The sequence below is a fragment of the Sus scrofa genome, chromosome 3, assembly GCF_054392235.1.
Source record: "Sus scrofa isolate SSC_HxYL_T2T_F1_AM1 chromosome 3, Sscrofa_HxYL_maternal_Yorkshire_Landrace_v2.0, whole genome shotgun sequence".
Classification (NCBI taxonomy): Eukaryota; Metazoa; Chordata; class Mammalia; order Artiodactyla; family Suidae; genus Sus; species Sus scrofa.
Genome location: NC_139385.1, coordinates 26,848,401 through 26,919,254, shown reverse-complemented (window position 1 = coordinate 26,919,254; position 70,854 = coordinate 26,848,401). Strand labels below are relative to the sequence as shown.

General features: G+C 45.2%; 2 long non-coding RNA genes across 10 annotated transcripts; one reads left to right on the top strand and one right to left on the bottom strand.

The window, feature by feature from the left end:
• The first annotated feature begins 16,477 nt into the window (after positions 1 to 16,477).
• On the top strand, positions 16,478 to 46,905 carry LOC110258160 (uncharacterized). Of its 8 annotated transcripts, none has more exons than XR_014840511.1 (6): positions 16,478 to 16,537; positions 31,882 to 31,961; positions 32,404 to 32,507; positions 35,946 to 36,182; positions 41,242 to 41,417; positions 44,918 to 46,905. It is a non-coding gene; the product is annotated as an uncharacterized LOC110258160 (long non-coding RNA). The 8 variants fall into 8 exon arrangements; XR_014840509.1 differs by lacking the exon at positions 35,946 to 36,182 and adding an exon at positions 17,494 to 17,557; XR_014840508.1 differs by having other exon boundaries at positions 16,478 to 17,392.
• On the bottom strand, positions 34,666 to 52,135 carry LOC146404493 (uncharacterized). 2 transcript variants are annotated; one of them, XR_014840512.1, is made up of 2 exons: positions 51,736 to 52,135; positions 34,666 to 36,561 (listed from the first exon to the last, which is right to left on the bottom strand). It is a non-coding gene; the product is annotated as an uncharacterized LOC146404493 (long non-coding RNA). The 2 variants fall into 2 exon arrangements; XR_014840513.1 differs by having other exon boundaries at positions 51,782 to 52,135.
• Between the last annotated feature and the right edge of the window lie 18,719 nt (positions 52,136 to 70,854).

The window sequence follows — 70,854 nt, the reverse complement described above, 5'->3', positions numbered from 1 at the left end:
CATTGTGGCACAGTGGTTAATGAATCCTACTAGGAACCATGAGGTTGCGACTCAATCCCTGGCCTTACTCAGCAGGTTAAGGATCTGGCGTTGCCGTGAGCTGTGGTGTAGGTCACAGACGTGGCTCGGATCCCATGCTGCTGTGGCTCTGGTGTAGGCCGGTGGCTACAGCTCCAATTAGACCCCTAGCCTGGGAACCTCCATGTGCCGCGGGAGCAGCCCTAGAAAAGGCAAAAGACAAAACAAAATGAAACAAAAAAACGCAAAGATCAGGAGTATTTTCCACAAACACACGCTCAGAGTTGGCACCTTTAGCTTGGCTGTGATGGTGGCCTCAGGCCCAGGGAATCTGAGCGGGACAGTGGCACTGGGAAAATCACACAGGTGGTGAAAAGGACCAACCTCTGTGCTGAAGTGTCATGGGGGTGAGCCATGGGGGCATGGGTTGGGGGAACAGGTCACTGGAGACAGGCCCTTTGTGAAGTCCCAGGCCAGACCCTCATTGCCTAGAGACTCCTCATTGTGTTTGGATTCTCAGCCACGCACTGGCAACAGTGCAGGAACACTTGGTGGGATTGTCCAACTGCACTGGACGCTTTTCACAGAGCGGACGAGGTTAAGTTCTATGACCCATAGCGATGGTCTCTTGGTTTGGGACCCTTGGTTCCAGCTTAGGCAGGTCCCTAGGGCAGGTGGGTGGTAGCGCCACAGCTCTAATGTCACAAAAGCTGTGCTGAGGAAGGGAGATGAACAGGGACCTGAAGATGTACCTGCATCCAAGACAAAGGAAGTTGAAGATGCTCAGTCCACCTTCAAATCAGGGAACGAGAGGAAAGAGAGTTGATACCCTAAGAGACAAAGAAAAGCTTCTTCCACAGACGACATCACTGAGAGAACTACCCAAAGAGCAACAAGCAGGGTCTGATGCTGACAGTGAACTCATGAGCAGCTTGAATCAGAACAACATGTTACTGAAGAAAACTTGAAACCTGAAAAACCAGTGCAAGGTGTAGATTTGGAAATACAATGTCTTCACAGGAGATTATCCTCTCATTCCTCCAGCCAAGACAATGGACAGGTTCATTGCCGAGTTACAAGCCTATGCTGTGGAAAGAGAACAAATCTTAGCTGTTTTAGAGGAGAAACCTTGGGAAAACAGCAATCCGAAAAGAAAAAATTTCCACATGATGGATATACTTGTTGCCAAAGAAGTAGCCCTGGTCAGACTTCTAGATGCACATGCAAAACTCTGCACTTGATTTGAAAGCAGTGGTCAGGACATGTTGAAAGATACTATTCAGAACTTATCCCACACCATTTGAGACAAAGACATTGAAATTGATGCTTTAAAAGTTCCCGTCGTGGCTCAGTGGTTAACGAATCCGACTAGGAACCATGAGGTTGTGGGTGTGATCCCTGGTCTTGCTCAGTGGGTTAAGGATCCAGCCTTGCCATGAGCTGTGGTGTAGGTCACAGATCCTGAGTTGCTGTGACTCTGGCGTAGGCTGGCAGCTGCAGCTCCGATTAGACCCTTAGCCTGGGAACCTCCATATGCTAAGGGACCGGCCCTAGAAAAGAAAAAAAGACAAAAAAAAAAAAAAAGAAAAAAAAAGAAAGAAAGAAAGAAAAAAGACATTGATGCTTTAAATTAGAAAGGTCAGACTTTACTGACAATCCTGCAAACCTCCAGGGATGGGGATGAGGTGAGGGGTGTTGCTACGAATCAGTCTGAGGAGTTTCTGCAGGAACAGAATCTGTTCCAACAACAAGTGAGGATAATGCAAGAGTGGAAAGAGCACGTGATGACCTCAGTGCAGATTATGCAGCGGGAGTCAACTCATCTCCAGAGAGTGCCGCAACAACTTCAGGTACAGGTTTTAATTCACAAGGATAAGAATTGTAAACAACAAGCCAAGTACACGCACCTGATCCACAGTTGTGAAGGGAACGAAATCAAACTCAAAACCTTGGGGAAGCAAGTAGCACAACTTCAGCTCAGCCTAGAGCAGCTCTGTGATTCCAAAGATCTTTTTGTAGGGATGTTTGACCTTATCATACCACAACCCACCACCCAATCACTCACTTGCGAGTCAGTGGACTCTCTTAAGGACATTAAATATGATGTATTGACTGAGTCTTCTCAATTGCTCGAAAAAGACACAGGAGACTTAAGAAAAAGTGATGGAGGAAAAAGATGCCGTGATTAGAACCCTCCAGGGAGAGAAGCAGAGATTGTCTGATTCCATCGCAGCCAGCACCGACCTCAAAAGGAAAGGAGGAGGACAAACAGATTCAGAAAAGCAGCAGCTATGAAATAAACAAGATGAATTACAAGGCTAGGGGTCCAATCAGAGCTGCAGCTGCCGGCCTACACTACAGCCACAGCAACATGGGATCCAAGCCGCATCTTCAACCTACACCACAGGTCACGGCAACGCCAGATGTTTAACCCACTGATCGAGGCCAGGGAGTGAACCCGGAACCTCATGGTTCCTGGCCAGATTCGTTTCCCTTGTGCTACAACGGGAACTCCGACGAACTCTTTTCTTTAATTGACAATTTCACAAGTGAAGTGAGTGAAAATGAACCTTTGAGGCAGGCGGTAATCAACCTCAGGGAAAAAGTAGTCCATTTTGAAGCAGATGTGTATAAACTAAAAGAAGCAAAGGAAAAAATAACAGAAACATCTAGGGAAAGGGAAAAATCAGGTCTTGCAAGAGACAAATATGAGGTTCTCCATGTTGTGGAGAGAGAAAGAAGTACAGAATGTGAGAATCAAGGAAAAAGCTCTCGCTTTGGAGCATCTGCCGAAAGAGGAAGAGCTAGGCAAACAGAGGAATTAAGCCAGTTTTGAAATGCCCTGCTGTCCACACAAGAAGAGAGGTTTGATTCAAAAAGAGAGACACAAAGCCATGTTGCTATTGAAATGGAAACAAATGGAAAACTGTGCCCTCCCAGAGCTAGGTTCAACATTTACATGACAAAGAACTACTGTTAAAGAAAGAACCAGAGAGGTTGAGTCACCAGGCTTTCCAATCTGGAGATGCCTTTCTTTCTTTCTTTATTTATTTTTGATCTTTTTGCCATTTCTTGGGCCGCTCCCTCAGCGTATGGAGGTTCCCAGGCTAGGGGTCTAATCCGAGATGTAGCCGCCGGCCTAGGCCACAGCCACAGCAATGTAGGATCCAAGCCACATCTGCGACCTATACCACAGGTCATGACAACGCCAGATCCTTAACCCACTGAGCAAGGTCAGGGATCGAACCTGCAACCTCATGGTTCCTAGTCAGATTCATTAACCACTGAGCCACGACGGAAACTCCTGAAGAGTCCTTTAAACTCAAAGCTTTGGTTGCAGACGTTAGAGCAGCTAAACTAGGCATGGAAGTCACCACCTTTGAGGACAAGCTCCTTCTGTCCTCCAGGGCCATGGAAAATGCCAGCCATCAAGTGAGCCTGCAGATAGAGTCATTGAAGAAACAACTGCATATCATCAGTAAGCAGAGAGAGGACATCTGGCTACCGCTTTCTCTGTCACTAGGACAAGAAAAGCAATATTCACAAGCACTAGCTAACATGAAGCTGGTCCTCATGGCAAAGACAGACCACCTTGAAGGCAAACTAGTATCAGCTCACAAACTTCAGGAGGAAGCAAATGCAGCCTTGGGTGTGAAGGAAGAACAAATTAAAGATTTGAACAAGCAAACCGAGGTCCAACAGGAAGTGCTGGATGACGTACAAGAGACACTGATGAATAGGCAACGCAGAAGGAAAAGTAGATAAAAGGCTGATGAGGAATCTCTTCATGGGCTTTTTTTTTTTTTTTTTTTTTGTCTTTCTGCCTTTTCTAGGGCCGTGGGTGCAGTATATGGAGGTTCCCAGGCCAGGGGTCGGAGCTGTAGCCGCGGCCTATGCCACAGCCACAGCCACGCCAGATCCGAGCCACGTCTGCGACCACACACCACAGCTCACGGCAATGCCAGATCCTCAACCCACTGAGCGAGGCCAGGGATCGAACTCGCAACCTCATGGTTCCTAGTCGGATTCGCAAACCACTGTGCCACGACAGGAACTCCCCTTCGTGGGCTATTTTCAAACACCCAAACACCAGTGCCCTGAAGTGGTTCCAGATAATAGGAAGCACTCTGGGCATCAAAAGGGAAGCCATGGAGATGCTTTGGAATGAAGAGCAAGGCGGTGGTCCCAGATGGAGGACTAGGTGGCTGGGATCCAAAAGTGTCCCCAGTACACCTCTGGAACCAAATCAGCCATCAGCGATGCCCAAGAATTCTTCCTCAGAACTTTTCATTAAATATCTAGATACAGAATCTCCCCACACTCTTCCACCACCCAAACCCTCTGCTCCTGATGTGAAACTTTCAGATGCACCAGGAAGGAAAAAACTAGCTCAGAACGTCCAACCCCATCTTCAAACTACCCTCGGATCCACACCCAAAAAACCAGAGGTGAGAGTTGGCTCTCTGTCTCTCTGGTTAACTCTCCAGGACCTGAGCCTGGTAGGTCTGGGCATCTTCTTTTAAATGCTCTTACTGATGTTTTGCCCACAGGCATATCTTTGCTGCTGTGACCTGGCATTACGCTGGCACTGGGCTGAAAGACCTTTCCCAAGCAACAGATGGTTCCCTAGCCAGAGACAAAGACAGCCCTTCAAAGAATGACAACATGGCCTTTTAGGAAAAGCCATGCTTTTTTTTTTTTTTTAATTTTACTCTGCTTAATAAACACATTAATATTTTTAGGACGTGTGTTTTAAGGATGTCAATATAGTCACCCACCTTGAAACAGTGGTTACTTCTTATGAGAAAGGGTATTGGTGGGGTTAGTGGCTGTGAGCAAAGGTACTTCAAATAGTGTTCATGATGCTTTTATTTATTTATTTTATTATTATTATTATTATTTTTGGCTGCACCTGTAGCATGTGGAAGTTCCCAGGCCAGAGATCCGATTTGTGCTACAGCAGTGACCCGAGCTATAGCAGTGATGATGCTTGATCCCTAACCTCTTGAGCCACCAGGGAACTCCATGCCTTCATTTTTTTTTTTATGAGCTAAGTATTTATGTATACCTTAGCTAATTAAAACATTAACTTGTGTTAATGATCAAATTGATAAAATACACAAGTGCACACTCCTTGTACAAGAAAAAGGTGAACAACGCAAAAGTACAAGATGGATCCTGGACTTTTTCAAAGACCTCATTCCATTTATTTATTTATTTATTTATTTATTTATTTATCTATTTTTTTGTCTCGACTTTTGTCTTTTGTCTTTTGAGGGCCACACCTGCAGCATATGGAGGTTCCCAGGCTAGGGGTCTAATCGGAGCTGTAGCCGCCAGCCTATGCTAGAGCCACAGCACTGCCAGATCTGAGCTGGGTCTGTGACCTACACCACAGCTCATGGCAACGCAGGATCCTTAACCCACTGAGCAAGGCCAGGGATTGAACCTGCAACCTCATGGTTCCTGGTCAGATTTGCTTCTGCTGCACCACGACCAGAACTCTCCCATTTATTTATTTTTTATCCTGCTTTTTTTTTTAGCTGGTCTCTTTCCCTAGGCATAAGAGCCAGCCCACAGCTCTCCCAGCCAACGATTCTCATTTGCCTCCTTCGGGACACCCTTCTCTCTACCTTTCACTGCTAAGCTTCTGAAAAGAATACTTTACTGCTTGTCTCCAGCTCATGTCTCACTGACTTATGAAAGCTCCCCAAAATCTTGTCTCAGTAATGTCTAGGGCATTTTCTAATGCTTTAAAAATTAGTCTTTTAAGGAGTTCCCATCGTGGCTCAGTGGTTAACGAATCTGACTAGAAACCATGAGGTTGCAGGTTCGATTCCTGGACTTGCTCAGCGGGTTATGGATCTGGCATTGCCATGAGCTGTGGTGTAGGTCACAGACGTAGCTCAGATCCCATGTTGCTGTGGCTGTGGCATAGGCTGGCAGCTGTAGCTCCGATTGGACCCCTAGCCTGGGAACCTCCATATGCCGCAGTTGCGGCCCTACAAAAAGGCAAAAAGACAAAAAAAAAAAAAAAATTAGTCTTTTAATTAAAGTCTCCATAGCATCTGATCAATGTTGTTCACATCTTCATTCTTTAGAATTCTCTCCATCGTCTTTCTTCTGGATTCCCTTCCTAACATCAGAGCCTTCTTTCTCAGCTTTCTCTGTGATTTCTTCGGACCACTTCCTAATGGGTATGTTCTCTCAGGTACCATGGTCCGCTAACTGTCTTTTCACTGGCCCTGTGGTCTCAGGGGGAAACTCACCCCCCTCCATCATTTGATGTTCACCTGAATGCCACTGACTTCTGAATGCTTGCCTCCCACCTCATCCTTCTCCTGATTCCACCCTGATTTATCACATTGTCTGCTGGACATGTTTATCGGGATGTGCGTAGACTTCTGAAAATCAATATGTCCAAATCCGAGCTCGGTATCTTCCCTTAGAACTTTCTTGAGAAAACGTGCTTGTCATCCCCACCCAGACCACTCTCCAGCCACATGTGCCTTCTTGCAAATTCAAACAGACTCTTATGCAAATAGCTTCCAGGCTAATCTTGGCAGGATCATGCCTTACAAATTGTGCAGATCAGAAATGTTCAATCTGCCTCCAATTCACCTCTCGGGCAGGGGGGTGGGGGTGGGGGGTGGATTTACACCCAAAATTTATAGGGAGGGCCAAACACTAAACAGATGAGCAACACAGCAGGTATTAGTCACATATATCTACAGCCACGGGGAGAAGGACACGATGACACCATGCAAGGCCAAACAGAGGTTGCCCTTGGGCCCAGCTTGAACAAGCAGAGACTGGAGGGGGCAGACTTTGGAGTCCCAGAGGGTGGAGAACGTGAAGGTGACTCTAGGTCCCGGGAGGAGGGTGCAGTTGGCTTGTTTGAATCATTTCCCAGGCTGGAAGGGAACGGGAGGTGGCTACTTGCGGATAAGCAGTGCCTGGTTGTGGGGTGAGGAGGGTAGTTGGACTAGGGGCCCTTACCTGTGAGAGCAGAAGGGAGGGAATTTGCAATTAGGCCATTTGAAGCCCTCTGATTTTACCAGATGGCCAGGCCATACTTACTATTGAATCTTGACTTCAGGGCTTATACCCCAATGGATTCTTTGATAACTTGACATCAATTTAAACATTGGTGATGATGGAGACTTCGAGGCAGGAGTGAAGTCCTTCCCTAGGAGGTGACGTTGGCACTGCACCGAGAGGGACAGGTGGTCCTCAACCACATAAATTGTATGAAACCTAACTGAAGTTCACTCAGTTGATTCCAGTGGGTCTGGACGAGGGGTAACATCCTCTAGCTCCCAGCCATTGACTGATGAGGTGGGAGGCCATTCCAACTTACAGGTGGGATGTTCCAGAGGGCCCAGGTTCAGCTCCATCCTCTAGCAAGGAGGCCTTAACTACCATACCAAGCTTGTGGGATGTGGCTTCCAGGACTAAAGGAATCCTGGGCAGCTGAGTATTCAAAGCTCAGGATCTGCGAGAGGCTCTATATCCAGCAAAGCCAATGCATGGCTGGCTAGCAATTCCTGCTCTGATGGTATGTGATGCAGGGCCAAGGAGGGCAGCTTCTTGCATCAGAAGCCCACCGACAGCTTATGGACATCACAGGTGGTCCAGAGACCCCAGGAAGCAGGAAAGGAAGCTGCTAAAATCTCTTCACGGAAGCAGTCTCTGAAGGCACTAAGGGGAGCCCCTGTTGATTTCAATTTAGACAGATTCTAGAGCCTTTTGTTGGAGTGGGCCCACCCAAGGTGGGCTACTTTAAAAGTAACAGCATAAGAGTTTCCCCTTGTGGCTCAGTGGGCTATGAAGCTGACATGGTCTCTCTGAGGATGCTGGTTCAATCCCTGGCTTCATTCTGTGGGTTAAGTTTCCAGTGTTGCCACAAGCTGTGGCATAGGTCACAGATGCAGCTAGGAACTGGTGTTGCTGTGGCCTGCAATGTCGTTCTGATTCAACCCCTATCCTGGGAATGTTGATATCCTGTAAGAGCAGCTGCAAATGAAATAAAATTTAAAAATAAAATAAAAATGAAAGTAACAGCATAAATGGGCTTAGGTAAAATTTGTCAGTGAGGCATATACGTCCTCTAGAACCCAAAAAGGACTAAAACACGTTGGGTGCATGTGTCATTAACAGTTGTGTAAAACAAATATCACCAAAGGAGGATGTCATCAAGGTACTGTTGTACCTGTACTGCTGATATGGAGAAAGGAAGATGCAGTTAGGATCCTGTCTGCAAAGATTGCATGTGATAGCAGAGCTGTTTAGGTACCTGTGGGTGACAAGGTAAAAATGTACTGGGCCCCTTTGGAGATGGAGGCAAACTGGATGAGGGGATGTTGAAACAGGCATGAACAGAATCTATTAGCCAAATCACTGCAAAATGTTTACCATATTTAAATTTAGTCAGATCCCATGTATTTTAAGGGTATCCAGGATTAGTTTTAATCAGGAATGCTAAGACAGAAAGATACAGAAATGACTGTCCTGGAGAGAGAAACTTTTTTACACCTCCAGATCCTGAGAAACAAGAGGCAGAGCACACCAGGGAGGGCCACGTGGGGAAGCACCAGGGACTCGGGAGGCAGAGGGAGGAGTAAGGGGCAGGGGTGGGCAAGAGGCTTTCTTGCGGTTTCCATGGGAAGAAATGGGTGAGGTTGTCTAAGCAGGCTTAGGATGGGCTAGTTTGAATATTTCAGTGGGCTCTGGGGCATAATGGTGTCCCTAGCTGATTGGTGCCCAGCTTTGGGGTGATTGCTTGTGGCAGAGGGATGGCGGCCCGGATTGTAAGAGCCCCATAGAGGAGGTGGTTGGGGATGTGAGCTCTGGATTTGTACACTCACAGGTGGATTATTTACAACCTTTAGGAATTAGCTGACCCTGGCAGGTACAGTTCCTCCAAGAGGAGCAAGGACTCTGGTGTCAAAGCATTAAATACAGAAAAGAGAAAGCACGCTTATTACAGTAGGTAAAACCATAAGTTGATACTGGGGAGTAAGTCCAAGAAGATTTGCCAAAAGTCGCACTTTGGTAGATATTAAAATTAGCCCAGAACCCATGTTACAGAAGCCTCAAAGCCATCATCAGCTCCCATTATCTTTTGGCCATATCATTTGTTTTCATAAATTTTGGATTTCCAATTGGGTTAAATTGTGAGATTTTGTTTAATGAAAATCACTGTTCCCTCTGCCTGTATGTAGATTTCTTTTTCCTTTTTATTTTCATTCATTTTCAGGGGTGGGTTGTTATCTGAGATCCTTGGGGGTGGGAGCTGTCTTTTTACCTTGCTCACATTTATCAGTATTTTTTCCTACAGAGAGTCACAGATCAGCATGATCGGGACTTGGGTCTCTGTCACGGCAATGATTTTATGGTTTAGAGACCCCAGACTTAAGTCAGGTTTGAATTAACACCTCCACTGTGACACGGGGTGTCATGAATGTTGGTCCCCACAACCCTGATGATCAGGATTTTGACCACAGGGCAGCAGGGACCCAGTGGAAGAGCACGGGGCACAGAGCCCCAAAGTTGATGGATCCAAACCATTTTCTGCTGCAGCCCTACCTCTTCCCCGATGTAAGCTGCTTCCCCCACCCTCTTCTCTCTGTACTCATTCCCTCAGGACATTTTTTTTTTTTTGGTCTTTTCTAGGGCCGTACCCATAGCATATGGAGGTTCCCAGGCTAGGGGTCTAATCAGAGCAACAGCTGCCAGCCTACACCACAGCCACAGCAACGCAGAATCCAAGCTGCATCTGCGACCTACGCCATAGCTCATGGCAACGCCGGATCCTTAACCCACTGAGCAAGGCCAGGGATTGAACCTGCGACCTCATGGTTCCTAGCTGGATTTGTTAACCACTGTGCCACAGCGGGAACTCCTCCCTCAGGACATTTTTGACTTCTAACAGTAAAGTCATGGGTCTTTTTTCTTCTCCATCTAATCACATGTGGTGCAGAGCTTCCAGGTTGTTACAGGGAAAGAGAGCTGTGTGGTGGGCCCCTTAGAGGACTGTTTTTTTCCTCCAAGGAATGCAGTCATGATCCCTAGTTTAAAAAAAAAAAAAGGAGTTCCTATTTTAGCTCAGTGGGTTAAGGAACTGATGTTGTCTCTGTGAGGATGTCAGTTTCATCCCTGGCTTCGCTCAGTGGGTTAAGAATCTCACATTGCCATATTTGCCGGCATAAGTCACAGATGCAGCTCAGATCTGGTCTTTCTGCATCCACGACTGTGGTGTAAGCCTCAGCTGAACCTCTGATGTGACCCCTGATCCAGAAACTTCCATATGCTGCAGGTGTGGCAAACACACACACACACACACACACACACACACACACACACACACACACAGTGTTGGAGTGTACATCCAGGAAGATCATTTTTGTCTATGGCCTGGGTGGGGACCTTAAGTCCCCGGTGACAAGATCAGTCCTTTGGCATGCTGGTAAGTAACAACAGGAAGCAAAGCCTGCCTGTATTGGTTAGTTAGGGGTTTTGCCCTGAGAGAGAAATTGACTATCAACACCCCGCCCCCCACTTTGGTTTTTCATCACTTCTTGGGCCATAGACTGTCATGGATGTGCACTTGGAAACACTTAGGGGTCGGGAGAGCACATGACAGTATCAAGGGATACAGCAGCCCAGGACCCAGGCAAGGTCACTAACTTGCCTGCACAGTAGTGACTCAGGAGGTAACCGGGGGGCCATTCTTCAATCTTCCCGGGGTTGTGGCCTCCTGCCTTTGTATGAACAACACAAGGGGTCACTTCTGGGACATGCTGTGGGTACTTTTCTACAAGAGCCTCTATGGCTGCAACGAGCAGCCAGTGATGGAAATCAGGCTAGACAGTGACCAAAGTGCTAGGTCCACACCCAGAAAGTGGAACTTAAGCACCCACCAGTTAGGATGTTGGGTTGTCACTATCAGGTTGGAGCCTTGGAAGCCACCCATTAGACACAAGGCACACTGATGGCATCTCAATTTGGCATATAGTGAATTGATAGTAGTTTCTGGATTTCCCTGGTGGAGGGGGTGGCCTAAGAAGCCAGCATTGTCACAGTAGAGGGTCAGGTTGCTGCTGTAACACCTGATTGATCCCTGGCCCAGGAACTTCCCCATGCCAAAGACATGGCCAAACAAATAAACAGAAAGCACAATAGTTTTTGCCTAGTTGGCCAGAATGAGACATTAGGGTAGGAGGAAATGGCAACATCCATTTGAGATAACAGAACATGAGCTTAAGCCCAAGCTGGCCAGCAAATGGCACTTACATCCCAGATAGTACCTGCTGCCTTGAAAACTAGTTAACTAGCAAAGTACTGGGTAGTTAAAGCTGATCAGGTGTTCTCAATTGAGGTTAGGCATCCTATTTGTGATGCCAATTGCTTTCCTCATCTCTCCTTCAATCTATCAGAGAGAGATTCCCACCCAGACTTAAGGGGTTGGCTGAGCACAGGACCTCAACACCAAAAGATGTGATGGACAGCAGTTTACAGGTCACATTGACTCACAGCCCAGGGCGGGACACTACACAGCATGCAGGGCTATGTGGGGTGTGGGGTGTATTGAGAAACAGAGTGAACAGGTGGGGGCTGGGGACGCAGACTTTGTAATAACAAGAGGGTGGGGACGAGCCCTGATCTCCAAAGGAGGGTGTGATGGGCTTGTTTCAATAATTCAGTGGGCTGATAGGGCACTGGAGCCTGCTACCTGGGAATAAGTAGCACTGTGTCCGGTTGCTATGATAAGAAGAATCGTATGGCAGGGAACCTTAACTGTCGGAGAAGAGGAAGTGAGGAATTGCATGTGGGGCATTGCAGATGCTCTCAGTTTTACTAGATGTCAAGACAGCTCTCAATCTCTCCCCACCCCCATATATATACACAATATATATATTGTTTTTTGGGGGGCTGAACCCATGCCATATGCAAGTTCCCAGGCTAGGGGTCAAATCAGAGCTACAGCTGCCTGTCTACAACACAGCCACAACAACATAGGATCCAATTTGTGTCTGCAACCTACACCAGAGTTCACAGCAATGCTGGATCTTTAACCCACTGAGCAAGGCCAGGAATCAAACCTCCATGCTCATGGATGCTAATCGGATTCTTTTCCACTGCAGCACAACAGGAACTCCCCAGCTCTCAATATTGAATCTGAATTTCAGGCCTTATAAGAATTTATTAAAAAGTAATTTTTCCTTGAACTAGTGAGTTCTATAATACATAATAAACACAAAAATCAATTTCAATTAGGTTGTTGGCTTTTTTTGCTGTTTAGTTGTTCATTGCAGCACTATTCACAATAGCCAAGACATGGAAACAAACTAAATGTCCATTGACAGATGATTGGATTAAGATGATGGGGTATATATACACAATGGAATACTACTAAGCCATAAAAAAGAACAAAATAATGCCATTTGCAGCAACATGGACAGAACTAGAGACTCTCATACAAAGTGAAGTAAGTCATAAAGAGAAAGACAAATACTGTATGATATCACTTATATCTGGGATCTAATATAAGGCACAAATGAACCTTTCCACAGAAGAGAAAATCATGGACATGGAGAATAGATGTGATTGCCAAAGGGGAGGGGGAGGGAGTGGGATAGATTGGGAGTTTGGGGTTAATAGATGAAAACTGTTGCCTTTGGAATGGGTAAGCAATGAGATCCTGCTGTATAGCATTGGGAACTCTGTCTAGTCACTTATGATAGAGCATGATAATGTGAGAAAAAAGAATATATACATGTATGTGTAACTGAGTCAGATTGCTGTACAGTAGACAATTGACAGAACACTGCAAATCAGCTATAATGGCAAAAATAAAAATCATTATAAGAAATCAATTTTATTTGTAGGTTCTAGCAATGACACCAAAATTTAAAATACATTTACAGGAGTTCCCATCGTGGCACAGTGGAAACGTATCCAACGAGGAACCATGAGGTTGCAGGTTTGATCCCTGGCCTTGCTCAGTGGGTTAAGGATCCAGTATTGTGGTGAGCTGTAGTATAGGTTGCAGACGCGGCTCAGATCTGGCATTGCTGTGGGTCTGGCATAGGCCTGTGGCTATAGCTCCCATTACATCCTTAGCCTGGGAACCTCCGTATGCCATGGGTGCGGCCCTGAAAAAGACAAAAAATAAAAATAAAATAAAATACATTTACAACCACTAATGAAAATAAAACCTTTAAGTATGAATCTAACAAAACGTGTCCAGGACTTGTATGCTGAAAACTCTACAACAATGATAAAAGAAATCAAAGATCTAAATAAATGGAGAGTTATACCATGTTCATGAATTGGAATACTAAACATAGTAAAGATGTCAGTTCTTCCCAAATTCATAGATTTATTCCAACTCCTGTCAAAACCCAGTAGGACTTTTTTTGATACAGACAAGACTATTCTAAAATGTATATGGAAAGATAAGGGAACTAGGGTAGCTAAAATTTTTTTGGAAAAAGTAATAAAGTAGGAGCAATCTACCCAGTTTCAAAACTTATTATTTGGCTAAATAACCCAGACTGTGTGGTATGTGCAGTGGGACAGACATAGATCAATAAACAGGGAACCCAGAAATAATCCCATACAAATTTGTTCCACTGATTTCTGACAAAGGTGCAGAAGCAATTCAAAGGAGGAAAGATAGCCTTTTCAAAAGGCTATTGCTATACAAAACTTGTGAGGAAATCTCAGGCCAAAAACTTGGAAAACTGGGCCAGCAAAGAAGGAAGATAGTGGTGTGAGTGACCAGGTGATGAGGGGAGGGGAAGGAGAAGGTGCACTCAGCTCAGGATGAAAGCTGAAAATCCTGGATAACATGTTATCGCATCTTTCTGGATTCAGCTGCTTCTGATTGGTCAGCATCACAGGCTCTGGTGATTTTCCCATCAACTCCCACACTGCAAACTCAGGTCACCCCTAACTGAGCATACAGTGCTCCAGACTCCATTAGCATTGCCAATAGCATCTTTCTCAGGTTGTATGAGGTAGGAAGATGGCTCTCAGTAGCTCCAGTGGTACAAGTACCTCCTGGGTTCAAGTCTGCCAGGAAAGAGAGCTCTTCTAGACTTGGCAAGTCCCATTCAACTCCTGGGATTCATTCTTTTTTTTTCTTTTCCTTTTATGGCCACACCTGGGGCATATGGAAGTTCCCAGGCTAGGGGTCAAACTGCAAATGTGGCTGCAGGTCCATGCCACAGCCATAGCAACACCAGAACTGAGCTGCATATGAAACCTAAGATGTAGCTTGTGGGAACACTGGATCCTTAATTCACTGAGTGAGTCCAGGGATGGAACCTATATCCTCATGGAGACTAGTGGATGTCTTAACCTACAGAGCCACAACAGGAAATCCCTGGAGTTAATTCTGATAGGACCAACCTGGTAACCCCTCCCTCCCAAAACACACACTCCTGAAATATAGCTAGGGCTCTATTCTGAGTGATAGACCAGGCCTGGGCAAGTTTCCACCACTACTGTCAGGTGTGGAGACTTACCACATTCAGGTGGACTAAAGGAGGAGGTGGATTCTTCATGATAAACTCTGGCCATTGTGATAGGAGAAAGAAATACCGAGTAGTCAAAGCAGCAAATGTCCACTCTAGCCTCACAAGGGAGAAGTTTCATGGTTAAAGTCCAGATAATTGCTCGCAATATTAATCAATGTTCTACAGGAATTTTAAACTGTAGTTTCTCTTTTTTTTTTTTGATTTTATCATAGGATGCAGATTAGTTGTCAGTGACCTTTCTCTGGCTGGGACATTGTTCATGGCTACCCCGAGGGTAGTCTCATATTTGGGGGCATTATGCAGCTTGAGATGGCTCAGGTTGCCATTTCCAGTCTCCATTCCTATATCATTAAGTTCTAGCTCCTTGACCAGAAGCCTAGATGCAATGAGCCAGCCCTGCCTGCAGGAAGGCTTTGGGGTGACCCCTCAGTGAAAAACTGACCAAAGTTCCCTGAATCATCAGTTTTTCTGAACCAAAGCCCCAGCAAACAACAATTTGGCTCATCAAACACCAGAAGTGTATCATCTAACTCCTCCACTCTCAGGCTCACCATCCATATCTATGGGATTGATACCTTATACTCCTTGCTGCTGACCCCCTCTTTTGGCTCCCTGACACCCAGGGAATGTGTCCACTGCCAACTTGGGAGGCTATGCTTTTTCAGTGGTTTGCATTACCTTCTTAGCAAATGACCACTCAAAGAAGTGGTGCTATTTCATCTCATCACCATTCCCCCTGGCAAAACTCCCTAACCTCAACCTTCCCCCCTGTCATTTATACTTTGAGTATCAATGAACTCTTGCTCCTCCATTGAATACTAAGCCAGTATTTGATACCTGAACTTGCCCCAATACATATGTCCTGGGTCTTCATTGTTGTTTCTTTATTTTGCTTGTGTGTGAGACCTTTGGTTCTAAAAGTTTAAGTACCTCCATTCTCTGCTCCTGACAGATAATGAAATGGAGTATGCAAACCATTTAAGAATTTTATTTAGAAATTATTTTATAATAAGTCTACTACAAAGTCTATGTGATGACCCTCTTGAATATGCATAATAGTGAAATAAACACATGTGAACCTACCTCAGCTTGAGAAATTATTGGTGTACTTCTTCCCCATTCTCTTTTCTCTAGTATTCTATGCTCTCCACTCCCACAATGTCACAAATAGCTTAATTTCAGGTTTTCTGCATCATTCCTTTAATTATTAATTATTTTACCCTATATGTGTTTTTCTAATAACATTACTTTTGCTTGGATTTTTTTCCCTCATTCCTTTACTATCCTGTATGTTATTTTACCCTATATATTTATTTTTCTAAATAGCATTAGTTCTGCTTCAATTGAAGTTTACAAAAAAATGTTATCTCTCTTCTTTCACTCAATATTTTATTTTTGAAATTCAGCCTCTGATGCTTGTAAGTGGTAGCTATAGTTCCCTCATTTTTACTGCTACATGGTTTTCCGTGGTATACGTTTTCCACACATTTCTTCCTTCACAATATTTCAAAGGCGATTTTGTGTGCTAAGCTCTTGGCCTAGATCCTGCCCCAGCGCTTAATAAATATTTGTTCAATTGCTGAATGAAACTGAGCGCCAACTGACTATAACACTGACACTTGCTTTTCCGGCTAGCTTCTCTGCCCTTCGCCCCATTGCTAAGGATCCTGCCAGCATTTCTGCCCTGAGTTAATTACAGTTATAAAATTTCATGACCAGCAGTGAGAAACCCGGCAGCCTCCCATAGCGCCCAGGACTACAATTCCCGGAAAGCTTTGCGGGCGCCCAATTGCGTCAATTTCAGTTTACTTTGCCCTCTCCAAGAACTTCCGGTTTCTGTGGGCGGGGCCAAAGGAGTTCTCCAATGGGCACCTCCGTGGGCTGAGGGGGCGGGGAAATTGTCCTTGGAGCCTAGTCGGGGAGGTGCCGGTTAGCAGGAAGGTTGCTGGAGCGGCTTCCAGTGGGCGTAGTCTGTGAGTGGCGCCAGCTGAACCGGTTGTATCCCTGCTCGTCTCGCCTGCTCTCTCCCGCGCTCGCTCCTTATCCCCGGCATCTCTCGACCCCGCTTCCTTGTCCTCTGTGGGCGCAGCACCCAGCAACCTCCATGCCCATGGCCACTATTTCGTGGAGGCCCCCTTTCATCACCTGTTCTTCCTCCCCTACCAACGCTGCTGGGCCCTAGCGAAGATGCTTCTCTGTGCAAAGGGTACCTGCCTGACGCGTGATTAAGAGCCCACGTCCCCGGCAGGCTGGGGCCTAGGTGGAAGGCGGGCCTGTGTCTCAGGAATGCCCTTTTAAGCCCAGAGTTACCCGTGAATTCGTGGGACAGCCGTGAATCCCTGCTCGGAGTAGGGAGTCATTTACTTAAGTCTTAATTATCTAACTTTTGCTGTGTGCCTGGCACAATACAAGCCTGGGGATACCGTGACTGAGATACAGCACGGAACCAGGTAGACATGGGACTTGGCCTTTTCAGAGCCAAGGTCTTGCTGGAAACACAGGTGAAGCAAGTAAGAACTTAGGGTCTAGATTGGTTTGGTTAGGAGAAGTGCAGTTTCTTTATTCCTTTTTTTTTTTTTTTTTTTTGGTCGTTTTAGGGCCTCACTTGCAGCAAATGGAGGTTCCCAGGCTAGGGGTCCAGTTTGAGCTGTAGCTGCCGACCTACACCACAGCCACAGCAACCCGGGCTCCCAGCTGATTCTGCAACCTACACCACAGCTAATTGCAACTCCGGATCCTCAACCTACTGAGCGAGGCCAGGGATCAAACATGCGTCCTCCTGGATACTAGTCAGACTCATTTCTGCTGAGCCATGATGGGAACTCCAGGTTCTTTTTCTTATATACCTTACATTCCGCTGGGATTTGTCATGATCCCCATTGTGCTCCTGAAACCCAGGCTTGTTTAATTGGGAAAATTTCCTGTCTAGGGCCTCATCATATTTGCGTGAAGAGCCTGTATTTTGCAGAGTTACAGTGTTTTGCCTTTGCTAGGTGAGTCTGCACTTTCAGGAGTGTAGTGGGGGCTACGTGGGCCGTGTTATGACTACAGGTGTGTGTCATGTGCCTGAAAGCATGAAAAAGAAAGCACGAGGCTTGAGTGTACTCCACTCATTCAGTCGTTCAACAACAGTTAAGAGCTTACTTTGTGCTTGTCCCTTTGTTTTGGCCTGTTGGTGGGGTTTTGCTGATTGAGAGCCAAAAAAAAAAAAAAAAAAAAAGATGAACTGGATTGAGGTGGTGTCTGAACTCACCTCCAGTTGGAAAAGACAGGAAGTAAAGAATTACCCAGGAAGTAACATAGTTACAAGTTTGCCTTGAGTGGTGAGAAATGTAGCCATGCCATTAGAGTTTGTGATTTCAATGCTGTTTGAGCGTGAACTAAACTCAACTCTGGTTTGTACAGAGGGTGTCTTAAAAGGGAGAATGAGAGAGGAAGGAGGTGGGCAGGCAGGGGTCCAGTAGAGTCAGAGAAGAATTACAGAAAATGGGAAAGGGGGGGTTGGCCCATGTGAAACCATCTGGATTTGCTAACTGGGAAACGGGATGTTGTCTGGAATAAACAGTAAATTCTTTTGGTTGCTTGGAGTTTTCTGAAGCAAGCACACTAAGGGAGCCGAGAATCATCCTAGGGATGTGGCCTTGAATTGTGAGAAACCACGCTAGTGTGTGCTCAGGTTTTTATATTACAAGCCAAGTTTGAGGTCTAGTTGAGGAGCGGCTCAGAGGAGCCTCTCCTAGAGGTTGGTCAAGGAAAGAATCTTGGTCGGTATAAAATAGTTTGCTGCTTCTTGTGTTGTGTGACTATACCACAAGTTGTTCTTTTCACCTGATGATGCTCTTTGGCCATTGGGAATAGGCTGCAATGAACATTCTTCTATCAGCCTTACGTTTCTCTTGGATAAATATCTAGGAGTGGGGAATGGCTCAGTCATAGGGAGGGTATGTATTTAACTGCCAGACTCATCTCCAAAGGGGTTTATCAGTTTACACTTCCCAGTAGCAATGTATCAAAACTCCAGCTGCTCCATATCCTTGTTAAGCATTCGGTATTGTCAGTGGATGTGAAATGGCATCTCATTCTGGTCCTAAGTGGAATTTCCTGGTGACAAATGCATACTTCTTATGTGCTTATTCCTGTATCTTCTTTTGTGAATTTGTTCAAGTTCTTTGCTCGTTTTTGCTGCCAATGATAAGGTTGGTTTCAACGTCTTAGAATTCATTATATATTCTGGCTAGGAATCCTTTGCTTAGATGTTTTGTAAATAGATGTACATGTATAGGAAAATGAAAATTTAAAATATCATTTACAATAGCATTAAAAAAGCTATCTATCTATGGAGTTCCCATTGTGGCACAGGGAAAACAAATCTGACTAGTATCCACGAGGATGCAGGTTCTATCCTAGGCCCCGCTCAGTGGGTTAAGGATCTGGCATTGCCATGAGCTGTGGTGAAGGTTGCAGATGTGGCTTGGATTCCTTGTTACTGTGATGTGGTACAGGCAGGCAGGTGTAGCTGTGATTCAACTCTTCTTCTGGGCACTTCCATATGCCTTGGGTGTGGCCTTAAAAAGCAAAAATAAATAAATAAACAACAAACCCACCAACCAGTGGTCTAAGTCCTAGACAAGGCCCTCGCCATCTTTTTTTGGAAGAAATTCATAAATTGATTCTAAAATGTGTGTGAAAACACAAAGGTTCTAGAATAGCCAAAAAAAAAAAAAAAGAACCAAACAAAAAAACCCCAAAACAAAAACAAACAAACAAAAAAACCACAACTTGAAAAGAAAAGGGAAGTCAGGGAACTTAAACACTGCTTAAACTAAGTCTAAAGATACAGTTAAGCTACAGTGTTCAAAACAATTTGGCCTTAATATATAGGTAGGAAAATAGCATCAGTGAAACAGAAGCGAAACTACACCAGTGCTGTCAGTTGATTTCTGCCCAGAGGGCCACGTTAGTTTTCCTTTTCCCAATAAGAAAAAGGAAAGTCTCTTGAACCAATGCTTCTGGATCAGCTGGATATTCAAGTGGAAACAGAATGAGCTGTGACCTCATTCTACAAACACTAATTTGGGATGGGTCATAAACCTTAAATGTAAAAACTAAAACGGGAGTTCCCGTCATGGCACAGTGGAAACAAATCTGACTAGCATCCATGAGGGTGTGGGTTCAATCCCTGGCCTCGCTCAGTGGGTCAGGGATCTGGCATTGTCATGAGCTGTGGTGTAGGTTTCAGACATGGCTCAGATCTGGCATTGCTCTGGTTGTGGTGTAGGCCAGCGGCTGTAGCTCCGATTCCATCCCTAGCCTGGGAGTCTCCATATGCTGCAAGAAAGGCCCTAAAAAGCAAAATAAGTAAATAAATAAGATGAATGCTACAAGCATAAATCTTCTGTAAGAAAAGACAGGGGCAGTTTTGGGGTAGGTAAATATTTTGTATTTACCCAAAAAGCTCTAACTACAAAGGAAAAAGAGATAAACTAAGAAAATGAACAGCTAAGCTACAGATTGAGAGTAAATATTCAGATTACATGTTCTTAAATGTTAGTTTTCCCAAAAGAATATTGGCATCATTCAGGTCCATGGCATGCTGTTAAAATGCTTTATTTTAATTTTATTAATTAAGAATAATTTGTGGAGGGTTTTTGTTGTTAAAAAGTGAGATATAGGACATTGTATCATGGGGACAGTGCTTTCTCCTACTGGTTTGGACTGGATTCTCCTACTTGTTTCACTCTTCATGAATGTCGGTTCCTTTTCTGTTTACACTTTGCCCACTATTCCACGACTGCATACAATGGAGTTCCCGTGGTGGCTCAGTGGTAATGAACCCGACTAGTATCCATGAGTACACAGGTTTCATCTGGCCTCGCTGACTGGGTTAAGGATCTGGAGTTACCACAAACTATGGTGTAGATCACAGATGTGGCTTGAATCCTAGCATGGTTGTGGCTCTGGTGCAGCTCAGATTCAGCCTGTAGCCTGGGAACTTCCATATGCTGCAGGTGTGGCCCTAAAAAGACAAACATTAAAAAATTTTTAAAAGCTGCTTACCAGAGGGATGGTGGTTTGTAGACCGTATTACACCTTGCAAAGTAAGAGATGTTAGACAAAGTAATCTCCTTTGGGAGGAAACTAGCTTCAATGATTGATCCCTCAAAGTCTGTGGCTCTCCTTAGGAGAGCAGCAGGGAGCTTTCAGGAACTCCCAGGAAGGGAAGCAAATCTAGGTACAGAGTCTATTGCCCTTAAGACTTTGCTTCCCGTCTTTCATTTACAAACCAAGAATAAGACAAAAACTGGAGTTCCCGTCAATGGCTCAGTGGTTAACGAATCCAACTAGGAACCATGAGGTTGTGAGTTCGATCCCTGGCCTCGCTCAGTGGGTTAAGGATCCGGCATTGCCGTGAGCTGTGGTGTAGGTCGCAGACACGGCTCGGATTCCGCGTTGCTGCGGCTCTGGGATAGGCTGGCAGCTACAGCTCCGATTAGACCCCTAGCCTGGGAACCTCCATATGCCGCGGGAGCAGCCCAAGAAATGGCAAAAAGACAAAAAAAAAAAAAAAAAAAAAAAAAAAAAGACCAATAGGAGACAGAAACCAAAAAATGAAACTAAAAGCTGTAAAAGAACAACAATACAATTAAAAATTAGAGGAATATCTTAAAAACCATGGGTAGCATGCGGTTAAAATCCCAAACTTGAAACTTAGCACTGAGCATATTCAGTTGAGTTTTGCAATTGCATACATATATATGGATATACACATAGATACATAGATACATATATATGTATCCATCTGTAAGCACTTAAGCAATCCATACATACATGTGCACCACAGATATGCACCCTTTAAGCACCAGCAGTGTTTGGGGAGGAGTCTAAATCCAGGCGGGTAAGGTTTATGAAGCAGTCAAATTAATTTCCCTAAAACTTCCACAGCTTGCGGGAACTGCCTTCGGGTTGTTACCAGGGCTCTGTGTGTTCCTGTTTGTCCAGCCTTTGGAGTAACACGTGGCACACAGTAAGCATGCAGCGGGGGTCCAGGAGAAGTGAAGTCACCCAGCCCCAGCCTTGACCCTTCCTATTCCCCAATCCTCAGATAAAGAAATGCTTGTTGTTGGGAGTTCCCATCGTGGCGCAGTGGTTAACGAATCTGACTAGGAACCATGAGGTTGCGGGTTCAATCCCTGGCCTTGCTCAGTGGGTTAAGGATCCGGTGTTGCTGTGAGCTGTGGTGTAGGCTGGCAGCTACAGCTCCGATTTGACCCCTAGCCTGGGAACCTCCATATGCTGCGGGAGCGGCCCTAGAAATGGCAAAAAGACAAAAAAAAAAAAAAAAAAAAAAAGCTTGTTGGAGGGCCTTTCACAGCTTCACAGGAATTTCCCAGTGTTACAGCTGACACTCCAGCAAATAGGACAGAATCAGTCACTGTCTCTTTAATGTACAGGTGTTTGGGCCAGAGGAGTGTTTCCCATAGGAGGAAAGTGAGAAGGTTGTCGGCGGTCCCCAGAGAGATGCTTTAAATGTTCATAGTTAGGTGTTTGGTACAGTGTGGAATTATCAGGTAGCTCTTCAGCCCTAAGAGCTAAGAAAACTGAGTTGACTTAAAGACCCATCCCATTCATCAGGCAGTATGTGAGTGTCAGGAACAGTTGAAAGCAGCACTGGACTGAAGGAAGATTGAGTGTCTCTTTCAGATCTTTCCAAATCTGAGATGTTTGAGTCTTTGCTCCTGGGTTTGAAACACGAAATCAAGATATTCAAGTGGAAGGGCTGGTCTCTGGGTTTGGGGAACAGAGGACGGTTGTGGAAAAGGCAGCAGAATTAGGTGCACAGGATCGTGGTGCAGTGATAACCACTGGTGATATTTTGGTATCTACTCTGCGTGGTTGATACACATGTACATGTTCATTTGAACAAACTTGGCACCATCCTGTCCTTATGATCTGTGGTCTGTTTTGTTGACCTGATAACTCCAGGTTCAGTCTTCTTGTGAAAAACTTTTTTTGTGTGTTCATTCTTGGGTTATTGCCAAAGGACAAAATCCCAGAAGTGGGCCTGTTTTGCTTGCTCATTGTGTCCTCACGTTATGCCGTCTTTTAATCCCTGTTGCCGCAGTTCCCTGCAGCTCGACTGTGCCCCTTGACCATGTGATGGTGGTGCCCCAGGGCCTCCTTCCCCTGTCTTCTCCAAAGCCAAGTGCAATTAAAATAGAGTTTTAGTGCTGATTTGAAAGGAGCCATACTGCCTTCTGTGTTTGCTTTCATTTTCATTTTTCTTTCTTTTTTTTTTTTTTTTTTTTTTGCCATTGACACAGCTGACCTTCTTATATGTTCATTGTTCATTTGTTTCTTCTGTGAATGGCCAACTTTTGTCCTTTCTCTGTTCTTTTTCTTCTGGAATATTAGAGTTTTATTTGTACTTATTCATTTATGAATTCTTTATATTGTAAGGACATGAGCACCTTGTGACCTGATACAGATATTTTTCTTTCTTTAATATTTGCCTCTTATAGCTGCGTATGAAAGCCAAATTGCTTGTTATGAAGACAATACAATTTTTTTTAAAAGTTAGGCTGCACCCACGGCATGTGGGCGTTTCCGGGCCAGGGATCAAACCCGTGCCACAGCAACCACCTGAGCCACGGCAGTGATGACACCATATTCTTCACCCACTGTGCCACAAGAGAACTACTAATTTTTTTAAATTGAAGTACAGTTGCTTTACAATTGTGTTAGGTTCAGTGTATAACCAAGTGATTTAGTGGTACATATATATGTTTATACATGACATTCTGTGACACGTGTTTTTGCATTTTAACATCTCTCAAATCAGATGTGACTTTCTCTTTTTTTTCTTTTTAGGGCAACACCTGCCGCAGATGGAAGTTCTTGGGTAGGGGTTAATGGGGGCTGCAGGTGCTGGCCTACACCATGGCCATGGCAACAGTGTATCTGAGTCAAATCTGTGACCTACACCACAGTTGGCAGCGATGCTGGATCCTTAATCCAGTGAGTGAGACCAGGGATGGAATCCACATCCTCAGAGACACTATGCCCCTCACTTAACCCTGAGCCCCAACAGGAACTCCAGATGTGACTTACTCTCGACCTGTCCTGCAGTCACTGTCAAGGTGTGTTGGAGCGGTCATCACCTGTGCAAGTGGACACAATGGCTATTCCTGGTGGCATGGCCGGGCTGGACCACTGTGACCATGGCCCCTGGTGCTTTACTCCACATACCATTTGAGGGCCATTTGAAGAAAGAGCGTAAATCCTGATGGCTTTTGAAAGTCATCCACTGGTCCCTTTTGAGATCAAGAAGGAGCCAGCACCAAAACTTCCAGAGTGAGGGTCAACTGCTGACCCTCACTCTGATATGAAGAAACCCTCAGTGCAGGTGGAGAGCGTTCTAGAGTCATGCTTCCTCAACAATGTCACCCAAGGCCCAAAGGGCTGTGCTGTTTGGAAAGGCACAGACACTCCGAAAGGGGAGGTTCAGCCAACATATGTCACTCATCTTTGCCTCTTGTTTGTTCCAGGGAGAGAGATGATGACACTCGGTCTCAGTAAAGGAGCTTTTTTAGTAACCCCAAAATTAAAATTCTAAACAAGAAAAATGTTAGCTAACTGGCAGGATTTTCTATTCCCTTTTTTTCTTACAGTGGATAGTGTCTTAGATATGATGAAATATACAGCCTATGCATCATGAACCCTTTGTCATTCCCAGTTGTTCTAGTTCATATTTTAGATAATTCATTAATATTCATGGAGTGGATGCCCTGGAGTTTGCTCAGCTCAGTCCAGTCAGTTGTCCCGAGTCACGGTGCTCACCGCCCTTCAGAAGCCCAGCAGGACCCTCTCCTACCTCTTCCCAACAGTGTGTTGCCCAACTTTTCTCTTGGCCACTCTCCTGGAAACCACTGGCAGTCCCTGGATTGGAGGGCTGGGAGGAGACACGTGTTGGAACCATTAGGATGCAGGAGTCATGGGAACTAGTGATCAGGTGGTCCTTGTGTTATGTCCATGCGTCGCCCCAAGTGATGGGGGTCCTTGTGTTATGTCTGTGTCCCCCCATCTCTCTATTGTCACACATCACTGACCATGTCCAGTGTGCTGTGGGGATCTGTGCCAGGCTCTGTGTGACCTGAGTCTGCTTCTGTCCCCAACCTCCTCTCCAGTTTCTCCTGTTTTCTTCCTCTTCTCCAGCCCCCCTGCCTCTTTCCTGCTATGCTGACCCTCTTCATCCATCCATTCCCAACCCTGAGCGTTTCTCTGTGCAGTTCCTTCTGTCTGGAATGCCTTTTGCACAGCTGACTCTGCCACATTCTCTAGGACTCACCTCAGCCATGCCCTTTTCAGCGAGGTTCCCTTTCCCGTCTAAAGTAGGTTCTCCACCTGCCACACAGGACTATAGGTCATTTGTCATCATCCCCTATCTTCATCTCTGTCCCTTCTGTTTTGTTCGCCAGTGTAGCCCAGAGCGCAGCACTTTGCTGACAATAAATATTGCTTGATGGGAGCAATAGCATTAAATCTGCTGATAATGCAAAGTTGGGAGGAGTAGACTGCTCCTTGTTACCCAAGATGGCACTAATAAATCCAGCAAGGAAGATTTAGAGGGAGGCAAATTGGTGAGCTTTTCAGCAGTGTGTGGTTCTTAGCAGTGGGGCGAGGGCTTTCTCTGTAGGGAGTAGTCAAGAGTGGCTTCATGTTGTTGAAAGGATTCTTGCCCTGGATATTGGGGTTGACTAAGGTCCTTTTTTATTTATTTATTTATTTTTAATTTTTAAGGCCACACCTGCAGAATATGTAAGTTTCCAGGTTAGGGGTCTAATCAGAGCTACAGCTGCCAGCCTACACCACAGCCACAGAAATATGGGATCCAAGCCATGTCTGCGACCTGCATCACAGCTCATGGCAATGCTGGATCCTTAACCCACTGAACGAGGCCAGGGATCAAACCCACATCCTCATGGATCCTAGTTGGATTTGTTTCTGTTGCACCACAACAGGAACTCCTAAGGTCCCTTTTTGATGTTTGTTCTCATCACTAGTCTGCCCTTCTTGTTTCAGCTGCAGATACGGCTTTTACCACTAGATGGCAGGAGGTGATTCCTTTGAAATCAAGCGTCCCTCTGCCACCTACAGTGAGACCTCATTTTTCATGGCACTTATACCCCCAACATACCTTTGAAACAGAAGCTTCACAGAACATCCTCCCCCTTACACCGTGTAATGATGCTGCTCTTTTCTCTTTTAATCTCTTTATTTTCTAAAATGTAGATTTGCAAACTATGACATTGATTTTATGCTAGGCTCACTGTTCAAAAAGCACTCTTGCAGACAAGGGAGCAAGTTTGCTCTGTAAAACTGTGGGTCTGCTGTTCTTTGTTCTCCTGGGACAGTCTTGGCTTATAGCAAATTGTGTCCCTTAGTGAGTATGTTGTGTGTTGCTGTGTTGAGTTGCTGCCTTGAGTAGCTGAATATTCCTGCTTCCTCGTGGGTGTCTATGGATGTGCAAACGTGGATGCGAGAGACTGGGGCAGGGGGTGGGGTGGGGATTGCAGTTAAGGCAGCTGTAAGCCTTGTTGGTGGATATAAAGAAAAGAAAGATGTAATATGTGCTTCTGGGAGCTTAGAACCTAACTGGGTGCATCAAATGTTCCCCCCCCCCCAAAAAAAAACCCCACACACTTCTTAAGTTTCAGCTTACTTATCCAGCACCATGGAAGTGGGCGTGTTATTCAGGATATCACTTAGGGTGATTTAAGCTGTAACAGAAGACTGACTCGATTTGGCTTAAGTGCTAAAGACCTCTGTTATCTCACTGTTACCTCATATTCATAGTGGGGTAGAGAAGGCTCCAGCCCAAGGGGGTGTGACATGGCCTTAGGGATCCAGGTTCCTTCTGTGATGTCTCATTTGTCCTCAGGCTGGTTCTACACACAGTTACACGAGACTTTCCGTGGTCATCCGGGCTTCAGCTCCCAGGCTTGGAACACTCCAGCCTCAACTCCTGGGAGTGTAGACTAGGATAGAAAGAGTTTAGGCTCCTGTAGCATTTCCCAGGTTGCAGCCATTTTGTGTCTTTGTCCCCGGTTCCCCCACTGTGACCTGCTTAAGGGACATGAAATGACAAGTGCTTAAGAGCCAGGAGAAATACTTTGGTAAATTATTAGTTATGTTTGCCAAATATTTCTGAATCTCTCCCCACCCTGGACACAACACTCTTGGTTGAGCAAAGTTATCTGGACCAACTCTGGCCAGTGAGTTTGCTGAGTGAATGAATGGTTGCAGGTCTTCTCAATGATGTATGAGGTGAGGTTATTTGATGTTTAGGGTCCTGAGAAAGGAATTTGTGATATGAGGGAAGAAAGAGGTATTTTCTGAGCAAGGTCCATTGAGGCAAAATGTCCCTTCCGTGAAAAAGTTTTCCTGTCTTGGGCAAGGAAGGGGAATAGCACAGGGCCTCAGAGTCCTTTGTGGAAGTGATTTATTTATTTATTTTTGGTTGTTTTATGGTCCCACCCAGGAATCAAATTGGAGCCTTATGCGCTGGCCTGCATCACAGCCACAGCAAAGTCACATCTGAGCCACATCCAAGATGTACCCTGTAGCTCATGGCAACGCCAGACGGTTTACCTCCCGAGGGAGGCCATGGATCGAACTCCATCCTCATGGACAGTGGTTGGGTCCTTAACCTACTGAGCCATTAGAACTCCATGTTTGATGATTATATGGAGCTGAAATATTTAAAAAAAATCTCAAGTCTTTCTTTTGTAAAAAATGTTACGGCAGTTCACCTTTTAGAGGAGAGGATGCACAGGCCACATCTGGCCCGTCACCTATTTTTGCAAATAAAGTTTTATTGGAACACAGCCACTCCCACTTATTTACACCTTATCTATGGCAGCTTTAGCCCTCAGACCGCAGGGCCGAGAGCTTTGACAGAGACCACTTGGCCTGCAAAGGTGAAAATGCTTTACTTTCTGGTTCTTTCCAGAACGTCTGCTAAGCCCTGTCTTAGAGCTTTCTATCTCTGTAAAAGGACAGGGAAAGTCCTTTCCATTGGTCCTGTTGCCTTGTGCCCCTTCCCCCTGGGGTGGCCCCCTAGCCACACCAGCAGAGGCTTAGCTGTGAGCCACAGGCTTTCAGGGACCACAGCCATGAGAGCTCATTCCATCTTATCTCAGGGGCCCTAGACTGACAGTCTAGGACACCCATCTCCAGGCAGCAGGCAAGAATGGGGCAAAGAATAAAGGGTGAGTGAAACTCTCTGAGGGGCCTCAGTTCTCAGGGTCTCTTGAATAACCTTTCTGGGCAGCCAATGATCAGGTGTGGAGGGAACGCAGTCTCAGTTTGGATGCATGTGAAGCCAGGGACCATATTGTGTCTTTGTCTCAGGGCCACCCTTCCTGGTGGCTGCTTTTGGCTGCCCCCTGGTGGCTGTGCTCAGCCTTGGCTGTCTTCCCTGCCTCATGTGCCCTGCCAGCTACTTGGCAGTGGAGAGTCAGAAGGGCCAGAGAGTATCATGGAATCAAACATTGAAGCATTGCTGCCACAGCCTTTTTGCCCCTTTCTCAAGGCTGACAAAGAGGACGTCTGCTTCTGAACAGCTCCAGGGGTGCCTTTTGGAAGCTTCCTTCCCCAGGGATCCCTCACTCAGAGCTCTGATGAGGAGCAAGTGTGTGAGGGCGCAGGCAGGCCCCTCAAATAGTCAGAAGTCCTCTCCAGGATGTAGGATGCTGTGCTGTCCTTCTCTTGGTCCTTGGGGTCTCCTGAAGTTTTAGACTGTTCCTAAGGCTCCATCCCTTGTTTGCTTTTTTTTTTTCTTTGTCTTTTTGCCATTTCTTGGGCTGCTCCTGTGGCATATAGAGGTTTCCAGGCTAGGGGTCTAACCGGAGCTGAGCCACTGGTCTACGCCAGAGCCACAACAATGCCAGATCTGAGCCGTGTCTGTGACCTACACCACAGCTCACAGCAAGGCTGGATCCTTAATCCACTGAGCAAGGCCAGGGATCACACCCACAACCTCATGGTTCCTAGTTGGATTCGTTAACCACTGAGCCACAATGGGAACTCTGGCTCCATCCCTTGGTGAGTGAAATCTCTTGAAAGGTGTTGTAGACTTTCTTAGGTTGGTAGGGTTGTGGATTGCTGGGCATCTTGCTAAGTGTTAGAGCTGTGAGGAGCTGCTGCAGGCAGAAAGGGGTGTTGTCATAGTCTTCACAGCTGGTGATGGAGCTGAGGAGGAAAGGATGCATTCGAGGACAGGCAGTGGGGCTGAACAATTTTTAAAAACTTGAAATATATTTGTGATATAACTTTTTATTGAAATGTAATTGATTTGCAGCGTAGTTTAGTTTCAGGTGTAAGCACAGCGTAGTTTAGTTTCAGGTGTGGGGTGTGTGTATGTGTGTATGTACATATCTATATAGAGAGAGATTTTTAAATACATTATTACGAAATATTCAATATAGTTCCTTGTGCTATATACAGCAGGTCTTCAGTTTTTTAATTTTTTAATTTTTATTTATTTACTTTTTTGTCTTTTTGCTATTTCTTGGGCCGCTCCCGCATATGGAGGTTCCCAGGCTAGGGGTCGAATCAGAGGTGTAGCCACCAGCCTATGCCAGAGCCACAGCAACGCGGGATCCGAGCCACATCTGCAACCTACACCAGAGCTCACGGCAACGCCGGATCCTTAACTCACTGAGCAAGGGCAGGGACTGAACCCGCAACCTTATGGTTCCTAGTCGGATTCGTTAACCACTGCGCCACGACGGGAACTCCCTTCAGTTTTTTTAGATTCCACACAGAAGCAATATTATATGATTTGACATAGTGTGTTAGTTTCAGGTGTATTACACAGGGATCTGACAATGTGCATACATTCAAGGCTGAGTGACTGATTGGACAGGGAGGAGATGGGAGAATTCTGTCATGACCAGCAGGTGCCTAGATGTGGGCGTGGCCAATGACTAACCTAGGAAAAGCAGAAGGGGGAAGCAGGGCTATGTGTGTGTGTGTCTCAGTGTTTCACACTTGTTTAAACTGCAATCATAGTAGAAAATCACTGTGCATCCCAGCCAGGACCTACATCTATGCACTCGTGTCTGTAAGTGGTAGAGGCATACTCATGATGCTTGCTGAGGGCAGGCACTAGTCTGCATGTCCCTCCTGTATTTCCTCATTAATCCTCACAACCCCATGAGGTGTCACCACTTTCTCTCCTTTTCAAATGAGGAAATTCTGGCCCAGGGAATTTGTGGCTTTCCTAAGGCCTCACAGCAAACAAGTGGTGGAGCTGGGATTCGAACCCTGTCTCCCCAGGCCCAGTGTGCCTGCTCTCTACTACCCCCCTGTTCACCATCATGGGAAAAATCGGTGCATCACAAGATAATACTTACCCTCATTCCATGGGATGCTTTCTATTTGTTATTTCTATTTTATCCACAATCCACTACATTGATTTCTTGACTCTTATCACTCTGCCTTTTTGGGAAACTCTGTTGAGTCCTACTTCCAAGTCAGCTTTTAGCCCCTCCCTCCCAGTGGCCACTCGCCAGATTCAGGCTCCTCATCACGGCCTACCTGGATAACTCCATCACTTGCTTTCCCCCTCCATCCAGTCTTTATGATGAGACTGAAGTACTTGGGAAAGCACCTTTTTCTTTTTGTCTTTTTAGAGCTGCTCCTGGGGCATATGGAAGTTCCCAGGTTAGGGGACAACTCGGAGCTGTAGCTGCTGGCCTACACCACAGCCACAGCCACACCAGATCGGAGCCTCATCTGCAACCTACACCACAGCTCATGGCAACACTGGCTCCTTGACCCACTGATCAAAGCCAGGGATCGAACACAAGTCCTCATGGATACTAGTTGGATTCATTACCACTGAGCCATAATGGGAACTCTGGTAAAATATATTTCTAACCATATCATTCCCCTGATTTAAAATCCTTAAGTCCCCCCATTGGTTATCAGGGGCTAGTACTTGGTCCACTAGGATGATGGCTAAAGGTGTGAGTAACACATAACTGTATAAGGATTTCTGTGTGTGTTTTCTCAGGATGAGGATCTTCTGCAAGTAAATACTGTGAAGTAGACTTCCCGGTGAGAGTCATGAGAAAGCTGTACACCATCAAGTAAATGTGGCTTTGGCCAGAAGCCAGAGCCCAGTGGCATCAGAACCAGCTCCCGGCAGACGGCAGGGCTGAAAGCAGGAGACCTCACTGTAGGCACTGCTTTCCTTTCCTGCCCTCCTCTCTTTCTGGCCTAGACCCTCCTTGCAGTGTGTCCTGCACCCTTTGAAATGAAATAGACCCTCCCTTGTCACCTTTCTATCCATCAATGTCATTTTCTGAACATTAAAAAAAATTACCTGGGAGTTCCCTTTGTGGTGCAGTGGAAAAGGAATCTGACTAGTATCCACAAGATGCAGGTTCAATCCCTGGCCTTGCTCAGCGGGTTGGGGTTCTGTTGTTGTGAGCTGTGGTGTAGGTTGAAGACGTGTCTCGGATCCTATGTTGCTGTGGCTATGGCAATAGGCTGGGAGCTATAGCTCCAATTCAGTCCCAAGCCTGGGAACTTCCATATGCTGCAGGTGGTGTCCTAAAAAGCCAAAACAAAACAAAAAATGAAACAAAAAACCCCAACCCTATAGGAGTTTAGTAATCTGAATTTTTATGTGTATTTTTCTTCTTTATCTCCAGGGTATAGAAAGGTGCCTGGTAAATGTGTGGTAAATATTTTTTTGAATGAATCACTGGGTGGCTGAAGTTAATTAGTTCTTATATATGAGATATTGGGGGGGGGGCTGCGTTCCAAGTCCAGTCTTCAAGGAGTTTCCCAAGCTGTATGTGATGAATTTGCTAATCTTTGTGGAGAGTGTTCCTTTGCCTAGTCCTGTGGCACATGCCTCACTTGCACTGTCTCACTCAGTCCTCAGAGCCCCCTCCTGGATCAAGTGCTATCATTAGCCCCTTCCTACAGACGAGAAAACTGAGGCTCAAAGAAGTGTAGTTAATTTGCCTCAGGTCACCTGGCTAGAAAGGGGGTGGAGTTTCCCAACGGCTTTGACCTACGGTCCCTCCCTGCTTTTTATATCGGTCATGTCAATGAAATCCTAATTCTTCTATTTCACATTTTAAATAAGCACAAAGTGTCATCTTGTCCTTTAGAGGTGTCTTAATTCTCACAGACTTGAGATTTTCAACTTTTGTTTTTTTTTTCTAGTTTATCCTATGAAAATTAGCTTTTTACTTTTTCCAAATATAACATTCTATCCTTTATCAAATATGCTTTGTAGATACTAGATGGCAATTCTGATGCTCCATGAACTACAGGGGGAGACTAAACTTTTTAGGACTCTGAGAGAAAGCAGAGCAGGTAAGCCCTGCATTAAGGCCAGGGATGGTTTCCTGGGTGAAAAATGCATTGGCCTTTGTGTAAGCTTGATGGAATATTGAGCTTGGCTCTCTGATTTCTGATTTTTTGCACTTTCTTGACTGGGGAAGTTTTCACAAAAACATATGCAACTTTAGGGACCAAAAAATGTACTTGCACAAAAATGTGCATAACTTTAGGTACAATAATGTACAAAACTTTGAGTCAATTTTTTTTTTAGCATCTTTTAAAAAAGTGATCTTAAAAGTTTTGTTTGAGAAGAGGCAAGACACTAGCGATGGCTTGAAAACCACTGGGACATTTGGAGTGTTCTTACTGGCCTGTCTGCAGCTATTTCTAATTAAGTATTTCATGATCAACTTGTGATTTGATTTCAGAATCTCAGGGTAAACCTTAGGCTGACCTAACCTGATTATTTCCTCAGCCTGGACTTTTGCTGTGCGTGCTCAGGGTCAAATGTAATTAAACAGACGTCCCTGCAGAGTGGCTTTCTTTGAACAGTACCGATATCCACTGACTGTGACTGAGGTGAGTGTCTGCATTCTTGCAGTAAAGGAGTTACTTGACTCACCTTTCTTCTTTTTCTCAGCTTCCCATAGATTGAAACCTCTCCTGTCAAAACCCATTTTAGACTTACATTCAGAGGTCACACTTCAGATGGGCAAGTATCCTTAACCTCAGTAATACAACATGGGCTAGATAACAATTGTTGCTCTTTTCCCCTTTTCTTTTTAAAGATGCTGTGTGTGTTTGCCCAAATGCACATAGCCTTCTAATATATTTTCACTTCTACTGCAGTTACTATGAAGGAATTTAAGTTTTTGGTATGACTTTTCTTAGACATCCGTAGAGCTCCGATCCTAAATTTTTTTTTCTTTTTTTTTTTTGTCTTTTGTCTGTCTTTTGTTGTTGTTGTTGTTGCTATTTCTTGGGCCGCTCCCGAGGCATATGGAGGTTCCCAGGCTAGGGGTCAAATCGGAGCTGTAGCTGCCAGCCTACGCCAGAGCCACAGCAACGCAGGATCCGAGCCACATCTGCAACCTACACCACAGCTCACGGCAACGCCGGATCGTTAACCCACTGAGCAAGGGCAGGGACCGAACCTGCAACCTCATGGTTCCTAGTCGGATTCGTTGACCACTGCGCCACGACGGGAACTCCTGCTTTTCTTTTTTTCTTTTTCAGCCACACTGGCAGCATATGGATGGAATCCAAGCTGCATTTGGGACCTATGCCACAGCTGCAGCAATGCCAGATCCTTAATCCACTGCACTGGGTTGTGGATTGAACTGGTGCCTCCACAGAGACAGGCTGGATCATTAACCCACTGCGCCACAGTGGGATCGCCAATCCTAAACCTCTGTAAAAAGAATTTAAGTTAATTGCCAACCTTTCAAAAACAGGCATTTCATGAAAGTCTTTTTTAAATTAATGTATACTCGATTCACAATGTTGTGCCAATTTCTGCTGTTTAGCAAAGCGACTCAGTCGTACAAATATATGTATATGTATTTCCATCACAGTCTATCCCAGAAGACTGGATAGTTCTCTATGCTGTATAGTAAGACCTTACTGTTTATCTATTTTAAATGTAATAGTTCGTATCTACTAACCCCAAACTTCCAATCCATCCCACTCCCTCCCCATCCCCCTTGGCAACTACCCGTCTATTCTCTGTCTGTGAGTCTGTTTCTATTCTGTAGATAGGTTCATTTGTGCCATTTATATATATTTGGTCTTTTTGTGTTTTAGGGCCACACCGGTGGCATATGAAGGTTCCCAGGCAAGGGGTCAAATCGGATCTGTAGCCACTGGCCTATGCCAGAGCCACAGCAACATGGGGTCTCTACTGCACCTGTGACCTACACCACAGCTCAGGGCAATGCCAGATCCTTAACCTACAGACCGAGGCCAGGGATCGAACCCGCATCCTCATGGATGCTAGTCGGGTTCGTTAACCACTGAGCCATGGTGGGAACTCCTATTTGTGCCATTTTTTGGATTCCACATGTAAGTCATATCATATGGTATTTGTCCTTCTCTTTCTGACTTAGTAGGATAATCTCTAGTTGCACACATGAAAGTCTTGATTTCTGGTTTTGCTTGGAAATATCAGCTCTAGCTCCTACATGGCTGTATTAGAGCAGGCTACCTCGTTTGGAGGGGTCATGCCTTCACCAGCTCTGTCACCTTCCTGGTCCCTGCAATCAAGTTTTCCCCTCAAGTTTTGGTTGTGAATGTTTTTACAACCCTTTCCGCATGTCTTAGCCCTTCAAATTATGCAAAACTCTCCCAGAATCTTCCACTGTTTTCAATTTCTCTGACAGAGAAATTCAAGAGCCTTATTAATAATTCAGGTCAGTGGAGTTCCCATTGTGGCGCAGTGGTTAACGAATCCGACTAGGAGCCATGAGGTTGCGGGTTTGGTCCCTGCCCTTGCTCAGTGGGTTAAGGATCCGGCATTGCCGTGAGCTGTGGTGTAGGTTGCAGACGCGGCTCAGATCCCACATTGCTGCGGCTCTGGCGTAGGCCGGCAGCTACAGTTCCGATTGGACCCTTAGCCTGGGAACTTCCATATGCCGCGGGAACAGCCCAAGAAATAGCAAAAAGACAAAAAAAAAAAAAAACCAAAAAAACAAAAAACAAAAACAAAACCAGTAAAGTGGAAACTAAAGCCACAAGGAGATACTCATGCAGCCACTAAGTTTAATAATATCAGGTGTTGGTCGCAATGTGGAACAACCAAAAAAGACAAAAGACAAAAACAAAAATAATAATAATTCGGGTCAGAAAACATGCTCAGAGGAGTTTCTGCTGTGGCACAACAGGACTGCCCCAGTGGATTGATGGTGTCTCTGCATCTCCGGGATACAGGTTTGATCCTCAGCCTGGCATATTGGGTTAAGACTGGCGTTGCTGCAGCTGCAGCATAGATCACAACTGAGGCTCAGATCTGATCCCTGGCTTGGGAACTCCACATGCCATGGGGCAGGAAAAACAACAACAAACTGCTCGGAGAGGACAGCCTTCTTGGATGGTCAATGCAGACAACACAGCACCCATCAGAGGAAGTCAGCTGATCCTCCTTTTTTGCACAACCCCAGGGCTTCAGTCCTCCTCCTTGTGATCAGGTTCCCAATACACTGTCCACAGAAAAGAACAGCTCCCCCTTCATTTCTCTCATAGAAATTGTCGCTAGAACCTCTTCAGGCTTTTCCATGTGCTGCCCTATTTGCTTTCTCTACAGTTTTGCTACCCTAAGTTCCTATATATTTGGTTAACATTGTGTCAAAGTGATTATCTGTAATGAACATGCTACTGCTTTGCTAGGACATGACCTTGAACTCTCATTGTAGAAATACATGAAGGTGACAGTGGAGACCTTCCATAATCCCCCCAACCCAAGATAACTATGTTCAGAGTATTTTCCACTACAGATGAACAGGGAAAGGTATCACATGATAAAATATGCACATGAATATAATTCAAAGCCTGGCACATAAATAGTTCAATAGATTGTTGTTGAATTTATATACACTTTGAATATATGTGGTAGCTTAACATTTGTTGAATGAATGAATCTATACTTCTATATATAAATATAGGTTTACATGTAATTTTAACAAGGTGAATAATTTATACAGGCTGTTGTGTGACTTGCTCTTTTTACCTCCTAGTAAATCATGGCTATCTTTCATGTCAGCATATCAAGTCTACTTTATTAGTTCTGATGGCATTATATTACTTTTCCCAAGGAAATTCTATTTTATTGAATCTACTCCCTACTGATGGTCCTTGTTTATTTTTTACCTCAGTGAATTTTATTATACTTACAGTTGTACAACCATCATCAGAACCTAATTTTTAGAATATTTCCATCCCCAACCCCAAGTCTGCACCCCCACCCCCAGCCTGTCTCCTTTGGTAACCACAAGTTTAATTAATTTATTTTTTTTGTCTCTTTAGGGCCTCCCCCATGGCACATGGAAGTTACTAGGCTAGGGGTCGAATAGGAGCTGCAGCTGCCAGCCTATGCCACATCCACAGAATGGCAGATCTGAGCCACATCTGTGACCTACCCCACAGCTCACAGCAACGTCGGATCCCAGTCCACTGAGGAAGGCCAGGGATTGAACCCACATCCCCATCAAACGAGCTCCCCCTAAGTTTGTCGAAGTCTATGAATCCATTTCTATTCTGCAAGTAAGTTCACTGCATCCTTTTTTAAGATTCCACATAAGTGATAGCATGTGATGTTTGTGCCTCCCCATCTAAATTCACAACGCATGATAATTTCTAGGTCCATCCATGTTGCTACAAGTGCCATGATTTCATTTTTTAACAGCTGAATAATATTCCATTGTGTATATGTACCACATCTTCTTTATCCACTCATCCATCGGTGGATACTGAGATTGCTTCCATGTCTTGGCTATTGTATATAGTGCTGTGGTGAACACTGGGGTACACGTATTTTTTTGAGTCATGGTTTTCTTCAGATAGGTGCCTGGAGACAGCCCTTTAAATACACTTTTTCCAGAATGTATAGTCCCCTGGTCATCATGGGATATCTGATAGTCACCTAAAGGCAGATTACAACAATCAGCATCAGAAACAAGCTTAGAATATTAATAATTCAGTTAAACTTTACATTAATGTAACCTAGCAGCAAAGATCTACTTGGGAGATATGTTTACATGGTAACACTAACCTTGGAAAATAAAATTAGAATGTGAATCAAAACAATCTTTTTCTTTAAAATTACCCTCATTTTAACCAAATATAGCCAGGTTGGCATTGTAGAAAGTATACCCCAAATGGAAAACACGTTTTCTTTCTCTTTTTTTTCTTTTTTTTTTGGTTTTTAGGGCCGCACCCGTGGCATATGGAAGTTTCGAGGCTAGGGGTTGAATCGGAGCTGTAGCTGCTGGCCTATGCCACAGCCACAGCAACATGGGATCCAAACCACATCTGCAGCCTACACTGAAGCTCATAGTGAGGCCAGGGATCAAGCCCACATTCTCATGGATACTAGTCAGATTCGTTTCCTCTGCGCCACAAGGGGAACTCTGGAAAACACACTTTCTAATCAATTCTTTTTTTTTTTTTTTTTTTTGTCTTTTGTCTTTTTGTTGTTGTTGTTGTTGTTGTTATTGTTGCTATTTCTTGGGCCGCTCCCGCGCAGATGGAGGTTCCCAGGCTAGGGGTCCAATCGGAGCTGTACCCACCGGCCTACACCAGAGCCACAGCAACGCGGGATCCGAGCCGCGTCTGCAACCTACACCACAGCTTGCGGCAACGCCGGATCGTTAACCCACTGAGCAAGGGCAGGGACCGAACCCGCAACCTCATGGTTCTTAGTCAGATTCGTTAACCACTGCGCCACGACGGGAACTCCTCTAATCAATTCTTATTCATTACTTGTTTTTCCAAGGTTCTGGGAAGAAGCAAGTGGCCATCTCAGATTTCCCAGAGCCCCGACTGTTTAGTTCACAGCCATTGTTTCTGAATTTCTCTGATTTAGAAGCAGACTGTAGCCATGCTACGAGGGCATCAGGATGGAAAAAGTCTAACAGTGGGGGGTTAACTCTTTGTAGAAGCAGAGTTATCCACATGTGACAATCTTTAGAGATTTCATTGTTTTTACCTTTTATTTGATAATGTGTCCCCTGTCATTTAATCTGCCAAATAATCCTAGTTCAATACCTTTTCTGAGATGCTTCAGGGCCCTCCTGAAGCACCCCAAAGTTAGCTGGAGGTCAGAAGAAACTGAATTAAAATTTTAAGTTTTGGGGAGTTCCCATCATGGCTCAGTGGTTAACGAATCTGATTAGGAACCATGAGGTTGCAGGTTTGATCCCTGGCCTTGCTCAGTGGGTTAAGGATCCAGCGTTGCCATGAGCTGTTCTGTAGGTTGCAGATGCAGCTCAGATCCCACACTGCTGCACAGGCCTGCAGCTACAGCTCCAATTTAACCCCTAGCCTGGGAATATCCATATGCCATGGGAGTGGCCCTACAAAAAGGCAAAAAGACAAAAAAAAAAAAAAAAAAAGAAAAAAGAAAAAAAAGAAAAATATAAAGTTTAAAAACACCTGATAGGAGTTCCCATGGTGGAGCAGTAGTTAACGAGCCCGACTAGGAACCATGAGGTTGTGGGTTTGATCCCTGGCCTTGCTCAGTGGGTTAAGGATCCTGTGTTGCCATGAGCTGTGGTGTAGGTTGCAGACGCGGCTCAGATCTGGCATTGCTGTGGCTCTGGCGTAGGCCGGTGGCTACAGCTCTGATTAGACCCCTAGCCTGGGAATCTCCATATGCGTGGGAGCAGCCCCAGAAAAGGCAAAAAGACAAAAACAAACAAACAAAAAAACACTTGATCAAACTGATTGTAGATTATTGTTAAACAATCCTTATTCATTCAACCAAAGGAACAAAAGGTTTCAAAAACAAATACAAATTTCAAGTCAAAGAAATCCCATAATCTTTTATCAAAAGTAGCATTTTAAGAAAACCTTTTTCTTTTCTTTTTTTTTTTTTTTGTCTTTTTAGGGCCATGCCCCCAGCATGTGGAGGTTCCCAGGCTAGGGGTCAAATCGGAGCTGCAGCTGCTAGCCTACACCACAGCCACAGCAATGCTGGATCCGAGCTGCATCTGCGACCTACACCACAGCTCATGACAACGCCGGATCCATAACCCACTGATTGGGGCCAGGGATCAAATCCGAGTCCTCATGGATACTAGTCGGGTTCGTTAACCGCTGAGCCACAATGGGAACTCCAAGAAAACCTTTTAGCAGAGAGACCAAATCCAAATTCAAGTTTTGCACTAGCTTATTTTTCAATATTTACTCAATTAAACTTAATTCTAAACTTAGCCCTGACTGTGCACAAAATTCCTTTCCGTGTCCACTTCCCACAAAACCTTCCATCAATTTCTGTATCCACATTAGTCTGACTGCTAATTTTCCATTCAAGCTATAAGACAGACTTTCTTTTCCCTTAATAAAATGCAATTCTTTTTCTCATTCCTTCTTTACTGAAAACACACATCCTGCTTTTCTAAAGCAACCATGGACTGTGTGTTATAATTTTTACAAATAAAAGCTTTCTTAGAACATCTCAGGGTGGCACTGAAGATAGTAATCATCCTAAATGACTTTGATTTCTGTTTAGCAACTGGTCTCTCAGTAACTCATTTGACTTCTATTAAACCTGGGTACGATAAGTTATTATGTTTAATGCTGATGACTCTAAAGACATGGTGTCTAGATTAATTACATCAATAAACTTTAACACTAGATATTAATTTAATACTGACTATTCCCCAGTCCATGTGAACCTGAAATTAATTCTGGCCATTTACCTTACATATTTTGGGAATTCATGTAAGCCCTTCACTTCCTTTAAGGAAATTAAATAGAGCTCTTTAATGAATCAATTTTGGCAATGCCACACACACACACACACCTTATGAGCACACAAAACAGAGACCTCATAGTTCCTATTCTGAAGTTTCAGCCATGAACAAGGTACAACTGTGTAAAACCCATCAGTTACAAAGGAGATGGGATTCAAATTGGGTTTCTGGAAGATGGAACTAATTAAGGTGACCTCTCTAGATGGCTAAACATCCTTTTACTAACATTTATGAAAGGACAAGTTCTCTGTTTGCCTCTGAGAGTTCAACCTCCAACCTGTACCCCTTTTCCTAAAGTTTGCATTTCAAAAGATGGTGAAGATAAGGATTCCAGATGACCAGGTAGAATATTTGCACCTCAAAGGCACTGGCAGGGAGTTCCCTGATGGCTCAGGGGGTTAAGGATCTGATGTTGTCATTGCTGTGGTGCAGGCTCAATCCCTGGCCAGGGAACTTCTGCTTGCTATACGTGCAGCAGAAAAAAAATATATTAAAAAAGCAAAGCAAAGCACAGGAAGATATCTCCTGGGATGACTTTGTTTCTTTAAGGCCAGAAAATAATATCCCTTAACATTTAGAAGTGTCTTCCCTGAGACATTAAAGGCCCTATCAAGTGAGACCAGGAATGGAATTCGAGGGCCCTGTTCTAATTTTTGTAGTTTTGTCTGTCAGGGAAAGCCTGGCTTATAAAATGGATTGCAAGGATGGCATGTATGTCACTGGTACTGGGGTTCAGATTAGTGTGGAGCAGACACGGGGAAAGGGACATGCACCCTGAGAGTGCCTAGGTCTCCATTAGCAACTTCCCTCAGGGGAGCACACTGGGTTGACAGGGGCATGTGGACGGGTCTTTAATTTTTTTTTTTTTTTTGGTCTTTTTGCCATTTCTTGGGCCGCTCCCACGGCATATGGAGGTTCCCAGGCTAGGGGTCTAATCGGAGCCGTAGCCACCAGTCTACACCAGGGCCACAGCAACGTGGGATCCGAGCCGCATCTGCGACCTACACCACAGCTCACGGCAACGCCAGATCCCCAACCCACTGAGCAAGGGCAGGAACCAAACCCACAACCTCATGGTTCCCAGTCGGATTTGTTAACCACTGCGCCAGGACGGGAACTCCTAAATTTATTTGAATGTGAGAGTGATGCTGGGCTCTAGACGGGGTGGAGGTATCCCATACCTTGGGCAAAACAATGCAGGCAGGTTAGAGGCAGCTTATCAGGTTCTGGATGAGTAAGAAAGAGGTGGAGGGTCAGCCACAGAGATGGAGTGAGAAGGGTAAGGGAGGCTCTGAATTTAGAGAATATCTCTGCTGAGAATCGGGGTTGGGCACCTGGGTCGTTGCAGGAAAGAAATGGCTGAAGGGTGTTCCTGATGAGGTGCCATGTAGAGGGGGTGTTAAGGGTTTGGAGATCAGGCCGTCAACCCTCCACAATGGAGACTTGAGAGGGGTGCATGGAGCCTGTCAATTCGGGCTGTGCCGAGTTAAGTGGCCCCCGTGTCAATACCTGCCCCAGCAGAGTTTACCCTGGGCTCTGATGGAGCGATAGGTGTGGGGGTGTGGGGCCCCTGGGGTGGGGGCACCCCCATTAATGTGGCTCAGCAGGTTGCGGTTCAATGTTTCCAGTCTCTCTGTAGGGAGGGAATTGGCCCTCCCCTGAGGCGGTGGTCCCAGTGGACCAGGCAGTGGCCTCTCTTGCCACACTGTGGACAAGGGCCTGGGGGCACCTTGGGGTGGTTGTTTTTGTGAGGGAGCCTATAGTTTTGGGAGCCTCCGTTAAGTGAGGAAAAAAAGAGGGCAGGGTTTTTGTCTGAGACTTGACTAATTTCCTCTACTTTTTCACAGTCACCAGCTGTGAAATCTACCTGATAGTCCCAGAGTGGATCCCGTCTAGGGACAGCTACTGCTCCAACTGGCTGGTGGTTATCTTGCTGGTGGAGGTAGTCAGCGTGGGCCTGAGCTGCTATCCAGACCCTTTTCCTGGAGGGAGAGGGTGGAGGATAACAGAGATGTCCTGCCAGGTAAGGTCACAGGACTGAGCGAGATACTGGAATTCCTTGATGTAGGCGGAGGGGTCAGAGGAAAAGGAGCCTAATCGTTCTCCATTTCAGAGACAGCAGACGAAGAGAAAGGGACACGGACCCGGATAATCCAACCTGCTCCTGCAACGTCCCATAAAGAGCCTAACGGAGCTGGTTGGAGGTGTCTTTGGAGGCAGGAGGATGGGTCTGGGACCGTGTAGGAGGAGGGGAGAGAGGGGTCAGGGTCTGGATCAGGAGGAGCAGAGGAGAGGGCGATTGTGAGCGGGTAGGAGAGCTGAAGGCTCAGAGAGGGTTACACGGGGGACGGGGAGGGGCTGCAGGATCCGAGGAGGAGACAGCACACGCAGAGGGATTTGGTTGTGAATCTTCAGCCGGAAGGAGGAGGGTGTGAACAGCTAAGCCAGATAAGCAGAGGGCGACCTGGGAACAGAGACTACAAAAGGCCTGAATGTAGGGACCTTCAGACCACTTGCTATTATGGCGACAAAAGGTATTGAGGTCCTGCAAGATAGTAAGCTCAAAAGTGCCATTTTCATGCTACTGGGAGTTGTTATTTAATGTACATTGTGTCCAGGCAGCATCACAAAGAATGTAAGATGCTGGGACCCAATGTCTCCTGTGAGTCTGAGGGTATCTGAATTTGCTAAGAGGCATCAAGAGGCATGTCCCTGGAGGCGGGGAGGCAGGGGTCCCCATGATGAGAAGGAAAGAGAGGACTAAGCGGGGATGGAGGGAAAGGAGGGAGTCTGCATCTGGGAGGGCCACTACTCAGGCTCTGCGCCCCCAAGGTCTGGGGAGGGGAGCTGAGAAGAGAGCGGGGTTGCGCTCCGATGTGGGGGTCCCCAGATCAGGGGAACCGGGACCCAGTGGCTGTGCCGACAGAAGGCCTGGGAAAGGTGGCAGTCCCTCACCTGAGAAATAAAAGGCCCGTGTCAAATGCCGAGTCGGTCATGGAAAGTCTGGGCTCCAGGGTTTTGGTGGGAAGAGCCTAAGTCAGGGACCCAAATCGGGGAGGGATCCGGAGGTGAGCCCAGAACCTGCTGCTTTCCAGGTTGCAAACCCGGGGGTTTGGGGCGATGCTGAGCAGCTTCCTGTCCCCTCACCACTCCCTCACAGGTTTTGGCACCAAATGGTGCTGAGGGGGAACACGCAAGGCCAAGTCGGCAGAGCAAGAGAAAGTTATTAAGGCATCTGAAACGGAGGGGCTGAGCTCAACATGGTGCCAGCAGCGACTGAGAGGAGACGTTAGGTTTATAAAGGATCTCTGGCCGGAATCTGTGGTGGGAATTTATGGCAAGAAGAGTGAAAAAGAAGGCGAGAAAGACCACAATGCAGGGGAGGGGGAGAGGATCGAGTCCTATGACCTAGCAATGGTTGCACCAGGAATTGAGCTACAGAGGGCACTTCATCTTTGCAGGTGATTCATCTATGCAGGCAGTTGGTTTCTGCAGGCCACTGTTTCTCACTGCCCAACTCGAACTGCCATATGCTGGGGGGCGGGGGGAGTTCGGTCACCATCCCCCCTGGGAACCTATCAAATACCTTGCACAAGGATACAGAGTTTGGACCCAGCAAGTGTCTGTGCATGGGTGAATCAACCAAAGGCAGGGGGACAAAAGGCGCCCTCCTAATGCTCTTCTCTGGGACCCTCATATCAGGAGACCGACCACCCCCTGAGCCTTGCCCCTGTGGTAAGCAAACCAACCTCTGAACCAGACACATCCACTCATTGTAAACAAATTGCATCTTGTGGACTTTCTCCTTCTAGCCATTCATAATTCTCCCCTCTATCCACCCCACAGAACCTCCCTGTGGGGCTATTCACAAGGTCCTTATTCTGCAAAGAGAATACTTCATGGCAAGATACCACCTAGAACTCTGCAAACTGATAGTACACACTCCAGGCAAGCCATTCACACAGATAACTTCATTCATTAGAGTGTGCTTTTGAGCCTCTGTGGGGGGGTTTTATTTTTTATTTTTTTTCTTGTTTTAATTCAAGTTTAGTTGGTTTACAGTGTTGTGCCAATTTCTGCTGTACAGCAAAGTGACCCAGTCATATATATATATATATTCTTTTTCTCAGATTATCTTTCATCATATTCTATCCCAAGAGATTGGACACAGATCCCTGTGCTGTGCAGTAGGACCTCATTGCTTATCCACTCTAAATGGAATAGTTTGCATCTACAAACTCCAGACTCCACATCAAGTCTTTGTTTTGACCCAAATACATCCAGAAGCCAGACTGAGATGCCCACCAAGAGTCTGCTTCTGCCCAATAACAATTCTAGGCTCTGTCCTGCCTCCATTTTTCCTTCCTAGTCCTTTACCATCATTTAAGTGGGGGAAAAAATACAAATAAATCTAAGAAATTAACACCAGTAAAAGAACAGGTGCCCCGATAAAAACACTTTTGACTTTAAGTGTGTAACTGCCACACCCTTAACACCTGGGGTAATAGTCGCAGCATCTCACCATACAGATTTTCACACAGAGTCAACTGTCAAGGCCAGAATTCTAGTACCAGGATGAATCACACCATTTACTCTCTCCAAACCTCGCTTTCCCATAGCTGGGCCCACACCACCAGTGCGATCTAGTGCGAACTGGATGGACATTAGTTCAACCATATTTGTTAAAGCCTCAGACCCTTGGGACAATATGGGTCCAAACCGCCAAAACTCATCCGCCGGATGAGACACCCGAGTAGGACGCAGTGGGGGAGGAGGGCCGAGGCGGAGAACTGGGAAGGAGCTTCGGGATGATGGAAACAGCCACAGTCTCTATCAGGGTCACACTTATGCGCAGGTGTAGACCGTTGTCAAAATGCACAGATTGTGCTCTTTAGAGGGATGAGGGCCACAACGCGCATTTTACCTCAATTTAGAAAAAAAAAATTGTGCATGAGGCTCACAAGCTGTGGGAACAGTACACAAGCTGTGTGATACCATTTAGTGAAAACGTGAAAGGCAATGTGTGTCGGATTAACATATTCATGGTACTCTATGTAAAATAGACAACCGACATGGACCTACCCACACAGCACAGGGAACAGTACTCAGTGTTTTGGAATAACCTGTAAGAAAAATAATCTGAAAAAGAGTATTTATAGATAACTGAATCACTGTTCCATACATCTGAAACTAAAACAACATTTGTAATTAATTTTTTCTAAAAAAATCAAAAATTAAAAAAAGCAAAGGCAGGGTGTAGTTTCTACAAACACTCAGAGATGGCACCTTCAGTGTGGCCGTGATGGTGGCCTTGGAATCTGAGTGGCACTGGGAAAATCACCCGGGGGGTGAGGGGTGCTGGAAAGGTGTGGGGAAGAGCCCACTGGGGGGCGGGGGGCAAGGGTGGGAACAGGTCACCAGAGACAGAACTTTTGTTAGGTCCCAGGCTAGGCCTGGGCAGTGCCAAGCAGGCCTTCCTGGCTCACATTGCCTAGAAACCCCTCATTGTGTTTGGATTCTTAGCCTCGAGCTGGCAGCAGTGTGGGGACATCTTGTGACACTGACTGTATCAGATGCTTCGCATGGAGCAGACCAGGTCAGTTCTGTGACCCACAGCGATGGCTTCAGCAGGTCCCTGGGGCAGGTGGGTAGTAGTGTGGCCTCTCTCACAGGCCACATCTCTAATGTTGCAAAAGCTGTGCTGAGGAAGGGAGAAGACCAGGGACCTGAAGATGTACCTGAATCCAAGACAAAGGAAGCTGAAGACCCTCAGTCCATCTTCAAATTAGGGAATGAGACACTGAAAATTTCAATTAGGAAACAGAGTGATACCGTACGACACAAGAAATAGTTCCTCCACAGAGACCATCATTGCAAGAACTACTGGAACAGCCACAAGCAGGGTCTGATGCTGACAATGAAGTCATGAGACTGAGCAGCTTAAATCTGAACAATGATCTTATTGAAGAGAAGCTGAAACTTCAAAAATGACTCCAAGGTTTAGAGGAAGAAAACGCATTATTAAGTCAAGACAAGGAAGAACGTCAACTATCACTGTCAAATTGAGCAATGATTATAGAGTCATTAAAATACAGCTATAAGAGAGAGACATGAATCCAGATTCAAAAGTTCACTTAAGATGTGACCTGGAGGGAGTTACTGTTGTAGCTCAGCAGGTTACAAACCTGACTAGTATCTGTGAAAATGTGGCTCTGATCCCTGCCCTTGCTCAGTGGGTTATATATCCCACATCCCCATGAGCTGTGGTGTAGGTCTCAGACATGGCTTGGATCCTGAGTTGCTGTCACTTGGCCTGGGGGTGTTGAAGTGGACATGTGTAAACTAAAAGAGAATATTGAAAAGCTAGTAGAAACACACAGGGGAGAGAAAACTGAAAATCAATCATTAGAGGAAACCAATACACAGCTTCCTATGATGCAGAGAGAGAAAGAACTGGAGAATGTCACAATCAAGGAGAAGGCTCCTGCTTTGGAGCATCTGCCGAAAGAGAAAGAGCAAAGCAACACAGAGGAATTAAGTCAGCTTTTAAATGCCCTGACATCCATACAAGAGAAGACAGGCCTGTGTCAACAGGAGAGAAATGAAGTGATGTTGGCATTGAAACAGAAAGAAATGGAAAACTGGGCCCTCCAGAGCCAGGTCCAACATTGACATGACAAAGAATTATGTTTAAAGGAGGAGCTGGAGAGGTTGTGTAATCTCTGCAGCGCTGGCTTTCCAATCTGAAGAGTCCTATAAATGCCAAGCTTTGGTTGCAGAAGGTAGAGCAGCTAAACTAAGAATGAAAGCCACCAGCTTGGAGGACAAGCTCCTTCTGTCCTCCAGGGCCATGGAAAATGCCAGCCATCAAGCAAGACTGCAGATAGAGTCACTGAAGGAGTAACTGAAAGTCATCACCAAGCCAAGAGAGGACACGTCTCTGCAGCTTTCACTGTCCCACCTCCTCCCCTGTGAAACAGAATTTTTTATAAAGAAAGGTAGCACTGACCCCAGGGAGCTAGCCTGGTACTGTGAGCCAGGCTTCATGCTATCAGAGGCTGCCTGGCACTGACAGAGGCCACACTGTCCTGCTCTTGCAATCTTGCAGGACAGCCTGGACGAAGCACACTACGATAGCGATAAAGTGGGACAAAACAGGACCACTTCGTAATTTCCCCTAAACAGCTGAAAACAAGGTCATCATGCCAGACACAGAATATTAAACATTCCTCTCTGATGGCTATGAGCGACTGTGGCTTCCTTATGAATGATGGCATGCATGACTCAGGTCACACCTTCCTCTAGGAACTATGGAGCTATCCAATCAGGGAGTGTCCCTCCTCCTGTCAGCACCCAATCCAGAGCCCACCCCTGCCTCCTCGAACCCGCCCCCAAATCATCCCACCAAAGCCCAAATCCTGGACGTTCTAACATCCTTTACCGAGAGGCTCCAAAGTCCCCCATGAGGCGAGTTCTTCTCCATTAAAATAGGTAATTAACACCTTTAAAAACAAGTGCATTTCTTGTGGTCTTTGCTGGAGGACACTGACAGCTCAGACAGCAGAAAGAAGGGTGAAGGTTCTTGGAGGGGAGTTAATGGAGTGCCGATCTGAAGGCTTTCATTTCTGCAGGTTATGTAATACCCAGACCATTACCCCTGCGATCTTGAAGATGAAGGGAGGGTGGACTCACTCAGAAGTTTGAGGAAATGGAGTTCCCGACGTGGCTCAGTGGTTAAAAAAAACCCCACTAGTATCCATGAGGATGCAGGTTTGATCCCTGGCCTCGCTCAGTGGGTTAAGGATCCGGCATTGCCGTGAGCTGTGGTGTAGGTCAAAGACATGGCTCAGATCCTGTGTTGCTGCGGGTTGTGGTGTAGGCTGGCAGCTACAGCTCCAATTCGACCCCTAGCCTTTGAAACTCCATATGGCACAGGTGCAGCCCTAAAAAGTCCAAAAAAATAAAAAAGAAGTTTGAGGAAAGTAGAAAACATTCTCCAGGAAAAGTCTCCTGGAGAAGGGGAGAGTGAGTTGACCAGAGGGTTATACTGGAAGGAGCTGGCCCTGAAAGTGTCCATTGTGGCTGGCTGACCAATTCAGGGTAGTGCTGAGCTGCCCTGCTGTGCCATTGCCACCACCAGCATTCAGGGTGACAATGGATAGTTCGGTTCAACCAGGGTTTGGGGCTTTACCAGGAGGAGGGGCAAGGGACCTAAGGGCAGGGTCAAGAGAATTACTGAAGGATGGACTAGGAACTCCAAGCTCAGCTGAGAGGTAACAGCTGAGAGGAAGCATCTACAGGCTGGAGAAAACCAAGGAGGTCCTGAGGAGAGGGATACTGAGGGCAGAGCAGAGAGAACAGATGAAGCAAGCTGGTAAGGAGAGACTGGGGTTGGAGGGCCCTGCACTGCACTCACTTGTGAGGTGGGGGGGGTGCAGCTTCAGGCTGGAAATCCAGGGTGTCATGGATGGAATGGTGACAGAGGTGAATGAGAAGAGCTGACCAAGCAAAGGAGTGTCCCGTGTGTAGGCTGGGTTCTCACACACTAGGAAGCCCACAGCATGATGGCAAGAACTGAGCCAGAGAGGAAGGCCTGAGGGCCAGGAGCCCAAGTCTTCAATGAATGAGACGAACGACCAGCAGCAGGCAGAAAACAGGAACACGGGGCAGAGGATGCTGGGGACATGGGTCTCAGAGAAATGGGGTGAGGGACCAAAGAGCACTGAGGGCACCACCTGGGACCCTGCTGATCCTGAGATGCCCAGGGTATGAGAAAGCAGAGGCATGACCCGAGCGGGCATCAAGAGAAGGAGATCCGGGGAAGGGCAGGGGTCAAGGCAAAGAGCAGGAGGGAAAGGCTAAGGAGAGGCTGAGCCAACAGAAGCGGCTGGTGACCAAGGACGGGTCATTTCAGAGGACACAGGGGAGGCGGCAGGGGTGGGGTGGGCACAGTCAAGGGGAAACAAAAAGAGTGGGAAGCTGACTTAGGGGCACAGCATCTTGGGGAAGATATAGAGAGAAGGAGTGGGCAGAGGGGGAGTGACCTACCATGGCACGTGCTCTATAGAGACCTGCTCAATCTACTGGAATTAGCACACAGAAACCTAGTACCTCCAATCAGGAGAGTTCCAACCATTGGACTGTAGGAGGGATGACGGAGATGATGGTGATGACAACTTGGTGACAGTGGGGGTGGGGATGATAACAACGACCAATTCTGAACACCTACTATGTGCCAAGCACTGTTGGAATTGCTCCACATTTAATCTCACAACTACTGTCTGGGACAGATAAGGGCACATATCTTTCTCAGAAAGGCTCTTTCCCAAATGAGGGAGCCAATTAATGCAGAAATAACAGAACTAACTCAGGAGCTAACTGGCTTTTTAAACCTGATTGTAGCAATCTTACACAGCTGAAACTCAGGGTGGCAGGAACCAGCCTGACTCGCAGCTATTTCAGTAACGTCACACAAATGATATTCAGGCTGCAGGAAAATCAAAACCAGCAACAAGAGGAGTTCCCGCTGTGGTGCAGTGGGATCAGCGACATCTCTACAGTTCTAGGAGGCAGGTTTAATCCCCAACCCCACACACAGTGTGTTAAAGGAACTGGTGTTACTGAAGCTGGGGTCACAACTATCAGATCTGATCCTAGGCTCAGGAACTCCATGTGTGCCACAGGGCAACCAAAAATAATTAACTAATTATCTTAAAAAACTAGCAATAAGAATTTATTGAGGAGTTCCCGTCGTGGCGCAGTGGTTAACGAATCCGACTAGGAACCATGAGGTTGCGGGGTCGGTCCCTGCCCTTGCTCAGTGGGTTAACGATCCGGCGTTGCCGTGAGCTGTGGTGTAGGTTGCAGACGCGGCTCGGATCCCGCGTTGCTGTGGCTCTGGTGTAGGCCGGTGGCTACAGCCTCCGATTCGACCCCTAGCCTGGGAACCTCCATATGCCTCGGGAGCGGCCCAAGAAATAGCAACAACAACAACAACAACAACAACAACAACAACAAAAAAAAAAAAAGACAAAAAGATTAAAAAAAAAAAAAAAAGAATTTATTGAAGTCTTCCCTTAGTGCCAGATCCTGTGCTAACCTTTGCATGGATTATCTCATTTGATACGCACATGCAAAGGGTAGGTTACCATTATTATCTCTGCTTTGTTTTATTTTATTTTATGTTATGTTATTTTGTCCACACCTGTGGTATGCAGACATTCCCAGGCTGGGGCTCAAACCTGCGCCACAGCAGTGACAACTCCAGATCCTTAACAGCTAGGCCACCAGGGAACCCCCATCATAGCCATTTTAGAGATGTAGAAACAGAGGCAGAAAGAGAATTAACACGCCTACTGTTCTGCAAGGAATCCTTCGCTAACAGGATGACTCTGGGACGAGACTCAAGGGTTTAATGTGTTACCATGAAGATGCAGAAGTACCACAGAACTCGACAGTCACTGGGCCCTGGAAAACGGCTGAAGTCATTAACTTAAGGATTCTCACCACCTCTTTGCATGTTTTGTTTAGATAAGAGAAAACCCAGTGCAAACAAAGCTTGGATGAAATGCATCCAGGTGGCAAACGTGTCCGGTTTTGATGGCCCCAGAACCTATTTCAGAAGATTCTCAGTGGATCTAGAGGAGGCCCTGAGCATCTGCGTTTCTTTTCAAAGTCCCACAGGCTATGCTGATGGGCAGTTAGGCTGAGAACCAGATTCTCCGCAGTTCCGAACCCAAACTTCCCTTCAATGTTTAGAAGTCCGAGGACACATGTGCATTGGAAACAGAGGCAGAGAAGAGCTGAAGTTATAAAAACTATCCAACAGAGAGTCCAGGAAAGGCAGGCCCTCGTTATGCTATTTCTCTGTACTTTTGAGTCTGAATTATTTTATACCTAACTTGCTCTTTTTTAAAGTAAGCAACATAGCCAAAAATGTTACCAACAATTTTTTTTTCTTTCTTTCTTGGCCCAGTCAGCAGCATGTGGGAACTCTCAAGCCAGGGATCAAACCCGTGACACAGCAGTGACTCGGACCACTGCAGTGACAATGCCATAGTCTTAACCCACTGCACCACCAGGGAACTCTACCAACAAATAATATTAAATAAACCAATATTACCAAGAAAAACGGCAGTCCCATGTGGCCCCAGCTTCCAGGAAATTCATTCAGTTGCTCTAACAGTTCACACACCTTCCAGTCCACACACCTTCCTTGCTCTGCCAGCACACCCTCCTACATCCTTATTTTTTTTCACTCTCCTTTCTTTTCTTTCTTCCCTCATTTCTTTTTTTTTTTTTTTTTGTCCTTTTGCCATTTCTTGGGCCGCTCCCTCGGCACATGGAGGTTCCCAGGCTAGGGGTCCAATCAGAGCTGTAGCCGCCAGCCTACGCCAGAGGCGCAGCAACGCAGGATCCCAGCAGTGTCTGCAACTTACACCACAGCTCACGGCAACGCCGGATCGTTAACCCACTGAGCAAGGCCAGGGATTGAACCCACAACCTCATGATTCCTAGTCGGATTCGTTAACCACTGAGCCACGACGGGAACTCCCCATCATTTCTTTCTTTACGTCTTCTCTTCTCAGCTCAAACATTATCCTCTGAATTACAAATTTGAAGAGCTCGCTGTTTTTCTCAGCACTCGCCACAAAACTGTAACTATGTTACCTCCTGGGTAATTACGTGCTTCCTGTTTTCCAACTGGAGTGAGTTCAGACACCACCTCAAACCTGCTCCTTATGGGTCCTCCACAAAACACCACCAACTCACCAAAAGGAAGGGCCTGGAACTAATTAAACTCTGAATTGTTGTTGAATGACTGAATGAGTGGAGAGCAGTCAAGCTTCATGCTTTCTTTTTCATGCTTTCAGGTCCATGACACCCCCCCCCCCCCGCTCACCACGTACCCCCTGCACCCCGCCCCCAGCCTTCACTACACTCCTGATTGCTGATTGTAGACTCCCTCAGCAAAGCCAAGAGCTCTGAAGAATACAGGCTCTGCACGCAAACATGTGGCCCTGGACAGATCATTTCCCCCCTTAACTAGCCTGAGTTTCAGGAGCAGGAGGGGATCAGGACAAGTCCCAGAGGAATGTTAACTTATAAAACAGAAAGCACCTGCGCTTCTCCTCCTAACACATCAAGGCTGCAGTTACTACTTGTTTCGAATATGTTTCCAGACCAAGTCCACGTCTACCTTGTTCAGTGCCTTAGCTCAGTCAAACATCCCCAGGCTTGTACTGTGCCAGGCACACAACCAAAATTAGATATTATTAGTTAAGTACATGAGTCCCTGCTCCGAGCAGGGGTTCACAGATGTCCCACAAGTTAAGGGGTACCTTTTGGCGTAAAAGCGCATTCCTCAGACACAGGCCCGCCTCTCACCTAGGCCCCAGCACCCAGGGGAAGCCGACCCCTAACCCCGCGCCGGGCAGGTACCGCTTGCACAGAGAAGCATCTTCCCAAGTGCCGCGCACGCCCTCGTCGTCCGCGTCCGGAGGAGAGGAAGAACCGGTGGTGAAAGACGGCCTCCTCAGGCTAGTGGCCATGGGCGTGGAGGCTGCGGAGGGCTGCGTCCACCGGGGACGTGGAAAAGGGGTCGACCGGAGGCTGGGTGAAGGAGCGAGGCCTGGAGAAGGGACGCAAGAGGAGCACGGCTGCAACCGGCCCAGCTGGCGCGGCTCAGTGACACCGTCCACCGCAGCTGCCCAGCTCCTTGGACAATTTCCCCGCCCCCTTAGCCCGCGGAGAGGCCCATTGGAGGACGTCTTTGGCCCCGCCCACACACTTTGGCCCCACCTCACTCTGGAGGTGAGGGGAGGGAGGGACCCGAAATTGACGCCAGGGGGGCACCACGTAAGCCTTTCTGGGAATTGTAGTCCTAGCGCTTTGGGAAGCCACCAGGTTTCTCATTGCAGGTTATGAACTTTTAGAACTGTAATTAACTCAGGGTGGAGAAACTGGCAGGATCCTCAGCATTGGGGCGAAGGGCAGAGAAGCCAGCCGGAAAAACAAGGGCAGTGATAGAGTCAGTAGGAGCTGCCTCATTCAGCAGTTGAATGTGTATTTACTGAGTGCTGACTCTGGCAGGAACTGGGGGAAGAGCTTTGCACACAAAGTCATCTTTGAAATGTTGTGAAGGCCTGTGTGGAAAAGGGATACCGTGAAAACTATGTAGCAGTGAAAAGAAGCCAATTAGAGCTACCACTTCAAAGCGTCAGTAGTTGAATTTCAAATCATAATACTCAGTGAAAAAAAGAGATAACATTTTTGCAAAGTTCAATCAAAGCAGAAACAGTGTTATTTAGAAAAACACATATAGATGGTAAAATAATATATGGCATAGTAAAGGACCAAGGGGGAAATCAGAAATTAGGCTATCTGTGCCATTTAGGGAGTGGAGAAGGTAGGACACTGGAGGGAAAGAGAATGGGGAAGATGTACATAGACACTTCAATAATTTCTCAAGTTGAGGTGAGTTCATGTGTGTCTCACTATTATGCATTTTTAAGATGTTCATCACATAGACTTTATACTAGACTTACTATAAAGAATCTTCTAAATAAAATGCTTAAATCTGTTTGCATACTCCCTTTCATTATCTGTCAGAAGCAGGGAATGGATGTACTCAAACTTTAAGAACCAAGGGTTACACACACAGGGAGAATAAAGAAACAACAAAAACCCAGTACACATAGCGTGGGGCAAGATCAGGTGTCAAATGCTGGCTTAGTATTCAATGGAGGAACAAGAGCTCATTGATACCCAAAGTAGAAAGACAGTGGGGAAGGCTGAGGTTAGGGAATTTTGCCAGGGGGAGTGGCCATGAGATGAAACAACACTTTTTCGAGCGGTCCTCAGCCAAGAGGGTATTGCAAACCCCTGAACCAGCATAGTCTCCCAGCTTGGCAGTGTACACATTCCATGGGTGTCAGTGAGCCCAAAGGGTAGATCAACAGCAAGGAGTATAAGGCGTCAATCTCACAGGTCTGGATGGTGAGGCTGAGAGTCTATAAGGTGGAGGCAGATGTATTGATACACTTCTGGTATTTGATGAGCAAAACTGTTGTTTGCTGGGCCTTTGATACCAAAGAACTGGTGACTCAGAGAACTTTGGTCAGTTTTTCACTGAGGGGTCACCCCAAAGCCTTCCTGCAGGCAGGGCCAGCTCATTGCATTTAGGCTCCTGGACAAGGGGCTGGAACATTATGATAAAGCAATGGATTCTAGAAATGGCAATTTTAGCAATCTCAAGCTGTATAATGCCTCCAAATATGACTCTCCTTGGGGTAGCCATGAACAATGTCCCAGCCAGAGAAAGTTATTGACAATAATTAATCTGCATCCTCTAATGAAGTCAAGAAAAGAGAAACTAGAGTTTAAAGTTCCTGTTGAACATTGATTAAAATTCAGAGCAAATAGCTGGGCTTTAACCATGAAACTTCTCCCTTGAGAGGCTAGAGTGGACATTTGCTGCTTTGACTATTCAGTATTTCTTTGCCCTATTGCAGCAGCCAAAGCTTGTCAAGAAGAATCATAATCTTTTAGTCCACCTGGATGAGGGAAGACTCCATGCCTGACACTAGGTGTGGAAACCTGTCCAGGCCTGGCCAATCACACACGAAATCATCCTAGCTACACTTCAGGAGTGTGTGTGATGGGAGTTAGGGGTTACTGAGAATCCCAGGAGTTGAATGGGAGTTGCCAGGTCTAGAAGCACTCTCTTTTCTGGCAGATTTGAACCCAGGAGGCTGTACTGCTGGAGCTGCTGGGAGCCAACTTGTTATCTCATGTAACCCGAGAACAATGCTATTGGCAATGCTGGTGGAGTCTGGAGCACTGTATGCTCAGTTAGGGATGACCTGAGTTTGCAAGGATCAGTTTCGAGCGCCAGTGGGAGCTGATGGGAAAATCACCAGAGCCTGTGATGCTGACCAATCAGAAGCAGCTGAATCCAGAAAGATGCAATAACATGTTATCCAGGATTTTCAGCTTTCATCCTGAGCTGAGTGCACCTTCTCCCTCCCCTCCCATCATCACCTGGTCACTCACACCACTATCTTCCTTCTTTGCTGATCCAGTTTTCCATGTTTTTGGCCTGAGATTTCCTCACAAGCTTTGTATAGCAATAGCCTTTTGAAAAGGCTATCTTTCCTCCTTTGAATTGCTTTTGCACCTTCGTCAAAAATCAGTGGAGCTAATCTGTGTGGCACGGTTTCTGAGTTCCCTGTTCATTGATCTATATGTCTCTCCTTCTGCAAGTACAACGGAGTCTTGCTTACTACAGGGAAAGAATAAGTTGGGAAACTGGATAGACTGATTTCTGCCACTTTTTTACATTTTTCAGAATTGAGCTACTCTAGTTCCCTTATATTTCCATAGAAATTGTAGAATCATCTTGTCTATAGCCACCAGAAAACCAAAAAAGTCTTACTGGGTTTTGGAGCTCCCCCTATGGCCAAACGGGAATGGTGGCATTTTGAAGAGTGCTGGGACTTGGGTTCGATACCGGGCCTGGAATTGCCACAGCTGTGGCTTAGGTTGTGACTGGCGCTCGAAACTGATCCTTGGTCTGGAACTCCATTTGCTGCAGGGCAGCCAAGAAAGAAAAAGGAAAATCATACTGGGTTTTGAGAAAATTTGAATTAAATCTATCAATTTGGGGAGAATTGACATCTTTACGATATTTAGCCTCCCAATTCGAGAACATTGTATATCCCCCCATTTATGGAGATTTTTGTTTTATCACTGTGGTCAAGTTTTCACTATACAAGTCCTAGACATCTTTTGTTAGATTTACACTTGAGTTCTTTCTGTTCATTGGTGATTGTAACTCTATTTTAAATTTTGGTGTCCATGGGTTCATAGCTAATACCTAGAAATACAAGTGATTTTTGTGCTTATGTTGTATCCTCTGACATTACTCAATTCAATGATTACTTCTGGGAAGAATTATTTTTTAATAACTTCTTTTACTATGAGGCCTGAGGTTAAGTTTCAATATTGAGAGCTGTCTTGAAAACTAGTAAAACTGAGAGGGCCTCCAATGGCCCACCTGCAATTCCCCACTCCCGCTTCTCCCAGAGGTAAGTCCCCTTGCCATTCGATTTTTATCATAGCAACCAGTTTCCAATCAGCCCATTGAATTATTCAAAAATCCTATCACACCCTCCTGCAGGAAACAGGGCTTGTCACCACCATCTTGTTATTACAAAGTCTGCATCCCAACCCCCATTTGTTCACTCTGGTCCTAAATACAAACCCCCACACCCTGCATAGCCTTGCATGCTGTGCGGTGTCCTCCCCTGGGCTGTGAGTCCATGTGACTTGTAAGCTGCTGTCCATCCCATCTTTTGGTGTCAAGGGTCCGGTGTTCAGCCAACCCCACAACTCTAGGTGGGATCCTCTCTCTGATAGATTGAAGGAGAGATGAGAAAAGCAATGGGCATCACGAACAGGATGCCCTGACCTCAATTGAGGACACCTGGTCAGCTTTAACTACCTGCTCTTTTGCTAGTTAACTGGTTTGTAAGGCAGGCATTACTATCTGGGATGTCAGTGCCATTTGCTGGCCAGCTTGGGCTTTAGCTCATGTTCTGTTGTCTCCAATGGCTGTTGGCCAACTGTTTCCACCCTGATGGCTCATTCTTGCCAACTAGGCAAAAACTATTGTGTTTTGTTTTGTTTGGCCAGGCCTGCAGCACGTGGAAATTCCCATGCCAGGGATGGAACCCCCACATGGTAGTGACCAAAGCCACTGCAGTGACAATGACTGATTCTTTTTTTTTTTTGACAATGAGTGATTCTTAATCCACTTAACCTCCTGGGAACTCCAGAAGTTTTGTCAATTGGATTTGTCCTGAAGCAAGGTGACATCAGTGTGCCTTGTGTCAAGAGGTCGTCTCCCAAGGTTCCTGCTTGAGACCAGTGACAACCCAAAGTCCTAAATCGTGGGTGCTTGAGTTCCATTTCCTGGGTGTGAGGCTAGCACTTTGGTAACAGTGTCTATCCTAGCACAATCCTGGACATAATATATGTGTGTATATATATATGTATGTGTATATATATATATTCTTTTTCTCATACTCTCTTCCATCATGATCCATCCCAAGAGATTAGATATAATTCCCTGTGATGTAAAGTAGGACCTTATTGATCATCCATTCTAAATGTAACCGTTTCCATCTACCAATCCCAAATTCCCCGGCCATCCCTCTTCCTCCCTCCTCCCCCATGGCAACCACAAGTCTTTCCTCTATGTCCATGAGTCTGTTTTGTAGATAGCTTCATTTTTGCCCTCTTTTAGATTCCACATATGTGATATCATATGGTATTTGTCTTTCTCTTCCTGATTTACTTCATTTAGAATGAGAATCTCTAGTTGCATCCATGCTGCTGTGAATGGTATTTTTTCAATGGCCCGGTAGGATTCCATCATATATATGCAGGACATCTTAATCTGTCAATGGACATTTGGGCTGTTTTCATGTCTTGTCTATTTTAAATAGGGCTGCAAGAATTGGAGTTTTTTTTTTTTTTTTTTTTTTTGTGGTGACTTGGTTGGGGGAGGGGTGCTACTGGCATCTGGGTAAATTGAGGTCAGGGAGGCTGCTGGACATCCCATGATGCACCTGACAGCCTCACCACCAGATATGTCTGTTCTCAAATGCAGAGACAGCCGAGGCTGAGAAACCCTATTCCATCCTTCCAGGGTCTGGATGTGTGAGTTACCAAAACCGCAGCCCTGGAGTTCCCATTATGGCTCATTGATAACAAATCCCATGAGTGTCTGTGAGGACATGGGTTCAATCCATGACCTCACTCAGTGGGTTACAGATCCAGCATTGCTATAAGCTGTGGTACAGTTTGCAGATGTGGCTCAGATCTGGTGTTGGTGTGGCCATGGTGTAGGCCAGCAGCTGCAGCTCCAATTCAACCCCCAGCCTGGGAACTTTCATATGCCACAGATATGGCCCTAAAAAAACCAAACAAATACAAAACAAGAAACCACAGACCAACACTGTGTGCCTGAGGGCCACAGAGGTGTTCTCTTTGGCCTAGTCAGTATTTATTTGTTTTCTTCAATCACTGGTTTTTAATATGGATGGTAAACTCTGCAGTGAACTGGGGAGTCCACGTTCATGTAAAGAGGATACTTGCTCTCAGCCCCAGCAGCTTGTTGCCATGGTGAGGTGTGGGTACAGTGTAGTCCTCTTCCCTCCACTCTTTTTTTTTTTTTTTTTTTTTTGGCTTTTTATGGCCACACTTGCAGCATATTGATGTTCCCAGGCTAGGGGTTGAATGATGCTACAGCTGCTGGCCTCAGCCACAGCAAAGACAGATCCAAGACTCATGTGTGACCTACCGTGCAGCTCATGACAACGCAGGATCCTTAACCCACTGAGCAAGGCCAGAAATCGAACCCACATCCTCATGGATACTAGTTGGGTTCTTAACCCACTGAGCCAATGGGAACTCCTGGGACTATATTTTAGAACCACTGGTACAGACAAAATGAGACTGGCAATAAAATTAGGTGATGGACACACGGAAGTTCATCCTTCCAGTCATATTATTTTTGCATAGACGTAAAATAGTTTCTAAGTTAAATTTTCTATTTAAAAATGATTAAAAATGATTAAAAGAGTTCTCACTGTGATTCAGTGGGTTAAGAATGCAACACAGTATCCATGAGGCTGGGGGTATTTAGGTGCAGCCCTAAAAAGACACACACACACAAAAAAAAGATTGAGAGAAGAGTTAATGCCTATACTTCTGAAATTATTCCAAAAAATTAATTGCAGAGGAAGGAACACACCCAAACTCATTCTGTGAGGCCACCATCACCCTGATAACAAAACCAGACAAAGATACCACAAAAAAAAAGAATATTACAGGTCAATATCACTGATGATACACAGATGTAAAAACCCTCAGTAAAATACAAGCAAACCAAATCCAACAACACATTAAAAGGATTGTATGCCATGATCAAGTGGGATTCATCCCACTGATGCAAGGATTGTTCAATATCCAAAAATCAATCAGCAGGATATACCACATTAAACAAACTGAAGAATAAAAAAAATATGATCCTCTAAACAGATGCAGAAAAAGCATTTGACAAAATCCAACAGCCGCTTCTGATAAAACCCTCCAGAAAGTGGGCATAGAGGGAAGCTACCTCAACATAATAAAGGCCATATATGACAAACCCACAGCTAACACCATTCTCAATGGTGAAAAGCTGAAAGAATTCCCACCAAGATCAGGAACAAGACAAGGATGTATGCTCTCACCACTTCTATTCAACATGGTTTTGGAGGTCCTAACCACAGCAATAAGAATAGAAAAGGAAATAAAAGGAATCCAAATTGTAAAGGAAGAAGTAAAACTGTCACTCTTTGCAGATGACATGAGACTATACCTAGAAAATCCTAAAGATGCTACCAGAAAACTGATAGAGCTGTTCAATGAATTTGGTCAAGTTGCAGGATAGAAAATTAATATACAGAAATTGACTGCATTTCTATATTACCAATGAAAGATCAGAAAGAGAAATTAGAATGGAAGAATAGGAAGCACTTAGAACTTTGGTGATGTAATTTTAAAAGAGAGAGAGAGAGAAATCAGGCAAACAATCTCATTTATCATCTCATCAAAAAGAATAGAATACCTAGGAATAAAGCTACCTAATGAGATTAAAGACCTGAACTCTGAAAACTATAAGACACTGATGAAATAAATCAAAGATGACATAAACAGATGGAAAGATATACCATGGTCTTGGATCGGATGAATCAATATTGTCAAAATGACTATACTACCCAAGGCAATCTACAGATGCAGTGCAATCCTTATCAAATTGCCAATGGCAGTTTTCACAGAACTTAAAACAAAGTATTTTAAATTTTGTTAGGAAACACAAAGGACCCAGAGTAGCCAAAGTAATACTAAGAAAGAAAAATAGAGTTGGAGGTATCAGGCTCCCTGTCTTTAGACTATACCACAAAGCTACAGTCATAAAAACAGTATGGCACCAGCACAAAAACAGAAATACAGATCACTGGAGCATGATAGAAAGCTCAGAATTAAGCCCACGTACCTATGTTCAACTGATCCATGACAAAAGAGGCAAGAATGCACAATGAAGAAAAGACAGCTCCTTCAATAAATGGTGCTAGGCAAACTGGACAGCTACATGGAAAAGAATGAAATTGAAACACTCTCTAACACCATACACAAAAATAAACTGAAAATGGATTAAAGACCTAAATGTAAGACCAGATACTATAAAACTCTTAGAAGAAAACATAGTCCAAACACTCGCCAACATAAACAACAGCAATATCCTTCGATTCATCTCCTAGAATGACAATAAAAACAAAAATAACAAAAGGAATCTAATTAAATGTAAAAGTTTTTGAAAAAAAGAAAAACCAAACAAAATAAAAAGAAACCCCACAGAATGGGAGAAAATATTTACTAATGAAGTGAATAACAAGGGATTAATCACTAAAATATATAAACACCACCAGCACTCAAGAAAACAAACAACCCCACCAAAAAATACTCAGAAGATCTAAACAGACAATTCTCCAAAGACACACAGATGGTCAAAAAAACACATGAAAAGATGTTTGACATCACTCATTATTAGAGAAATGCAAATCAAAACTACTGTGAGGTACCACCTTACACCAGTCAGAATGACCATCATCAAAAAGTCTACAAACAATAAATGCTGCAAGGTGAAGGAGAAAAGGGAACCTTCTTACACTGTTGGTAGGAATGTGAATTGGTTCAACCATTATGGAAAACAGTATGGAGATTCCTCAGAAAACTAAAAATAGAATTACCATATGATGCAACAATCCCACTCCTAGGCATCTATCTGAAGAAAACCATGACTCAAAAAATACATGTACCTCAATGTTCAGTGTAGCACTATATACAATAGCTAAGACATGGAAACAACCTCAATGTCCAGCAACATAAGATGTGGTACATATATGCAATGGAGTATTACTCAGACATAAAAAAGAATGAAATAATGGCAATGTAGCAAAAGGATGCAGAAATTATCATGCTAAGTGAAGTTAGACAGTGAGACATAAACATCATATGCTATAACTTGTATGTGGAATCTAAAAAAAAGGATACAATGAACTTATCTGCTGAATAGAAATGGATTCACATGCTTTGACAAACTTATGGTTACCAAAGGAGACAGGTTGCCATGGGTGGGAGAAGGGGGATGGACTGGGGGTTTGGGATGGAAATGTTCTAAAAATTAGGTTGTGATGATGGTTGTACAAATGTAAGTATAATAAAATTCACTGAAGTTAAAAAAAAAAGGAACATCAGTAGGGAGTACATTAAATAAAAAGGAACTTCCATGAGAAAAGTAATATAATGCCATCAGAAATATCAAAGTCGTCTAATATATGCTGACATGAAAGATAGCCATGATTTAGCAGGAAGTGAAAAAAGCAAGTCACAAAACAGCATGTATAAATTATTCACATTGTTAAAATTACATATAAACCTATATTTATGTATGGAAGTATAGATTCATTCAACAAATAAGTGTTAAACTACGATATACTTATTCAAGGTGTTTGTACATCCATTCAACAACAATTTGTTGAACTGTTTATGTGCCAGGCTTTGGATCATGTTCATATGTGTATTTTATTATGTGATATTTGCCTTTCCCTGGCTATACTGTTCATCTGCAATGGAAAATACTCCGAACACTGGTATCATTGGCGGGGATTATGGAAGGTCTTTATCTTCTCCTTCATGTATTTCTACATTGATGGATCAATGTCCAGTTCTAGCAAAACTGTAGCTGTTCATTACAGATAATCATTCTGACACAAGGGTAACCAGATATTTGCAAAATTATAGTAGCAAAACTGGGGAGAAAGCAAATAGGTCAGCAAATGGCAAAGCCTGAAGAGGTTCTAGTTATAATTTGTATGAGAGAAACAAAGGAAGGGGAGCTATTCTTTTCTGTGGACACTTGATTGGGAATCTGATTACAAGGAGGATGACTGAAGCCCTGTGGTTGTGCAAAGAAGGAGGCTTATTTAACTTCCTATGATGTTTGCTGTATTATCTCTGTCAACCATTTAAGAAGGCTATCGTATCTAAGCACACCTTCTTTTTTTTCTTCCTTTTTGGCTGCCCCGCAGTATATGGAGTTCCTGGGCTGGGGATCAAACCTGTGTCCCAGAGATGCAAGGAAACTGCCAATCTGCTGTGGCAATCCTGTTGCAGCACAGCAGAAACTCCTCTGAGCATGTTTTCTGACCCAAATTATTAATAAAGCCTTTGAATTTATCTGTCAGACACAGACTGAAAACCATGGAAGTTTCTGGCAGAGCTTTGCATAATCTGAAAGGCTTAGAATGAGGAAAGTGTTGTGAAAACATTCATAACCAAAATCTGAGGGGAAACTTTGACTGCAGGGACCAGGGAGGTGACATGGACCAGGGAGGTGACATCAACCAGGAAACAGGTCAGGTGTAAGACCAGAGTGAGTGGCAGGGACAGAACTGGGGAAGGCATGACCCCTCTAAATGAGGCAGCCACTGCTCTATTAAGACCACGTAGGAGCCAAAGCTGATATTTCCAAGCAAAACCGGAAAACAAGACTTTTGTGTGTGCAACCAGAGATTATCCTACCAAGTGAAGTAAGTCAGAAAGAGAAGGATAAATACCATATGCTATCACTTACATGTGGAATCTAAAATATGCACGAATGAACCATCTACAGAACAGAAACAGAATCACAGACATGGAGAATAGACTTGGGGATGTTGAGGGGGAGGGAGTGGGATGGACTGAGCGTTTGAGAAGATAGTTGATAAAAACTATTACATTTAAAATGGATAAACAGGAGTTCCCATCGTGGCTCAGTAGTTAGTGAACCTGACTGGGATCCTGAGGATGCAGGTTCGATCCCTGACCCTGCTCAGTGGGTTAAGGATCTGGCATTGTGGGGAGCTACAGTGTAGGTCACAGATGTGGCTTGGATCCTGCGTTGCTATGGTTCTGGTGTAGGTCGGTAGCTACAGCTCCGTTTGGATGCCTAGCCTCAGAACCTCTATATGCCATGGGTGCAGCCCTAAAAGACAAAAAGACCAAAAATAAATAAATATGATAAAATGGATAAACATAAGGTCTTACTGTAGAACACAGGGAACTCTATCAATCTCCTGGGATAGACAGTGATGGAAATACATATACATATATTTGTATGACTGAGTCACTTTGCTGAACAGCAGAAATTGGCACAACATTGTAAATCAAGTATATGCTTTAATTTGTAAAAAGAAGACTTTCATGAAAAACCTGTTTTTGAAAGGTTAGCAACTAAAATTCTTTTTACAAAATTTTAGGATTGGAGTTCCCACTGTGGTGCGGTGGGTTCATGATCCAGTCTATCTCTGTGGAGGCACTGGTTTGATACAGTATTGCTACAGCTGTGGCATAGGTTGCGGCTGCAGTTTAGATTCCATCCATATGCTGCCAATGTGGCTGAAAAAGAAAAAAAAAAAAGGATTTAGGATTGGAGATCTATGCATGTCTAAGAAGAGTCATACCAATTTTTTTTTAATTCCTTCATAGTAACTGCTGTAGAAGTGAAAATATATTAGCACAAAGATACATTGCATTTGTGCAAGCACACACATCATCTTGGCGAAAAAGAGCAAAAATTGTTATCTAGCCCATGTTGTATTACTGAGGTTAAGGATACTTGTCCATCTGAAGTGTGAACTCTGAATGTAAATCTAAAATGGGTTTTGACAGGAGAGGTTTCAATCTATGGGAAGATGAGAAAAAGAAGAAAGGTGAGTCAAGTAACTCCTTTACTGCAAGAATGCAGACACCCGGGAGTTCCCGTCATGGCACAGTGGTTAACGAATCTGACTAGGAACCATGAGGTTGTGGGTTCGATCCCTGGTCTTGCTCAGTGGGTGAAGGATCTGGCGTTGCCGTGAGCTGTGGTGTAGGTTGCAGACGCGGCTCAGATCCCGAGTTGCTGTGGCTCTGGCATAGGCCGGTGGCTATGGCTCCGATTAGACCCTTAGCCTGGGAACCTCCATATGCTGCGGGAGCGGCCCTAGAAAAGACAAAAAAAAAAAAAAAGAGAGAGAGAGAAAAAAAAAAAAAAAGAATGCAGACACCCACCTCAGTCACAGTCAGTGGATATCGGTACTGTTCAAAGAAACAGCCACTCTGCAGGGGCTTCTGTTTAATTATATTTGACTCTGGGCACACACAGCAAAAGTCCAGTGGATAAAAATTTCAGGTTAGGTCAGCTAAGCTTTACCCTGAGAATCTGAAATCAAATCACAAGGTGATCATGAAATGCTTACTTAGAAATAGCTACAGACAGGCCAGTAAGAACACTCCAAATGTCCCAGTGGTTTTCAGGCCATTGCTAGTGTGCTGCCTGTTCTCAAAGAAAACTTTTATGATGGCTATTTTTTTCATAGAGACACTAAAGAAAATTGACTCTTACTGAGCCCTAAAGTTTTGTAACATTTTTGTGAAAACTTCCCTAATCAAGGAAATGTAAAAAATCAGAAATCAGAGAGCCAAGTTCAGTATTCCAACAACCTTATACAAAAGCCAATGTATTTTTCACCACAGGAAACCTTCCCTGGCCTTAAATGCAGAGCCTACTCACTCTGCTTTCTCTCAGTTCTAACAAGCTGAGTCACACACATTGTAGTTCACGAAGCATCAGCGTTGTTATTCTAGCATCAACAAAGCATATCTGATAAATGTATAATTTTATATTTGGAAAAAGTAAAAAGCTTATTTTCATAAGAAAAAACTAGAAAAAACAAAGGTTGAAAATGTGAGAATTAACATCTCTAAAAAGGACAAGCTGAAACTTTAAGCTTATTTAAATTTTTATGAAGTATAGTATTTAGGACTTTATTGACATGACTAATATAAAAAGGAGGGAGGGACTGTAGGTCAAAGCTATTGGGAAACCTTAACCTTGGTCTTGAGGTCAGGGTTCAAATCTCAGCTCCACCCCCTTTCCAGCCAGGTGACCTGAAGCAAATTACACTTCTTTGAGCCTCAGATTTCTCACCTGTAAAAAGGGGCTGTTCCCGTCGTGGTGCAGTGGTTAATGAATCCAACTAGGAACCATGAGGTTGCGGGTTCGATCCCTGGCCTCTCTCAGCCGGTTAAGGATCCGGCGTTGCCGTGAGCTGTGGTGTAGGTTGCAGACACGGCTCGGATCCATCGTTGCTGTGGCTCTGGCGTAGGCTGGCAGCTGCAGCTCCAATGAGACCCCTAGCCTGGGAACTTCCATACGCTTTAGGAGCGGCCTAAGCAATGGCAAAAAGACAAAAAAAAAAAAAAAAAAAAGGGGAGGACTGAGTGAGACAATGCAAGTGAGGCATCTCCCACGGGACTAGGCAAAGGAAAGCTCTCAGCAAAGTTTAGCAAACTCATCATGTACAGCTTGGCACAGTCCTTGAAGGCTGCACTCAGAATGCAACTCCATCCCCCCACCCCGCCCAATATCTCATATGTAATAACTGATTAACTTCAGCCCCTTACTGATTCATTAAAAAAAACATTTGCCACACATCTGTTCTGGGCCAGACACCTTTCTATACCCTAGGGATAAAGAAGTAAGCAAAATACATAAAAATTCAGGTTACTAAAATTGGTCTTTTTTTTTTTTTTTCTTTTTAGAGCCATATCCATGGCATAGAGAAGTTCCCAGGCTAGGGGTTGAATTGGAGCTGTATTTGCCAGCCTAAACCACAGCCACAGCCACAGCCACAGCCACAGCCACACAGGATCTGAGCCGCATTAACAACCTACACCACAGCTAATGGCAATGCCAGATCCCTGACCCACCAAGCAAGGCCAGGGATCAAATCTGCATCCTCATCAATACAGTCAGATTCATTTCTGCTTCACCACAATAGGAACTCCCAGGGCATTTTTTTTTTTTTTTTTAGTGTTCATAAAATTATATTCATGGATAGAATGGGCACAGGAGAGGGTCTATTTCATTTTAAAGAGTGCAGGACACACTGCAATGAGGGTCCAGGGCCAGGAAGAGAGGGAGGAGGGCAGGAAAGGAAAGCAGTGCCTACAGTGAGGTCTCCTGCATTCAGCCCTGCCATCTGCCAGGAGCTGGTTCTGATGCCACTGGGCTCTGGCTTCTGGCCAAAGCTGCACTTACGTGATGCTGTGTGGCTTCCTTGTGACTCTCACTGCAAAGTCTACTTCCCAATATCTAGTTGGTAGAAGAGCTGCATCCTGAGAAAACACATATAGCAATCCTTATACAATTATTTATACTCACACCTTTAGCCATCATCTTCATGGACCAAGGGGGGGGACTTAAGGATTTTAAATCAGGGGAATGACGTGTTTAGAGATATACTTTCCAGGTGTTCCCATTGTGGCTCAGCGGTAGAGAATCTGACTAGGATTCATGAGGATGCGGGTTCGAATCCCTGGCCTCACTCAGTGGATTAAGGATCCAGCAGTGCTGTGAGCTGTGGTGTAGGTCACAGATGTGGCTCGGATCCTGCACTTCTGTGGCTGTGGCGCAGGCCAGAAGCTACAACTCTAATTCAATCCCTAGCCTGGGAATTTCCATAGGCCGTGGGTGCAACCCTAAAAAGACAATAAATAAATAAATAAATAAATAAATAAATAAATAAATAAATAAAAGATAGAGAAAAATAAATGTACATTCCAAATCACTCTGGTCTCAGCAAAAAGAATGGATGGAGGGGGAAAGGAGGTTATTGGAGTCGTCCAGCTAAGAAGTGATGAGGACCCTGAATCGGGTGAGTGGCCACTGGGAGGGAGGAAGGGAGGGGCTAAAGGCTGGTTTGGAAACCGGACATCACAGGATTTCCTCAAAAGCAGCTTGAGACCTATTAGAGTCAAGAAATCCACACGGTGGATTGTGATCAGCAGTTGGGGATAACAGAGAAATGGCACATATCTGAAAGCATCCAGGGAATGAGGTAAGTATTATTTTGTGATGCATGGATTTCTTTCCAGAATGGTAGAGAACAGAGGAGCCATAAAGAGCAGGCATACTGGGCCTGGGGAGACAAATCCCAGCTCCATTTGTTTGCTGTGAGGCTTTGAGAAAGTCACCAACTCCCTGGGTCAGAGTTTCCTCATTTGAAAAGGAGAGAAACTGATGACACCTCATGCGGTTGTGAGGATTAATGAGGAAATACAGGAGGGACACACAGACTAGGGCCTGCCCTCAGTAAGCATCATATGTGCCTCTACCATTTACAGAAACGGGCATATAGATGCAGGTCCTGGCTAGGGATGCACAGTGATTTTCTACCATGATTGCAGTTTAAACAAGTGTGAAACACTGAGACACACACACACACAGCCCTGCTTCCCCCTTCGGCTTTTCCTAGGTTAGTCATTGGCCACGCCCACATCTAGGCACCTGCTGGTCATGACAGAATTCTCCCATCTCCTCCCTGTCCAATCAGTCACTCAGCCCTGAATGTATGCAAATGTCAGATCCCTGTGTAATACACCTGAAACTAACACACTATGTCAAATCACATGATGTCACTTCTATGTGAAATCTAAAAAACAAAAGCTACAACTGGACTTAAGTACAAGACAGAAACAGACCCGCAGACATAGCAGAAACACCTATGGTTACCAAGGGGGGAAGGGGATGGGGAGGGATAAATAAGGAGTTTGTGATTAGCAGATATCCTCCATTATGTATAAAACAGATAACCAACAGGGACCTCCTGTATAGCCCAGGGAACTATACTGAACAATCTATACTAAGGTATAAGGGGAAAAAACACTTAAAATATATACATAAATACACAGACACACAAAGACACAAATAACTGAGTCAGTGTGCTATACACCTGAAACTAACACAACACTGTAAATCAATTATATTTCAATAAAAAGTTATTCCACAAATATATTTCAATTTTTAAAAAGTTGCTCAGCCCCACTGCCTATTCTCAAATACATCCTCTCCTCCTCAGCTCCATCACCAGTTGTGGAGACGAAAACAACACCCCTTTCTACCTGCAGCAGCTCCTCACACCTCTAACACTTAGCAAGAAACCAAGTGCTCCACAACCTGGCCAACCTGCTAAGAAATTCTACAACACTTTCAAGAGCTTTCACTCACAGGGGATGGAGCCTTAAGAAGAACCTAAAATTCCAGGAGACCCCAAGGACCATGAGAAGGACAGCACAGCATCCTACATCCCGGAGAGGACTTCTGACTGTTTGAGGAGCCTGCCTGCGCCCTCACACACTTGCTCCTCGTCAGAGCTCTGAGTGGGGGATCCCTGGGGAAGGAAGCTTCCAAAAGGCACACCTGGAGCTGTTCAGAAGCAGACGTCCTCTTTGTCAGCCTTGAGAAAGGGGCAAAAAGGCTGTGGCAAGGGATGCCTCAACATTTGATTCCACATCTCTCTCTGGCCCTTCTTGACACTCCACTCCCAGGTAGCTGGCGGGACACCTGAGGCAGGGAAGACAGCGCAGGCCGAGCACAGCCACCAGGGGGCAGCCAAAAGCAGCCACCAGCAAGGGTGGCCCTGAGACAAAGACAACATGGTCACCAGATGCACAGGTGCCCAAACAGATACTGCGTCCCATGGGCACTGGATCCTCTGGCTGCACAGAAAAGTTATTCAAGAGACACTGAGAGGAGTTCCCATCGTGGCTCAGTGGTTAACAAATCCGACTAGGAACCATGAGGTTGCGGGTTTAATCCCTGGCCTTGCTCAGTGAGTTAAGGATCCGGCGTTGCTGTGAGGTGTGGTGTAGGTTGCAGACACAGCTTGGATCCCACATTGCTGTGGCTCTGGCGTAGGCCAGTGGCTACAGCTCTGATTCAACCCCTAGCCTGGGAACCTCCATATGCTGCAGGAGTGTCCCAAGAAAATGGCAAAAAAAAAAAAAAAAAAAAAAAGACAATGAAAATCAAGGCCTCTTAAAGGGTTTCACTCATTCTTTATTCTTTGCCCTATTCTTGCCCATTGCCTGGAGGTGGGTGTCTTAGACCATCAGTCTTGGGCCCCGGGGATTGATTGGAATGAGCTCTCAAGGCCATGGTCCCTGAAAGCCTGGGACTCTTAGCTAAGCCTCTCCAGGTGCGGCTGGGTGGCCACCCCAGGGGGACGGGGCATGAGACCACAAGACCGATGGACAGGACTTTCCCTGCCCTTTTACAGAGATAGAAAGCTCTAAGACAGGGCTTAGCAAATGTTCTGGAAAGAACCATAAAGTAAGCATTTTAACTTTGTAAGTCAGGGGGTGTCTGTCGAAGCTTCTCAGCCTTGCAGTCCGAGTGCCAAAGCAACCACAGATAAGGTGTAAATAAATGGGAGTAGCTAAATTCCAAGAAAACTTTATTTACAAAAATAGGTGGTGGGCTGGATTTGCCCTGTGCAACTTCTCTAAAAGGTAAACAACCCCAATATTTTTTAAAAAGAGACAATTTAGGCATTCCTATCATGGCTCAGCAGTAACAACCCCAACTAGCATCTACCAGGATGCAGGATAGATCCCTGCCCTTGATCAGTGGGTTAAGGATCTGGTGTGGCCATGAACTGTTATGTAGGTGGTAGAGGTGCCTTGGATCATGCATTGCTGTGGTTGTGGCTGTGGCTGTGGTGTAGGCTGGCAGCTGCAGCTCCAATTTAATCCCTAGCCTGGGAACTTCCACATCCACGGGTGTAGCCCTTAAAAAGATAAAAAGTAAAAAAAATGAAAATAAAAAATAGATGTTATAGTTTTTAGACAAACATTTTAGATCAATATAATTTTCAAGCATGGAGTTCTCACTGTGGCTCGGCAGGTTAAGAACCCCATTAGTATCCATGAGGATGTGGGTTTGATCCATGTCCTCACTCAGGAGGCAAGCATTGCTGTGAGCAGTGGTGTAGGTCACAGATGTGGCTCAGATCTGGCTTTGCTGTGGCTGTGGTGTAGGCTGGCAGTTGCACCTCCAACTCAATTCCTAGGTACAGCCCTGAAAAGACAAAAATATACATACCAGAAAACCCAAAAAATTGCCACATAGGACTTGAAGGCCCTAAGCTATTCCCCTTCCTTGCCTCTGACAGACAGCCTTTTTCTTGGAAGAGGCACCTTGGCTTGATGTATCTTACTCAGAATATACCTCTTTCTTCCCTCATATCACTAATTCCTTCTCCAGCACCCTAATCATCAAATAACCTCACCTCATACATCATTAAGAAGACCGGCAAACATTTAGTCACTCAGCAGACTCACTGGCTGAAGCTGGTCATATAACTTTGCCCAACCAAGAGTGTTGTGTCCAGAAGAAGGGAGAGCCAGGAATATCTGGCAAACATCACTCATAACTACCAAAGGATTTCTCCTGTCTCTTAAGCTGAAGGGTCCCCTGACCCTGGGAGCTGAAGCCCAGATGACCACTGAAAGTCTCCTGCAGCCGTGAGTGGAACCAGCCTGAGGACAGATGAGAAGTCAGAGAAGGAACCTGGATCCCTAAAGCCACGTCACACCCCCATGGGCCAGAGCTTTCTCTGCCTCACTACGAATATGAGTGAGGTAATAGAGAGATAACAGAGGTCTTTACAAGTTAAGCCAAATTGAGTCAGGCTTCTGTTAGTTGCAACTTAAAGCATCCTAAGTGATGTCCTGTATAACACACCCACTTCCATATTGCTGGGTAACATGGAACTATTACTTAACTGCAGTTACCTGAAGTTAACTGAAACTTAAAATGTGTTTGCAGAGGGGTGGGGGGTGTGGCTTTGATGTCACCCAGAAGCATATATCACATCTTTCCTTTTCTTCACATCCACTGAAAAGGCTTATTGCTGCCTTGACTGCAAGGGGTGCTGAATTCGACACAGACATGCCCCCTGCCCCAGTCTCTCGCATCCATGTTTGCACATCCATAGACACCCACGAGGAAGCAGGAATGTTCAGTTACTCAAGGCAGCAACTCAACACAGCAACACACAACGTGCTCACTAAGGGACACGATTTGCTATACGCCCAGACTGTCCCAGGAGAACAGAGAACAGCAGACCCACAGTTTTACAGAGCAAACCTGCTCCCTTGTCTGCAAGAGATCTTTTCAAACAATGGGCTGGGGCCCATTCCTAGCATAAAATCAATGTCATAGTTTGCAAATCTGCACTTTAGAAAACCAGGGAAAGAGAGAAAACAGCAGCATCATTACACATTGTAAGAGGGAAGACGTTTTGTGACACTTCTGTTTCAAGTGTATGTTGGGGGTATAAGTGCCATGAAAAATGTGGTCTCACTATAGGTGGCAGTTTGAGGGACACTGATTTCAAAGGAACCATCTCCTGCCATCTAGTGGTAAAAGCTGTATCTGCAGCTGAAACATTAAGGGTAGACAAGTGATGAGAACAGGCATC